Here is a 71335-nt window from a genome sequence, read left to right as displayed (position 1 = left end):
GGTACCTTCGGTCTGAGAGGTATCCTGATCCGTTTGGAATTTCAGCAGGCAGCTGGCCACTCCGGGCCACCGGGTCCTGGACGTATACAATGGCCTTTCCCCAGAGAAACAAAAGTCACCAGGCCAGGTTCCTGATGTCAGTTTGCAGGAGGCACTTGGCACTGTCAAACCAGCCACAGTTGCCTGTAGGGGCACCTTGCATCTGGGAGATATCCTCAGAATTGTGAATTTCAGCAGGCGGACGGCCATTCAGGGCATCCAGGCCCTGTACATATACAATGGCCTGTCCCCAGAGAAACAAAAGTCACCAGGCCAGGTTCCTGATGTCAGTTTGCAGGAGGCACTTGGCACTGTCAAACCAGCCACTGTTGCCTGTGGGGGCTCCCTTCATCTAGGCGGTATCCTGATCCGTGCGGAATTTCAGCAGGCAGCCGGCAAATCAAGGCCACCAGGCCCTGGATAGCAACGATGGCCTTTCCCCTGAGAAACAAATGTCACCATGCCAGGTTCCTGATGTCAGTTTGCAGGAGGCACTTGGCACTGTCAAACCAGCCACTGTTGCCTGTGGGGGCTCCCTTCATCTCGGCGGTATCCTGATCCGTGCGGAATTTCAGCAGGCAGCCGGCCACCACGGGCCACCGGGGCCTGGACATGAACCATGACCTTTCCCCAGAGAAACAAAAGTCACCAGGCCAGGTTCCTGATGTCAGATTGCAGGAGGCACTTGGCTCTGTCAAACCAGCCACAGTTGCCTGTAGGTGTACCTTGCATCTGGGCGGCATCCTGATCCATTCGGAATTTCAGCAGGCAGCTGGCCACTCCGGGCCTAAGGGTCCAGGATATGAAGCATGGCCTTTCCACAGAGAAACAAAAGTCACCATGCCAGGTTCCTGATGTCAGTTTGCAGGAGGCACTTGGCACTGTCAAACCAGCCACTGTTGCCTGTGGGGTCTCCTGTCATCTGGAGGCTATCCTGATTCATGCGGAATTTAACCAGGCAGCCGGCCACTCCGGGCCACCGGGCCCTGGACATGTACAATGGCCTTTCCACAGAGAAACAAAAGTCACAAGGCCAGGTTCCTGATGGCAGTTTGCAGGAGGCACTTGGCACTGTCAAACCAGCCACAGTTGCCTGTGGGGGCACATTCCATCTTGGAGGCATCCTGATCCGTGCAGAATTTCAGCAGGCAGCCGAGCAGGCCGGGCCACCCGGCCCTGGACACGAACGATGGCCTTTCCCCAGAGAAACAAAAGTCACCAGGCCAGGTTCCTGATGTCAGTTTGCAGGAGGCACTTGGCACTGTCAAACCAGCCACAGCTGCCTGTAGGGGCACCTTGCATCTGGGAGATATCCTCAGCTGTGTGGAATTTCAGCAGGCGGACGGCCATTCAGAGCATCCAGGCCCTGTACATATACAATGGCCTTTCCCCAGAGAAACAAAAGTCACCAGGCCAGGTTCCTGATGTCAGTTTGCAGGAGGCACTTGGCTCTGTCAAACCAGCCACAGTTGCCTGTAGGTGTACCTTCCATCTGGGCGGCATCCTGATCCATTCGGAATTTCAGCAGGCAGGTGGCCACTCCGGGCCTAAGGGTCCAGGATATGAAGCATGGCCTTTCCACAGAGAAACAAAAGTCACCATGCCAGGTTCCTGATGTCAGTTTGCAGGAGGCACTTGGCACTGTCAAACCAGCCACTGTTGCCTGTGGGGGCTCCCTTCATCTAGGCGGTATCCTGATCCGTGCGGAATCTCAGCAGGCAGCCGGCCAATCCAGGCCACCCGGCCCTGGATAGCAACGATGGTCTTTCCCCCGAGAAACAAAAGTCAACATGCCAGGTTCCTGATGTCAGTTTGCAGGAGGCACTTGGCACTGTCAAACCAGCCACAGATGCCTGTAGGGGCACCTTACATCTGGGAGATATCCTCAGCCGTGTGGAATTTCAGCAGGCAGACGGCCATTCAGAGCATCCAGGCCCTGTACATATACAATGGCCTGTCCCCAGAGAAACAAAAGTCACCAGGCCAGGTTCCTGATGTCAGTTTGCAGGAGGCACTTGGCACTGTCAAACCAGCCACTGTTGCCTGTGGAGGTACCTTCGGTCTGAGAGGTATCCTGATCCGTTTGGAATTTCAGCAGGCAGGTGGCCACTCCGGGCCACCGGGCCCTGGACATGTACAATGGCCTTTCCCCAGAGAAACAAAAGTCACCAAGCCAGGTTCCCGATGTCAGTTTGCAGGAGGCACTTGGCACTGTCAAACCAGCCACAGTTGCCTGTGGGGGCACATTCCATCTGGGAGGCATCCTGATCCGTGCGGAATTTCAGCAGGCAGCCGAGCAGGCCGGGCCACCCGGCCCTGGACACGAACGATGGCCTTTCCCCTGAGAAACAAAAGTCACCAGGCCAGGTTCCTGATGTCAGTTTGCAGGAGGCACTTGGTACTGTCAAACCAGCCACAGTTGCCTGTAGGGGCACCTTGCATCTGGGAGATATCCTCAGCCGTGTGGAATTTCAGCAGGCGGACGGCCATTCAGGGCATCCAGGCCCTGTACAAATACAATGGCCTATCCCCAGAGAAACAAAAGTCACCAGGCCAGGTTCCTGATGTCAGTTTGCAGGAGGCACTTGGCACTGTCAAACCAGCCACTGTTGCCTGTGAGGGCTCCCTTCATCTCAGCGGTATCCTGATCCGTGCGGAATTTCAGCAGGCAGCCGGCAAATCCAGGCCACCCGGCCCTGGGTAGCAACGATGGCCTTTCCCCAGAGAAACAAAAGTCACCATGTCAGGTTCCTGATGTCAGTTTGCAGGAGGCACTTGGCACTGTCAAACCAGCCACTGTTGCCTGTGGGGTCTCCTGTCATCTGGGGGCTATCCTGATTCATGCGGAATTTAACCAGGCAGCCGGCCACCCCGGGCCACCGGGCCCTGGACATGAACCATGACCTTTCCCCAGAGAAACAAAAGTCACCAAGCCAGGTTCCTGATGTTAGTTTGCAGGAGGCACTTGGCTCTGTCAAACCAGCCACAGTTGCCTGTAGGTGTACTTTGCATCTGGGCGGCATCCTGATCCATTCGGAATTTCAGCAGGCAGGTGGCCACTCCGGGCCTAAGGGTCCAGGATATGAAGCATGGCCTTTCCACAGAGAAACAAAAGTCACAAGGCCAGGTTCCTGATGTCAGTTTGCAGGAGGCACTTGGCACTGTCAAACCAGCCACTGTTGCCTGTGGGGGCACTTTCCATCTGGGAGGCATCCTGATCCGTTCGGAATTTCAGCAGGCAGCCGGCAAATCAAGGCCACCCAGCCCTGGATAGCAACGATGGCCTTTCCCCAGAGAAACAAAAGTCACCATGCCAGATTCCTGATGTCAGTTTGCAGGAGGCACTTGGCACTGTCAAACCAGCCACAGATGCCTGTGGGGGCACCTTGCATCTGGGAAGTATCCTGATCCGTGCGGAATTTCAGCAGGCAGCTGGCCACTCCGGGCCTAAGGGTCCAGGATATGAAGCATGGCCTTTCCACAGAGAAACAAAAGTCACCAGGCCAGGTTCCTGATGTCAGTTTGCAGGAGGCACTTGGCACTGTCAAACCAGCCACAGTTGCCTGTGGAGGTACCTTCGGTCTGAGAGGTATCCTGATCCGTTTCGAATTTCAGCAGGCAGCCGGACACTCCGGGCTTCCGGGCCCTAGAGAGGAACGATAGCCTTTCCCCTCAGAAACAAAAGTCACAAGGTAAGGTTCCTGATGTCAGTTCAGGAGGCACTTGGCACTGTCAAACCAGCCACAGATGCCTTTGGGGGCACCTTGCATCTGGAAGGTATCCTGATCCGTGCGGAATTTCAGCAGGCAGCCGGCCACTCCGGGCCTTCGGGTCCAGGATGTGAACCATGGCCTTTCCCCAGAGAAACAAAAGTCACCAGGCCAGGTTCCTGATGTCAGTTTGCAGGAGGCACTTGGCACTGTCAATCCAGCCACTGTTGCCTGTGGGAGCACATTTCATCTGGGAGGTATCCTCAACCGTTTGGAATTTCAGGAGGCAGCCGTGCACTACGGGCGACCGGCGCTGGGCACGAACGATGGCCTTTCCCCTGAGAAACAAAAGTCACCAGGCCAGGTTCCTGATGTCAGTTTGCAGGAGGCACTTGGCACTGTCAAACCAGCCACAGTTGCCTGTAGGGGCACCTTGCATCTGGGAGATATCCTCAGCCGTGTGGAATTTCAGCAGGCGGACGGCCATTCAGAGCATCCAGGCCCTGTACATATACAATGGCCTGTCCCCAGAGAAACAAAAGTCACCAGGCCAGGTTCCTGATGTCAGTTTGCAGGAGGCACTTGGCACTGTCAAACCAGCCACTGTTGCCTGTGGGGGCTCCCTTCATCTAGGCGGTATCCTGATCCGTGCAGAATTTCAGCAGGCAGCCGGCCAATCCAGGCCACCCGGCCCTGGATAGCAACGATGGCCTTTCCCCAGAGAAACAAAAGTCAACATGCCAGGTTCCTGATGTCAGTTTGCAGGAGGCACTTGGCACTGTCAAACCAGCCACAGATGCCTGTGGGGGCACCTTGCATCTGGGAAGTATCCTGAACCGTGCGGAATTTCAGCAGGCAGCTGGCCACTCCGGGCCTAAGGGTCCAGGATATGAAGCATGGCCTTTCCACAGAGAAACAAAAGTCACCAGGCCAGGTTCCTGATGTCAGTTTGCAGGAGGCACTTGGCACTGTCAAACCAGCCACTGTTGCCTGTGGAGGTACCTTCGGTCTGAGAGGGATCCTGATCCGTTTCGAATTTCAGCAGGCAGCCGGCCACTCTGGGCCACCGGGCCCTAGAGAGGAACGATGGCCTTTCCCCTGAGAAACAAAAGTCACCAGGTCAGGTTCCTGATGTCAGTTTGCAGGAGGCACTTGGCACTGTCAAACCAGCCACAGATGCCTTTGGGGGCACCTTGCATCTGGGAGGTATCCTGATCCGTGCGGAATTTCAGCAGGCAGCCGGCCACTCCGGGCCTTCGGGTCCAGGATGTCAACCATGGCCTTTCCCCAGAGAAACAAAAGTCACCAGGCCAGGTTGCTGATGTCAGTTTGCAGGAGGCACTTGGCACTGTCAAACCAGCCACTGTTGCCTGTGGGAGCACATTTCATCTGGGATGTATCCTCAACCGTTTGGAATTTCAGGAGGCAGCCGTCCACTACGGGCGACCGGCGCTGGGCACGAACTATGGCCTCTCCACAGAGAAACAAAAGTCACCAGGCCAGGTTCCTGATGTCAGTTTGCAGGAGGCACTTGGCACTGTCAAACCAGCCACAGGTGTCTGTGGGGGCACCTTGAATCTGGGCGGCATCCTGATCCGTTCGGAATTTCAGCAGGCAGCCGGTCACTCTGGGCCTAAGGGTCCAGGATATGAAGCATGGCCTTTCCCCCGAGAAACAAAAGTCACCAGGCCAGGTTCCTGATGTCAGTTTGCAGGAGGCACTTGGCACTGTCAAACCAGCCACTGGTGCCTGTGGGGGCATTTGCTTCTAGGTGGTATCCTCATCTGTGCGGAATTTCAGCAGGCAGCCGGCCACTCCTAGCCACCGGGCACGGGACTTGAACCATGGCCTTTCCCCAGAGAAACAAAAGTCACCAGGCCAGGTTGCTGATGTCAGTTTGCAGGAGGCACTTGGCACTGTCAAACCAGCCACTGTTGCCTGTGGGAGCACATTTCATCTGGGATGTATCCTCAACCGTTTGGAATTTCAGGAGGCAGCCGTCCACTACGGGCGACCGGCGCTGGGCACGAACTATGGCCTCTCCACAGAGAAACAAAAGTCACCAGGCCAGGTTCCTGATGTCAGTTTGCAGGAGGCACTTGGCACTGTCACACCAGACACAGGTGTCTGTGGGGGCACCTTGAATCTGGGCGGCATCCTGATCCGTTCGGAATTTCAGCAGCCAGCCGGTCACTCTGGGCCTAAGGGTCCAGGATATGAAGCATGGCCTTTCCCCCGAGAAACAAAAGTCACCAGGCCAGGTTGCTGATGTCAGTTTGCAGGAGGCACTTGGCACTGTCAAACCAGCCACTGTTGCCTGTGGAGGTACCTTCGGTCTGAGAGGTATCCTGATCCGTTTGGAATTTCAGCAGGCAGCTGGCCACTCCGGGCCACCGGGCCCTGGACCTGTACAATGGCCTTTCCCCAGAGAAACAAAAGTCACCAGGCCAGGTTCCTGATGTCAGTTTGCAGGAGGCACTTGGCACTGTCAAACCAGCCACAGTTGCCTGTGGGGGCACTTTCCATCTGGGAGGCATCCTGATCCGTGCGGAATTTCAGCAGGCAGCCGAGCAGGCCGGGCCACCCGGCCCTGGACACGAACGATGGCCTTTCCCCTGAGAAACAAAAGTCACCAGGCCAGGTTCCTGATGTCAGTTTGCAGGAGGCACTTGGCACTGTCAAACCAGCCACAGTTGCCTGTAGGGGCACCTTGCATCTGGGAGATATCCTCAGCCGTGTGGAATTTCAGCAGGCGGACGGCCATTCAGAGCATCCAGGCCCTGTACATATACAATGGCCTGTCCCCAGAGAAACAAAAGTCACCAGGCCAGGTTCCTGATGTCAGTTTGCAGGAGGCACTTGGCACTGTCAAACCAGCCACTGTTGCCTGTGGGGGCTCCCTTCATCTAGGCGGTATCCTGATCCGTGCGGAATTTCAGCAGGCAGCCGGCCAATCCAGGCCACCCGGCCCTGGATAGCAACGATGGCCTTTCCCCAGAGAAACAAAAGTCAACATGCCAGGTTCCTGATGTCAGTTTGCAGGAGGCACTTGGCACTGTCAAACCAGCCACAGATGCCTGTGGGGGCACCTTGCATCTGGGAAGTATCCTGAACCGTGCGGAATTTCAGCAGGCAGCTGGCCACTCCGGGCCTAAGGGTCCAGGATATGAAGCATGGCCTTTCCACAGAGAAACAAAAGTCACCAGGCCAGGTTCCTGATGTCAGTTTGCAGGAGGCACTTGGCACTGTCAAACCAGCCACTGTTGCCTGTGGAGGTACCTTCGGTCTGAGAGGGATCCTGATCCGTTTCGAATTTCAGCAGGCAGCCGGCCACTCTGGGCCACCGGGCCCTAGAGAGGAACGATGGCCTTTCCCCTGAGAAACAAAAGTCACCAGGTCAGGTTCCTGATGTCAGTTTGCAGGAGGCACTTGGCACTGTCAAACCAGCCACAGATGCCTTTGGGGGCACCTTGCATCTGGGAGGTATCCTGATCCGTGCGGAATTTCAGCAGGCAGCCGGCCACTCCGGGCCTTCGGGTCCCGGATGTCAACCATGGCCTTTCCCCAGAGAAACAAAAGTCACCAGGCCAGGTTGCTGATGTCAGTTTGCAGGAGGCACTTGGCACTGTCAAACCAGCCACTGTTGCCTGTGGGAGCACATTTCATCTGGGATGTATCCTCAACCGTTTGGAATTTCAGGAGGCAGCCGTCCACTACGGGCGACCGGCGCTGGGCACGAACTATGGCCTCTCCACAGAGAAACAAAAGTCACCAGGCCAGGTTCCTGATGTCAGTTTGCAGGAGGCACTTGGCACTGTCAAACCAGCCACAGATGCCTGTGGGGGCACCTTGAATCTGGGCGGCATCCTGATCCGTGCGGAATTTCAGCAGGCAGCCGGTCACTCTGGGCCTAAGGGTCCAAGATATGAAGCATGGCCTTTCCCCCGAGAAACAAAAGTCACCAGGCCAGGTTCCTGATGTCAGTTTGCAGGAGGCACTTGGCACTGTCAAACCAGCCACAGTTGCCTGTGGAGGTACCTTCGGTCTGAGAGGTATCCTGATCCGTTTGGAATTTCAGCAGGCAGCTGGCCACTCCGGGCCACCGGGCCCTGGACGTATACAATGGCCTTTCCCCAGAGAAACAAAAGTCACCAGGCCAGGTTCCTGATGTCAGTTTGCAGGAGGCACTTGGCACTGTCAAACCAGCCACAGTTGCCTGTAGGGGCACCTTGCATCTGGGAGATATCCTCAGAATTGTGAATTTCAGCAGGCGGACGGCCATTCAGGGCATCCAGGCCCTGTACATATACAATGGCCTGTCCCCAGAGAAACAAAAGTCACCAGGCCAGGTTCCTGATGTCAGTTTGCAGGAGGCACTTGGCACTGTCAAACCAGCCACTGTTGCCTGTGGGGGCTCCCTTCATCTAGGCGGTATCCTGATCCGTGCGGAATTTCAGCAGGCAGCCGGCAAATCAAGGCCACCAGGCCCTGGATAGCAACGATGGCCTTTCCCCTGAGAAACAAATGTCACCATGCCAGGTTCCTGATGTCAGTTTGCAGGAGGCACTTGGCACTGTCAAACCAGCCACTGTTGCCTGTGGGGGCTCCCTTCATCTCGGCGGTATCCTGATCCGTGCGGAATTTCAGCAGGCAGCCGGCCACCACGGGCCACCGGGGCCTGGACATGAACCATGACCTTTCCCCAGAGAAACAAAAGTCACCAGGCCAGGTTCCTGATGTCAGATTGCAGGAGGCACTTGGCTCTGTCAAACCAGCCACAGTTGCCTGTAGGTGTACCTTGCATCTGGGCGGCATCCTGATCCATTCGGAATTTCAGCAGGCAGCTGGCCACTCCGGGCCTAAGGGTCCAGGATATGAAGCATGGCCTTTCCACAGAGAAACAAAAGTCACCATGCCAGGTTCCTGATGTCAGTTTGCAGGAGGCACTTGGCACTGTCAAACCAGCCACTGTTGCCTGTGGGGTCTCCTGTCATCTGGAGGCTATCCTGATTCATGCGGAATTTAACCAGGCAGCCGGCCACTCCGGGCCACCGGGCCCTGGACATGTACAATGGCCTTTCCACAGAGAAACAAAAGTCACAAGGCCAGGTTCCTGATGGCAGTTTGCAGGAGGCACTTGGCACTGTCAAACCAGCCACAGTTGCCTGTGGGGGCACATTCCATCTTGGAGGCATCCTGATCCGTGCAGAATTTCAGCAGGCAGCCGAGCAGGCCGGGCCACCCGGCCCTGGACACGAACGATGGCCTTTCCCCAGAGAAACAAAAGTCACCAGGCCAGGTTCCTGATGTCAGTTTGCAGGAGGCACTTGGCACTGTCAAACCAGCCACAGCTGCCTGTAGGGGCACCTTGCATCTGGGAGATATCCTCAGCTGTGTGGAATTTCAGCAGGCGGACGGCCATTCAGAGCATCCAGGCCCTGTACATATACAATGGCCTTTCCCCAGAGAAACAAAAGTCACCAGGCCAGGTTCCTGATGTCAGTTTGCAGGAGGCACTTGGCTCTGTCAAACCAGCCACAGTTGCCTGTAGGTGTACCTTCCATCTGGGCGGCATCCTGATCCATTCGGAATTTCAGCAGGCAGGTGGCCACTCCGGGCCTAAGGGTCCAGGATATGAAGCATGGCCTTTCCACAGAGAAACAAAAGTCACCATGCCAGGTTCCTGATGTCAGTTTGCAGGAGGCACTTGGCACTGTCAAACCAGCCACTGTTGCCTGTGGGGGCTCCCTTCATCTAGGCGGTATCCTGATCCGTGCGGAATCTCAGCAGGCAGCCGGCCAATCCAGGCCACCCGGCCCTGGATAGCAACGATGGTCTTTCCCCCGAGAAACAAAAGTCAACATGCCAGGTTCCTGATGTCAGTTTGCAGGAGGCACTTGGCACTGTCAAACCAGCCACAGATGCCTGTAGGGGCACCTTACATCTGGGAGATATCCTCAGCCGTGTGGAATTTCAGCAGGCAGACGGCCATTCAGAGCATCCAGGCCCTGTACATATACAATGGCCTGTCCCCAGAGAAACAAAACTCACCAGGCCAGGTTCCTGATGTCAGTTTGCAGGAGGCACTTGGCACTGTCAAACCAGCCACTGTTGCCTGTGGAGGTACCTTCGGTCTGAGAGGTATCCTGATCCGTTTGGAATTTCAGCAGGCAGGTGGCCACTCCGGGCCACCGGGCCCTGGACATGTACAATGGCCTTTCCCCAGAGAAACAAAAGTCACCAAGCCAGGTTCCCGATGTCAGTTTGCAGGAGGCACTTGGCACTGTCAAACCAGCCACAGTTGCCTGTGGGGGCACATTCCATCTGGGAGGCATCCTGATCCGTGCGGAATTTCAGCAGGCAGCCGAGCAGGCCGGGCCACCCGGCCCTGGACACGAACGATGGCCTTTCCCCTGAGAAACAAAAGTCACCAGGCCAGGTTCCTGATGTCAGTTTGCAGGAGGCACTTGGTACTGTCAAACCAGCCACAGTTGCCTGTAGGGGCACCTTGCATCTGGGAGATATCCTCAGCCGTGTGGAATTTCAGCAGGCGGACGGCCATTCAGGGCATCCAGGCCCTGTACAAATACAATGGCCTATCCCCAGAGAAACAAAAGTCACCAGGCCAGGTTCCTGATGTCAGTTTGCAGGAGGCACTTGGCACTGTCAAACCAGCCACTGTTGCCTGTGGGAGCACATTTCATCTGGGATGTATCCTCAACCGTTTGGAATTTCAGGAGGCAGCCGTCCACTACGGGCGACCGGCGCTGGGCACGAACTATGGCCTCTCCACAGAGAAACAAAAGTCACCAGGCCAGGTTCCTGATGTCAGTTTGCAGGAGGCACTTGGCACTGTCAAACCAGCCACAGATGCCTGTGGGGGCACCTTGAATCTGGGCGGCATCCTGATCCGTGCGGAATTTCAGCAGGCAGCCGGTCACTCTGGGCCTAAGGGTCCAAGATATGAAGCATGGCCTTTCCCCCGAGAAACAAAAGTCACCAGGCCAGGTTCCTGATGTCAGTTTGCAGGAGGCACTTGGCACTGTCAAACCAGCCACAGTTGCCTGTGGAGGTACCTTCGGTCTGAGAGGTATCCTGATCCGTTTGGAATTTCAGCAGGCAGCTGGCCACTCCGGGCCACCGGGCCCTGGACGTATACAATGGCCTTTCCCCAGAGAAACAAAAGTCACCAGGCCAGGTTCCTGATGTCAGTTTGCAGGAGGCACTTGGCACTGTCAAACCAGCCACAGTTGCCTGTAGGGGCACCTTGCATCTGGGAGATATCCTCAGAATTGTGAATTTCAGCAGGCGGACGGCCATTCAGGGCATCCAGGCCCTGTACATATACAATGGCCTGTCCCCAGAGAAACAAAAGTCACCAGGCCAGGTTCCTGATGTCAGTTTGCAGGAGGCACTTGGCACTGTCAAACCAGCCACTGTTGCCTGTGGGGGCTCCCTTCATCTAGGCGGTATCCTGATCCGTGCGGAATTTCAGCAGGCAGCCGGCAAATCAAGGCCACCAGGCCCTGGATAGCAACGATGGCCTTTCCCCTGAGAAACAAATGTCACCATGCCAGGTTCCTGATGTCAGTTTGCAGGAGGCACTTGGCACTGTCAAACCAGCCACTGTTGCCTGTGGGGGCTCCCTTCATCTCGGCGGTATCCTGATCCGTGCGGAATTTCAGCAGGCAGCCGGCCACCACGGGCCACCGGGGCCTGGACATGAACCATGACCTTTCCCCAGAGAAACAAAAGTCACCAGGCCAGGTTCCTGATGTCAGATTGCAGGAGGCACTTGGCTCTGTCAAACCAGCCACAGTTGCCTGTAGGTGTACCTTGCATCTGGGCGGCATCCTGATCCATTCGGAATTTCAGCAGGCAGCTGGCCACTCCGGGCCTAAGGGTCCAGGATATGAAGCATGGCCTTTCCACAGAGAAACAAAAGTCACCATGCCAGGTTCCTGATGTCAGTTTGCAGGAGGCACTTGGCACTGTCAAACCAGCCACTGTTGCCTGTGGGGTCTCCTGTCATCTGGAGGCTATCCTGATTCATGCGGAATTTAACCAGGCAGCCGGCCACTCCGGGCCACCGGGCCCTGGACATGTACAATGGCCTTTCCACAGAGAAACAAAAGTCACAAGGCCAGGTTCCTGATGTCAGTTTGCAGGAGGCACTTGGCACTGTCAAACCAGCCACAGTTGCCTGTGGGGGCACATTCCATCTTGGAGGCATCCTGATCCGTGCAGAATTTCAGCAGGCAGCCGAGCAGGCCGGGCCACCCGGCCCTGGACACGAACGATGGCCTTTCCCCAGAGAAACAAAAGTCACCAGGCCAGGTTCCTGATGTCAGTTTGCAGGAGGCACTTGGCACTGTCAAACCAGCCACAGCTGCCTGTAGGGGCACCTTGCATCTGGGAGATATCCTCAGCTGTGTGGAATTTCAGCAGGCGGACGGCCATTCAGAGCATCCAGGCCCTGTACATATACAATGGCCTTTCCCCAGAGAAACAAAAGTCACCAAGCCAGGTTCCTGATGTCAGTTTGCAGGAGGCACTTGGCTCTGTCAAACCAGCCACAGTTGCCTGTAGGTGTACCTTCCATCTGGGCGGCATCCTGATCCATTCGGAATTTCAGCAGGCAGGTGGCCACTCCGGGCCTAAGGGTCCAGGATATGAAGCATGGCCTTTCCACAGAGAAACAAAAGTCACCATGCCAGGTTCCTGATGTCAGTTTGCAGGAGGCACTTGGCACTGTCAAACCAGCCACTGTTGCCTGTGGGGGCTCCCTTCATCTAGGCGGTATCCTGATCCGTGCGGAATCTCAGCAGGCAGCCGGCCAATCCAGGCCACCCGGCCCTGGATAGCAACGATGGTCTTTCCCCCGAGAAACAAAAGTCAACATGCCAGGTTCCTGATGTCAGTTTGCAGGAGGCACTTGGCACTGTCAAACCAGCCACAGATGCCTGTAGGGGCACCTTACATCTGGGAGATATCCTCAGCCGTGTGGAATTTCAGCAGGCAGACGGCCATTCAGAGCATCCAGGCCCTGTACATATACAATGGCCTGTCCCCAGAGAAACAAAACTCACCAGGCCAGGTTCCTGATGTCAGTTTGCAGGAGGCACTTGGCACTGTCAAACCAGCCACTGTTGCCTGTGGAGGTACCTTCGGTCTGAGAGGTATCCTGATCCGTTTGGAATTTCAGCAGGCAGGTGGCCACTCCGGGCCACCGGGCCCTGGACATGTACAATGGCCTTTCCCCAGAGAAACAAAAGTCACCAAGCCAGGTTCCCGATGTCAGTTTGCAGGAGGCACTTGGCACTGTCAAACCAGCCACAGTTGCCTGTGGGGGCACATTCCATCTGGGAGGCATCCTGATCCGTGCGGAATTTCAGCAGGCAGCCGAGCAGGCCGGGCCACCCGGCCCTGGACACGAACGATGGCCTTTCCCCTGAGAAACAAAAGTCACCAGGCCAGGTTCCTGATGTCAGTTTGCAGGAGGCACTTGGTACTGTCAAACCAGCCACAGTTGCCTGTAGGGGCACCTTGCATCTGGGAGATATCCTCAGCCGTGTGGAATTTCAGCAGGCGGACGGCCATTCAGGGCATCCAGGCCCTGTACAAATACAATGGCCTATCCCCAGAGAAACAAAAGTCACCAGGCCAGGTTCCTGATGTCAGTTTGCAGGAGGCACTTGGCACTGTCAAACCAGCCACTGTTGCCTGTGAGGGCTCCCTTCATCTCAGCGGTATCCTGATCCGTGCGGAATTTCAGCAGGCAGCCGGCAAATCCAGGCCACCCGGCCCTGGGTAGCAACGATGGCCTTTCCCCAGAGAAACAAAAGTCACCATGTCAGGTTCCTGATGTCAGTTTGCAGGAGGCACTTGGCACTGTCAAACCAGCCACTGTTGCCTGTGGGGTCTCCTGTCATCTGGGGGCTATCCTGATTCATGCGGAATTTAACCAGGCAGCCGGCCACCCCGGGCCACCGGGCCCTGGACATGAACCATGACCTTTCCCCAGAGAAACAAAAGTCACCAAGCCAGGTTCCTGATGTTAGTTTGCAGGAGGCACTTGGCTCTGTCAAACCAGCCACAGTTGCCTGTAGGTGTACTTTGCATCTGGGCGGCATCCTGATCCATTCGGAATTTCAGCAGGCAGGTGGCCACTCCGGGCCTAAGGGTCCAGGATATGAAGCATGGCCTTTCCACAGAGAAACAAAAGTCACAAGGCCAGGTTCCTGATGTCAGTTTGCAGGAGGCACTTGGCACTGTCAAACCAGCCACTGTTGCCTGTGGGGGCACTTTCCATCTGGGAGGCATCCTGATCCGTTCGGAATTTCAGCAGGCAGCCGGCAAATCAAGGCCACCCAGCCCTGGATAGCAACGATGGCCTTTCCCCAGAGAAACAAAAGTCACCATGCCAGATTCCTGATGTCAGTTTGCAGGAGGCACTTGGCACTGTCAAACCAGCCACAGATGCCTGTGGGGGCACCTTGCATCTGGGAAGTATCCTGATCCGTGCGGAATTTCAGCAGGCAGCTGGCCACTCCGGGCCTAAGGGTCCAGGATATGAAGCATGGCCTTTCCACAGAGAAACAAAAGTCACCAGGCCAGGTTCCTGATGTCAGTTTGCAGGAGGCACTTGGCACTGTCAAACCAGCCACAGTTGCCTGTGGAGGTACCTTCGGTCTGAGAGGTATCCTGATCCGTTTCGAATTTCAGCAGGCAGCCGGACACTCCGGGCTTCCGGGCCCTAGAGAGGAACGATAGCCTTTCCCCTCAGAAACAAAAGTCACAAGGTAAGGTTCCTGATGTCAGTTCAGGAGGCACTTGGCACTGTCAAACCAGCCACAGATGCCTTTGGGGGCACCTTGCATCTGGAAGGTATCCTGATCCGTGCGGAATTTCAGCAGGCAGCCGGCCACTCCGGGCCTTCGGGTCCAGGATGTGAACCATGGCCTTTCCCCAGAGAAACAAAAGTCACCAGGCCAGGTTCCTGATGTCAGTTTGCAGGAGGCACTTGGCACTGTCAATCCAGCCACTGTTGCCTGTGGGAGCACATTTCATCTGGGAGGTATCCTCAACCGTTTGGAATTTCAGGAGGCAGCCGTGCACTACGGGCGACCGGCGCTGGGCACGAACGATGGCCTTTCCCCTGAGAAACAAAAGTCACCAGGCCAGGTTCCTGATGTCAGTTTGCAGGAGGCACTTGGCACTGTCAAACCAGCCACAGTTGCCTGTAGGGGCACCTTGCATCTGGGAGATATCCTCAGCCGTGTGGAATTTCAGCAGGCGGACGGCCATTCAGAGCATCCAGGCCCTGTACATATACAATGGCCTGTCCCCAGAGAAACAAAAGTCACCAGGCCAGGTTCCTGATGTCAGTTTGCAGGAGGCACTTGGCACTGTCAAACCAGCCACTGTTGCCTGTGGGGGCTCCCTTCATCTAGGCGGTATCCTGATCCGTGCGGAATTTCAGCAGGCAGCCGGCCAATCCAGGCCACCCGGCCCTGGATAGCAACGATGACCTTTCCCCAGAGAAGCAAAAGTCAACATGCCAGGTTCCTGATGTCAGTTTGCAGGAGGCACTTGGCACTGTCAAACCAGCCACAGATGCCTGTGGGGGCACCTTGCATCTGGGAAGTATCCTGAACCGTGCGGAATTTCAGCAGGCAGCTGGCCACTCCGGGCCTAAGGGTCCAGGATATGAAGCATGGCCTTTCCACAGAGAAACAAAAGTCACCAGGCCAGGTTCCTGATGTCAGTTTGCAGGAGGCACTTGGCACTGTCAAACCAGCCACTGTTGCCTGTGGAGGTACCTTCGGTCTGAGAGGGATCCTGATCCGTTTCGAATTTCAGCAGGCAGCCGGCCACTCTGGGCCACCGGGCCCTAGAGAGGAACGATGGCCTTTCCCCTGAGAAACAAAAGTCACCAGGTCAGGTTCCTGATGTCAGTTTGCAGGAGGCACTTGGCACTGTCAAACCAGCCACAGATGCCTTTGGGGGCACCTTGCATCTGGGAGGTATCCTGATCCGTGCGGAATTTCAGCAGGCAGCCGGCCACTCCGGGCCTTCGGGTCCAGGATGTCAACCATGGCCTTTCCCCAGAGAAACAAAAGTCACCAGGCCAGGTTCCTGATGTCAGTTTGCAGGAGGCACTTGGCACTGTCAAACCAGCCACTGTTGCCTGTGGGAGCACATTTCATCTGGGATGTATCCTCAACCGTTTGGAATTTCAGGAGGCAGCCGTCCACTACGGGCGACCGGCGCTGGGCACGAACTATGGCCTCTCCACAGAGAAACAAAAGTCACCAGGCCAGGTTCCTGATGTCAGTTTGCAGGAGGCACTTGGCACTGTCAAACCAGCCACAGGTGTCTGTGGGGGCACCTTGAATCTGGGCGGCATCCTGATCCGTTCGGAATTTCAGCAGGCAGCCGGTCACTCTGGGCCTAAGGGTCCAGGATATGAAGCATGGCCTTTCCCCCGAGAAACAAAAGTCACCAGGCCAGGTTCCTGATGTCAGTTTGCAGGAGGCACTTGGCACTGTCAAACCAGCCACTGGTGCCTGTGGGGGCATTTGCTTCTAGGTGGTAACCTCATCTGTGCGGAATTTCAGCAGGCAGCCGGCCACTCCTAGCCACCGGGCACGGGACTTGAACCATGGCCTTTCCCCAGAGAAACAAAAGTCACCAGGCCAGGTTGCTGATGTCAGTTTGCAGGAGGCACTTGGCACTGTCAAACCAGCCACTGTTGCCTGTGGGAGCACATTTCATCTGGGATGTATCCTCAACCGTTTGGAATTTCAGGAGGCAGCCGTCCACTACGGGCGACCGGCGCTGGGCACGAACTATGGCCTCTCCACAGAGAAACAAAAGTCACCAGGCCAGGTTCCTGATGTCAGTTTGCAGGAGGCACTTGGCACTGTCACACCAGACACAGGTGTCTGTGGGGGCACCTTGAATCTGGGCGGCATCCTGATCCGTTCGGAATTTCAGCAGCCAGCCGGTCACTCTGGGCCTAAGGGTCCAGGATATGAAGCATGGCCTTTCCCCCGAGAAACAAAAGTCACCAGGCCAGGTTGCTGATGTCAGTTTGCAGGAGGCACTTGGCACTGTCAAACCAGCCACTGTTGCCTGTGGAGGTACCTTCGGTCTGAGAGGTATCCTGATCCGTTTGGAATTTCAGCAGGCAGCTGGCCACTCCGGGCCACCGGGCCCTGGACCTGTACAATGGCCTTTCCCCAGAGAAACAAAAGTCACCAGGCCAGGTTCCTGATGTCAGTTTGCAGGAGGCACTTGGCACTGTCAAACCAGCCACAGTTGCCTGTAGGGGCACCTTGCATCTGGGAGATATCCTCAGCCGTGTGGAATTTCAGCAGGCGGACGGCCATTCAGAGCATCCAGGCCCTGTACATATACAATGGCCTGTCCCCAGAGAAACAAAAGTCACCAGGCCAGGTTCCTGATGTCAGTTTGCAGGAGGCACTTGGCACTGTCAAACCAGCCACTGTTGCCTGTGGGGGCTCCCTTCATCTAGGCGGTATCCTGATCCGTGCGGAATTTCAGCAGGCAGCCGGCCAATCCAGGCCACCCGGCCCTGGATAGCAACGATGGCCTTTCCCCAGAGAAGCAAAAGTCAACATGCCAGGTTCCTGATGTCAGTTTGCAGGAGGCACTTGGCACTGTCAAACCAGCCACAGATGCCTGTGGGGGCACCTTGCATCTGGGAAGTATCCTGAACCGTGCGGAATTTCAGCAGGCAGCTGGCCACTCCGGGCCTAAGGGTCCAGGATATGAAGCATGGCCTTTCCACAGAGAAACAAAAGTCACCAGGCCAGGTTCCTGATGTCAGTTTGCAGGAGGCACTTGGCACTGTCAAACCAGCCACTGTTGCCTGTGGAGGTACCTTCGGTCTGAGAGGGATCCTGATCCGTTTCGAATTTCAGCAGGCAGCCGGCCACTCTGGGCCACCGGGCCCTAGAGAGGAACGATGGCCTTTCCCCTGAGAAACAAAAGTCACCAGGTCAGGTTCCTGATGTCAGTTTGCAGGAGGCACTTGGCACTGTCAAACCAGCCACAGATGCCTTTGGGGGCACCTTGCATCTGGGAGGTATCCTGATCCGTGCGGAATTTCAGCAGGCAGCCGGCCACTCCGGGCCTTCGGGTCCAGGATGTCAACCATGGCCTTTCCCCAGAGAAACAAAAGTCACCAGGCCAGGTTCCTGATGTCAGTTTGCAGGAGGCACTTGGCACTGTCAAACCAGCCACTGTTGCCTGTGGGAGCACATTTCATCTGGGATGTATCCTCAACCGTTTGGAATTTCAGGAGGCAGCCGTCCACTACGGGCGACCGGCGCTGGGCACGAACTATGGCCTCTCCACAGAGAAACAAAAGTCACCAGGCCAGGTTCCTGATGTCAGTTTGCAGGAGGCACTTGGCACTGTCAAACCAGCCACAGGTGTCTGTGGGGGCACCTTGAATCTGGGCGGCATCCTGATCCGTTCGGAATTTCAGCAGGCAGCCGGTCACTCTGGGCCTAAGGGTCCAGGATATGAAGCATGGCCTTTCCCCCGAGAAACAAAAGTCACCAGGCCAGGTTCCTGATGTCAGTTTGCAGGAGGCACTTGGCACTGTCAAACCAGCCACTGGTGCCTGTGGGGGCATTTGCTTCTAGGTGGTAACCTCATCTGTGCGGAATTTCAGCAGGCAGCCGGCCACTCCTAGCCACCGGGCACGGGACTTGAACCATGGCCTTTCCCCAGAGAAACAAAAGTCACCAGGCCAGGTTGCTGATGTCAGTTTGCAGGAGGCACTTGGCACTGTCAAACCAGCCACTGTTGCCTGTGGGAGCACATTTCATCTGGGATGTATCCTCAACCGTTTGGAATTTCAGGAGGCAGCCGTCCACTACGGGCGACCGGCGCTGGGCACGAACTATGGCCTCTCCACAGAGAAACAAAAGTCACCAGGCCAGGTTCCTGATGTCAGTTTGCAGGAGGCACTTGGCACTGTCACACCAGACACAGGTGTCTGTGGGGGCACCTTGAATCTGGGCGGCATCCTGATCCGTTCGGAATTTCAGCAGCCAGCCGGTCACTCTGGGCCTAAGGGTCCAGGATATGAAGCATGGCCTTTCCCCCGAGAAACAAAAGTCACCAGGCCAGGTTGCTGATGTCAGTTTGCAGGAGGCACTTGGCACTGTCAAACCAGCCACTGTTGCCTGTGGAGGTACCTTCGGTCTGAGAGGTATCCTGATCCGTTTGGAATTTCAGCAGGCAGCTGGCCACTCCGGGCCACCGGGCCCTGGACCTGTACAATGGCCTTTCCCCAGAGAAACAAAAGTCACCAGGCCAGGTTCCTGATGTCAGTTTGCAGGAGGCACTTGGCACTGTCAAACCAGCCACAGTTGCCTGTGGGGGCACTTTCCATCTGGGAGGCATCCTGATCCGTGCGGAATTTCAGCAGGCAGCCGAGCAGGCCGGGCCACCCGGCCCTGGACACGAACGATGGCCTTTCCCCTGAGAAACAAAAGTCACCAGGCCAGGTTCCTGATGTCAGTTTGCAGGAGGCACTTGGCACTGTCAAACCAGCCACAGTTGCCTGTAGGGGCACCTTGCATCTGGGAGATATCCTCAGCCGTGTGGAATTTCAGCAGGCGGACGGCCATTCAGAGCATCCAGGCCCTGTACATATACAATGGCCTGTCCCCAGAGAAACAAAAGTCACCAGGCCAGGTTCCTGATGTCAGTTTGCAGGAGGCACTTGGCACTGTCAAACCAGCCACTGTTGCCTGTGGGGGCTCCCTTCATCTAGGCGGTATCCTGATCCGTGCGGAATTTCAGCAGGCAGCCGGCCAATCCAGGCCACCCGGCCCTGGATAGCAACGATGGCCTTTCCCCAGAGAAACAAAAGTCAACATGCCAGGTTCCTGATGTCAGTTTGCAGGAGGCACTTGGCACTCTCAAACCAGCCACTGTTGCCTGTGGAGGTACCTTCGGTCTGAGAGGGATCCTGATCCGTTTCGAATTTCAGCAGGCAGCCGGCCACTCTGGGCCACCGGGCCCTAGAGAGGAACGATGGCCTTTCCCCTGAGAAACAAAAGTCACCAGGTCAGGTTCCTGATGTCAGTTTGCAGGAGGCACTTGGCACTGTCAAACCAGCCACAGATGCCTTTGGGGGCACCTTGCATCTGGGAGGTATCCTGATCCGTGCGGAATTTCAGCAGGCAGCCGGCCACTCCGGGCCTTCGGGTCCAGGATGTCAACCATGGCCTTTCCCCAGAGAAACAAAAGTCACCAGGCCAGGTTGCTGATGTCAGTTTGCAGGAGGCACTTGGCACTGTCAAACCAGCCACTGTTGCCTGTGGGAGCACATTTCATCTGGGATGTATCCTCAACCGTTTGGAATTTCAGGAGGCAGCCGTCCACTACGGGCGACCGGCGCTGGGCACGAACTATGGCCTCTCCACAGAGAAACAAAAGTCACCAGGCCAGGTTCCTGATGTCAGTTTGCAGGAGGCACTTGGCACTGTCAAACCAGCCACAGGTGTCTGTGGGGGCACCTTGAATCTGGGCGGCATCCTGATCCGTTCGGAATTTCAGCAGGCAGCCGGTCACTCTGGGCCTAAGGGTCCAGGATATCAAGCATGGCCTTTCCCCCGAGAAACAAAAGTCACCAGGCCAGGTTCCTGATGTCAGTTTGCAGGAGGCACTTGGCACTGTCAAACCAGCCACTGGTGCCTGTGGGGGCATTTGCTTCTAGGTGGTATCCTCATCTGTGCGGAATTTCAGCAGGCAGCCGGCCACTCCTAGCCACCGGGCACTGGACTTGAACCATGGCCTTTCCCCAGAGAAACAAAAGTCACCAGGCCAGGTTGCTGATGTCAGTTTGCAGGAGGCACTTGGCACTGTCAAACCAGCCACTGTTGCCTGTGGGAGCACATTTCATCTGGGATGTATCCTCAACCGTTTGGAATTTCAGGAGGCAGCCGTCCACTACGGGCGACCGGCGCTGGGCACGAACTATGGCCTCTCCACAGAGAAACAAAAGTCACCAGGCCAGGTTCCTGATGTCAGTTTGCAGGAGGCACTTGGCACTGTCACACCAGACACAGGTGTCTGTGGGGGCACCTTGAATCTGGGCGGCATCCTGATCCGTTCGGAATTTCAGCAGCCAGCCGGTCACTCTGGGACTGAGGGTCCAGGATATGAAGCATGGCCTTTCCCCCGAGAAACAAAAGTCACCAGGCCCGGTTGCTGATGTCAGTTTGCAGGAGGCACTTGGCACTGTCAAACCAGCCACTGTTGCCTGTGGAGGTACCTTCGGTCTGAGAGGTATCCTGATCCGTTTGGAATTTCAGCAGGCAGCTGGCCACTCCGGGCCACCGGGCCCTGGACCTGTACAATGGCCTTTCCCCAGAGAAACAAAAGTCACCAGGCCAGGTTCCTGATGTCAGTTTGCAGGAGGCACTTGGCACTGTCAAACCAGCCACAGTTGCCTGTAGGGGCACCTTGCATCTGGGAGATATCCTCAGCCGTGTGGAATTTCAGCAGGCGGACGGCCATTCAGAGCATCCAGGCCCTGTACATATACAATGGCCTGTCCCCAGAGAAACAAAAGTCACCAGGCCAGGTTCCTGATGTCAGTTTGCAGGAGGCACTTGGCACTGTCAAACCAGCCACTGTTGCCTGTGGGGGCTCCCTTCATCTAGGCGCTATCCTGATCCGTGCGGAATTTCAGCAGGCAGCCGGCCACTCCGGGCCTTCGGGTCCAGGATGTGAACCATGGCCTTTCCCCAGAGAAACAAAAGTCACCAGGCCAGGTTGCTGATGTCAGTTTGCAGGAGGCACTTGGCACTGTCAAACCAGCCACTGTTGCCTGTGGGAGCACATTTCATCTGGGATGTATCCTCAACCGTTTGGAATTTCAGGAGGCAGCCGTCCACTACGGGCGACCGGCGCTGGGCACGAACTATGGCCTCTCCACAGAGAAACAAAAGTCACCAGGCCAGGTTCCTGATGTCAGTTTGCAGGAGGCACTTGGCACTCTCAAACCAGCCACAGTTGCCTGTGGGGGCACTTTCCATCTGGGAGGCATCCTGATCCGTGCGGAATTTCAGCAGGCAGCCAGGCACGCCGGGCCGCAAGACCATGGACGCGAACTATGGCCTTTCCCCAGAGAAACAAAAGTCACCAGGCCAGGTTCCTGATGTCAGTTTGCAGGAGCCATTTGGCACTGTCAAACCAGCCACAATTCCCTGTGGGGGCACCTTGCATCTGGGAGATATCCTCAGCCATGCGGAATTTCAGCAGGCGGAGGGCCACTCAGGGCCTCCCGGCCCTGGACATATACAATGGCCTGTCCCCAGAGAAACAAAAGTCACCAGGCCAGGTTCCTGATGTCAGTTTGCAGGAGGCACTTGGCACTCTCAAACCAGCCACAGTTGCCTGTAGGGGCACCTTGCATCTGGGCGGCATCCTGATCCGTACAGTATTTCAGCAGGCAGAAGGGCACACAGGGCCGCTAGGCTCTGGAGACGATCTATGACCTTTCCCCAGAGAAACAAAACTCACCAGGCCAGGTTCCTGATGTCAGTTTGCAGGAGGCACTTGGCACTGTCAAACCAGCCACAGATGCCTGTGGGGGCATCTTGCATCTGGGAAGTATCCTGAACCGTGCAGAATTTCAGCAGGCAGCTGGCCACTCCGGGCCTAAGGGTCCAGGATATGAAGCATGGCCTTTCCACAGAGAAACAAAAGTCACCAGGCCAGGTTCCTGATGTCAGTTTGCAGGAGGCACTTGGCACTGTCAAACCAGCCACTGTTGCCTGTGGAGGTACCTTCGGTCTGAGAGGTATCCTGATCCATTTCGAATTTCAGCAGGCAGCCGGCCACTCTGGGCCACCGGGCCGTAGAGAGGAACGATGACCTTTCCCCTGAGAAACAAAAGTCACCAGGTCAGGTTCCTGATGTCAGTTTGCAGGAGGCACTTGGCACTGTCAAACCAGCCACAGACGCCTTTGGGGGCACCTTGCATCTGGGAGGTATCCTGATCCGTGCGGAATTTCAGCAGGCAGCCGGCCACTCCGGGCCTAAGGGTCCAGGATGTGAACCATGGTCTTTCCCCAGAGAAACAAAAGTCACCAGGCCAGGTTGCTGATGTCAGTTTGCAGGAGGCACTTGGCACTGTCAAACCAGCCACTGTTGCCTGTGGGAGCACATTTCATCTGGGATGTATCCTCAACCGTTTGGAATTTCAGGAGGCAGCCGTCCACTACGGGCGACCGGCGCTGGGCACGAACTATGGCCTCTCCACAGAGAAACAAAAGTCACCAGGCCAGGTTCCTGATGTCAGTTTGCAGGAGGCACTTGGCACTGTCAAACCAGCCACAGGTGTCTGTGGGGGCACCTTGAATCTGGGCGGCATCCTGATCCGTTCGGAATTTCAGCAGGCAGCCGGTCACTCTGGGCCTAAGGGTCCAGGATATGAAGCATGGCCTTTCCCCCGAGAAACAAAAGTCACCAGGCCAGGTTCCTGATGTCAGTTTGCAGGAGGCACTTGGCACTGTCAAACCAGCCACTGGTGCCTGTGGGGGCATTTGCTTCTAGGTGGTAACCTCATCTGTGCGGAATTTCAGCAGGCAGCCGGCCACTCCTAGCCACCGGGCACGGGACTTGAACCATGGCCTTTCCCCAGAGAAACAAAAGTCACCAGGCCAGGTTGCTGATGTCAGTTTGCAGGAGGCACTTGGCACTGTCAAACCAGCCACTGTTGCCTGTGGGAGCACATTTCATCTGGGATGTATCCTCAACCGTTTGGAATTTCAGGAGGCAGCCGTCCACTACGGGCGACCGGCGCTGGGCACGAACTATGGCCTCTCCACAGAGAAACAAAAGTCACCAGGCCAGGTTCCTGATGTCAGTTTGCAGGAGGCACTTGGCACTGTCACACCAGACACAGGTGTCTGTGGGGGCACCTTGAATCTGGGCGGCATCCTGATCCGTTCGGAATTTCAGCAGCCAGCCGGTCACTCTGGGCCTAAGGGTCCAGGATATGAAGCATGGCCTTTCCCCCGAGAAACAAAAGTCACCAGGCCAGGTTGCTGATGTCAGTTTGCAGGAGGCACTTGGCACTGTCAAACCAGCCACTGTTGCCTGTGGAGGTACCTTCGGTCTGAGAGGTATCCTGATCCGTTTGGAATTTCAGCAGGCAGCTGGCCACTCCGGGCCACCGGGCCCTGGACCTGTACAATGGCCTTTCCCCAGAGAAACAAAAGTCACCAGGCCAGGTTCCTGATGTCAGTTTGCAGGAGGCACTTGGCACTGTCAAACCAGCCACAGTTGCCTGTGGGGGCACTTTCCATCTGGGAGGCATCCTGATCCGTGCGGAATTTCAGCAGGCAGCCGAGCAGGCCGGGCCACCCGGCCCTGGACACGAACGATGGCCTTTCCCCTGAGAAACAAAAGTCACCAGGCCAGGTTCCTGATGTCAGTTTGCAGGAGGCACTTGGCACTGTCAAACCAGCCACAGTTGCCTGTAGGGGCACCTTGCATCTGGGAGATATCCTCAGCCGTGTGGAATTTCAGCAGGCGGACGGCCATTCAGAGCATCCAGGCCCTGTACATATACAATGGCCTGTCCCCAGAGAAACAAAAGTCACCAGGCCAGGTTCCTGATGTCAGTTTGCAGGAGGCACTTGGCACTGTCAAACCAGCCACTGTTGCCTGTGGGGGCTCCCTTCATCTAGGCGGTATCCTGATCCGTGCGGAATTTCAGCAGGCAGCCGGCCAATCCAGGCCACCCGGCCCTGGATAGCAACGATGGCCTTTCCCCAGAGAAACAAAAGTCAACATGCCAGGTTCCTGATGTCAGTTTGCAGGAGGCACTTGGCACTCTCAAACCAGCCACTGTTGCCTGTGGAGGTACCTTCGGTCTGAGAGGGATCCTGATCCGTTTCGAATTTCAGCAGGCAGCCGGCCACTCTGGGCCACCGGGCCCTAGAGAGGAACGATGGCCTTTCCCCTGAGAAACAAAAGTCACCAGGTCAGGTTCCTGATGTCAGTTTGCAGGAGGCACTTGGCACTGTCAAACCAGCCACAGATGCCTTTGGGGGCACCTTGCATCTGGGAGGTATCCTGATCCGTGCGGAATTTCAGCAGGCAGCCGGCCACTCCGGGCCTTCGGGTCCAGGATGTCAACCATGGCCTTTCCCCAGAGAAACAAAAGTCACCAGGCCAGGTTGCTGATGTCAGTTTGCAGGAGGCACTTGGCACTGTCAAACCAGCCACTGTTGCCTGTGGGAGCACATTTCATCTGGGATGTATCCTCAACCGTTTGGAATTTCAGGAGGCAGCCGTCCACTACGGGCGACCGGCGCTGGGCACGAACTATGGCCTCTCCACAGAGAAACAAAAGTCACCAGGCCAGGTTCCTGATGTCAGTTTGCAGGAGGCACTTGGCACTGTCAAACCAGCCACAGGTGTCTGTGGGGGCACCTTGAATCTGGGCGGCATCCTGATCCGTTCGGAATTTCAGCAGGCAGCCGGTCACTCTGGGCCTAAGGGTCCAGGATATGAAGCATGGCCTTTCCCCCGAGAAACAAAAGTCACCAGGCCAGGTTGCTGATGTCAGTTTGCAGGAGGCACTTGGCACTGTCAAACCAGCCACTGTTGCCTGTGGAGGTACCTTCGGTCTGAGAGGTATCCTGATCCGTTTGGAATTTCAGCAGGCAGCTGGCCACTCCGGGCCACCGGGCCCTGGACGTGTACAATGGCCTTTCCCCAGAGAAACAAAAGTCACCAGGCCAGGTTCCTGATGTCAGTTTGCAGGAGGCACTTGGCACTGTCAAACCAGCCACAGGTGTCTGTGGGGGCACCTTGAATCTGGGCGGCATCCTGATCCGTTCGGAATTTCAGCAGGCAGCCGGTCACTCTGGGCCTAAGGGTCCAGGATATGAAGCATGGCCTTTCCCCCGAGAAACAAAAGTCACCAGGCCAGGTTCCTGATGTCAGCTTGCAGGAGGCACTTGGCACTGTCAAACCAGCCACTGGTGCCTGTGGGGGCATTTGCTTCTAGGTGGTATCCTCATCTGTGCGGAATTTCAGCAGGCAGCCGGCCACTCCTAGCCACCGGGCACTGGACTTGAACCATGGCCTTTCCCCAGAGAAACAAAAGTCACCAGGCCAGGTTGCTGATGTCAGTTTGCAGGAGGCACTTGGCACTGTCAAACCAGCCACTGTTGCCTGTGGGAGCACATTTCATCTGGGATGTATCCTCAACCGTTTGGAATTTCAGGAGGCAGCCGTCCACTACGGGCGACCGGCGCTGGGCACGAACTATGGCCTCTCCACAGAGAAACAAAAGTCACCAGGCCAGGTTCCTGATGTCAGTTTGCAGGAGGCACTTGGCACTGTCACACCAGACACAGGTGTCTGTGGGGGCACCTTGAATCTGGGCGGCATCCTGATCCGTTCGGAATTTCAGCAGCCAGCCGGTCACTCTGGGCCTAAGGGTCCAGGATATGAAGCATGGCCTTTCCCCCGAGAAACAAAAGTCACCAGGCCAGGTTGCTGATGTCAGTTTGCAGGAGGCACTTGGCACTGTCAAACCAGCCACTGTTGCCTGTGGAGGTACCTTCGGTCTGAGAGGTATCCTGATCCGTTTGGAATTTCAGCAGGCAGCTGGCCACTCCGGGCCACCGGGCCCTGGACCTGTACAATGGCCTTTCCCCAGAGAAACAAAAGTCACCAGGCCAGGTTCCTCATGTCAGTTTGCAGGAGGCACTTGGCACTGTCAAACCAGCCACAGTTGCCTGTGGGGGCACTTTCCATCTGGGAGGCATCCTGATCCGTGCGGAATTTCAGCAGGCAGCCGAGCAGGCCGGGCCACCCGGCCCTGGACACGAACGATGGCCTTTCCCCTGAGAAACAAAAGTCACCAGGCCAGGTTCCTGATGTCAGTTTGCAGGAGGCACTTGGCACTGTCAAACCAGCCACAGTTGCCTGTAGGGGCACCTTGCATCTGGGAGATATCCTCAGCCGTGTGGAATTTCAGCAGGCGGACGGCCATTCAGAGCATCCAGGCCCTGTACATATACAATGGCCTGTCCCCAGAGAAACAAAAGTCACCAGGCCAGGTTCCTGATGTCAGTTTGCAGGAGGCACTTGGCACTGTCAAACCAGCCACTGTTGCCTGTGGGGGCTCCCTTCATCTAGGCGGTATCCTGATCCGTGCGGAATTTCAGCAGGCAGCCGGCCAATCCAGGCCACCCGGCCCTGGATAGCAACGATGGCCTTTCCCCAGAGAAACAAAAGTCAACATGCCAGGTTCCTGATGTCAGTTTGCAGGAGGCACTTGGCACTGTCAAACCAGCCACAGATGCCTGTGGGGGCACCTTGCATCTGGGAAGTATCCTGAACCGTGCGGAATTTCAGCAGGCAGCTGGCCACTCCGGGCCTAAGGGTCCAGGATATGAAGCATGGCCTTTCCACAGAGAAACAAAAGTCACCAGGCCAGGTTCCTGATGTCAGTTTGCAGGAGGCACTTGGCACTGTCAAACCAGCCACTGTTGCCTGTGGAGGTACCTTCGGTCTGAGAGGGATCCTGATCCGTTTCGAATTTCAGCAGGCAGCCGGCCACTCTGGGCCACCGGGCCCTAGAGAGGAACGATGGCCTTTCCCCTGAGAAACAAAAGTCACCAGGTCAGGTTCCTGATGTCAGTTTGCAGGAGGCACTTGGCACTGTCAAACCAGCCACAGATGCCTTTGGGGGCACCTTGCATCTGGGAGGTATCCTGATCCGTGCGGAATTTCAGCAGGCAGCCGGCCACTCCGGGCCTTCGGGTCCAGGATGTCAACCATGGCCTTTCCCCAGAGAAACAAAAGTCACCAGGCCAGGTTGCTGATGTCAGTTTGCAGGAGGCACTTGGCACTGTCAAACCAGCCACTGTTGCCTGTGGGAGCACATTTCATCTGGGATGTATCCTCAACCGTTTGGAATTTCAGGAGGCAGCCGTCCACTACGGGCGACCGGCGCTGGGCACGAACTATGGCCTCTCCACAGAGAAACAAAAGTCACCAGGCCAGGTTCCTGATGTCAGTTTGCAGGAGGCACTTGGCACTGTCAAACCAGCAACAGGTGTCTGTGGGGGCACCTTGAATCTGGGCGGCATCCTGATCCGTTCGGAATTTCAGCAGGCAGCCGGTCACTCTGGGCCTAAGGGTCCAGGATATGAAGCATGGCCTTTCCCCCGAGAAACAAAAGTCACCAGGCCAGGTTGCTGATGTCAGTTTGCAGGAGGCACTTGGCACTGTCAAACCAGCCACTGTTGCCTGTGGAGGTACCTTCGGTCTGAGAGGTATCCTGATCCGTTTGGAATTTCAGCAGGCAGCTGGCCACTCCGGGCCACCGGGCCCTGGACGTGTACAATGGCCTTTCCCCAGAGAAACAAAAGTCACCAGGCCAGGTTCCTGATGTCAGTTTGCAGGAGGCACTTGGCACTGTCAAACCAGCCACAGGTGTCTGTGGGGGCACCTTGAATCTGGGCGGCATCCTGATCCGTTCGGAATTTCAGCAGGCAGCCGGTCACTCTGGGCCTAAGGGTCCAGGATATGAAGCATGGCCTTTCCCCCGAGAAACAAAAGTCACCAGGCCAGGTTCCTGATGTCAGTTTGCAGGAGGCACTTGGCACTGTCAAACCAGCCACTGGTGCCTGTGGGGGCATTTGCTTCTAGGTGGTATCCTCATCTGTGCGGAATTTCAGCAGGCAGCCGGCCACTCCTAGCCACCGGGCACTGGACTTGAACCATGGCCTTTCCCCAGAGAAACAAAAGTCACCAGGCCAGGTTGCTGATGTCAGTTTGCAGGAGGCACTTGGCACTGTCAAACCAGCCACTGTTGCCTGTGGGAGCACATTTCATCTGGGATGTATCCTCAACCGTTTGGAATTTCAGGAGGCAGCCGTCCACTACGGGCGACCGGCGCTGGGCACGAACTATGGCCTCTCCACAGAGAAACAAAAGTCACCAGGCCAGGTTCCTGATGTCAGTTTGCAGGAGGCACTTGGCACTGTCACACCAGACACAGGTGTCTGTGGGGGCACCTTGAATCTGGGCGGCATCCTGATCCGTTCGGAATTTCAGCAGCCAGCCGGTCACTCTGGGCCTAAGGGTCCAGGATATGAAGCATGGCCTTTCCCCCGAGAAACAAAAGTCACCAGGCCAGGTTGCTGATGTCAGTTTGCAGGAGGCACTTGGCACTGTCAAACCAGCCACTGTTGCCTGTGGAGGTACCTTCGGTCTGAGAGGTATCCTGATCCGTTTGGAATTTCAGCAGGCAGCTGGCCACTCCGGGCCACCGGGCCCTGGACCTGTACAATGGCCTTTCCCCAGAGAAACAAAAGTCACCAGGCCAGGTTCCTGATGTCAGTTTGCAGGAGGCACTTGGCACTGTCAAACCAGCCACAGTTGCCTGTGGGGGCACTTTCCATCTGGGAGGCATCCTGATCCGTGCGGAATTTCAGCAGGCAGCCGAGCAGGCCGGGCCACCCGGCCCTGGACACGAACGATGGCCTTTCCCCTGAGAAACAAAAGTCACCAGGCCAGGTTCCTGATGTCAGTTTGCAGGAGGCACTTGGCACTGTCAAACCAGCCACAGTTGCCTGTAGGGGCACCTTGCATCTGGGAGATATCCTCAGCCGTGTGGAATTTCAGCAGGCGGACGGCCATTCAGAGCATCCAGGCCCTGTACATATACAATGGCCTGTCCCCAGAGAAACAAAAGTCACCAGGCCAGGTTCCTGATGTCAGTTTGCAGGAGGCACTTGGCACTGTCAAACCAGCCACTGTTGCCTGTGGGGGCTCCCTTCATCTAGGCGGTATCCTGATCCGTGCGGAATTTCAGCAGGCAGCCGGCCAATCCAGGCCACCCGGCCCTGGATAGAAACGATGGCCTTTCCCCAGAGAAACAAAAGTCAACATGCCAGGTTCCTGATGTCAGTTTGCAGGAGGCACTTGGCACTGTCAAACCAGCCACAGATGCCTGTGGGGGCACCTTGCATCTGGGAAGTATCCTGAACCGTGCGGAATTTCAGCAGGCAGCTGGCCACTCCGGGCCTAAGGGTCCAGGATATGAAGCATGGCCTTTCCACAGAGAAACAAAAGTCACCAGGCCAGGTTCCTGATGTCAGTTTGCAGGAGGCACTTGGCACTGTCAAACCAGCCACTGTTGCCTGTGGAGGTACCTTCGGTCTGAGAGGTATCCTGATCCGTTTGGAATTTCAACAGGCAGCTGGCCACTCCGGGCCACCGGGCCCTGGACGTGTACAATGGCCTTTCCCCAGAGAAACAAAAGTCACCAGGCCAGGTTCCTGATGTCAGTTTGCAGGAGGCACTTGGCACTGTCAAACCAGCCACAGGTGTCTGTGGGGGCACCTTGAATCTGGGCGGCATCCGATCCGTTCGGAATTTCAGCAGGCAGCCGGTCACTCTGGGCCTAAGGGTCCAGGATATGAAGCATGGCCTTTCCCCCGAGAAACAAAAGTCACCAGGCCAGGTTCCTGATGTCAGTTTGCAGGAGGCACTTGGCACTGTCAAACCAGCCACTGGTGCCTGTGGGGGCATTTGCTTCTAGGTGGTATCCTCATCTGTGCGGAATTTCAGCAGGCAGCCGGCCACTCCTAGCCACCGGGCACTGGACTAGAACCATGGCCTTTCCCCAGAGAAACAAAAGTCACCAGGCCAGGTTGCTGATGTCAGTTTGCAGGAGGCACTTGGCACTGTCAAACCAGCCACTGTTGCCTGTGGGAGCACATTTCATCTGGGATGTATCCTCAACCGTTTGGAATTTCAGGAGGCAGCCGTCCACTACGGGCGACCGGCGCTGGGCACGAACTATGGCCTCTCCACAGAGAAACAAAAGTCACCAGGCCAGGTTCCTGATGTCAGTTTGCAGGAGGCACTTGGCACTGTCACACCAGACACAGGTGTCTGTGGGGGCACCTTGAATCTGGGCGGCATCCTGATCCGTTCGGAATTTCAGCAGCCAGCCGGTCACTCTGGGCCTAAGGGTCCAGGATATGAAGCATGGCCTTTCCCCCGAGAAACAAAAGTCACCAGGCCAGGTTGCTGATGTCAGTTTGCAGGAGGCACTTGGCACTGTCAAACCAGCCACTGTTGCCTGTGGAGGTACCTTCGGTCTGAGAGGTATCCTGATCCGTTTGGAATTTCAGCAGGCAGCTGGCCACTCCGGGCCACCGGGCCCTGGACCTGTACAATGGCCTTTCCCCAGAGAAACAAAAGTCACCAGGCCAGGTTCCTGATGTCAGTTTGCAGGAGGCACTTGGCACTGTCAAACCAGCCACAGTTGCCTGTGGGGGCACTTTCCATCTGGGAGGCATCCTGATCCGTGCGGAATTTCAGCAGGCAGCCGAGCAGGCCGGGCCACCCGGCCCTGGACACGAACGATGGCCTTTCCCCTGAGAAACAAAAGTCACCAGGCCAGGTTCCTGATGTCAGTTTGCAGGAGGCACTTGGCACTGTCAAACCAGCCACAGTTGCCTGTAGGGGCACCTTGCATCTGGGAGATATCCTCAGCCGTGTGGAATTTCAGCAGGCGGACGGCCATTCAGAGCATCCAGGCCCTGTACATATACAATGGCCTGTCCCCAGAGAAACAAAAGTCACCAGGCCAGGTTCCTGATGTCAGTTTGCAGGAGGCACTTGGCACTGTCAAACCAGCCACTGTTGCCTGTGGGGGCTCCCTTCATCTAGGCGGTATCCTGATCCGTGCGGAATTTCAGCAGGCAGCCGGCCAATCCAGGCCACCCGGCCCTGGATAGCAACGATGGCCTTTCCCCAGAGAAACAAAAGTCAACATGCCAGGTTCCTGATGTCAGTTTGCAGGAGGCACTTGGCACTGTCAAACCAGCCACAGATGCCTGTGGGGGCACCTTGCATCTGGGAAGTATCCTGAACCGTGCGGAATTTCAGCAGGCAGCTGGCCACTCCGGGCCTAAGGGTCCAGGATATGAAGCATGGCCTTTCCACAGAGAAACAAAAGTCACCAGGCCAGGTTCCTGATGTCAGTTTGCAGGAGGCACTTGGCACTGTCAAACCAGCCACTGTTGCCTGTGGAGGTACCTTCGGTCTGAGAGGGATCCTGATCCGTTTCGAATTTCAGCAGGCAGCCGGCCACTCTGGGCCACCGGGCCCTAGAGAGGAACGATGGCCTTTCCCCTGAGAAACAAAAGTCACCAGGTCAGGTTCCTGATGTCAGTTTGCAGGAGGCACTTGGCACTGTCAAACCAGCCACAGATGCCTTTGGGGGCACCTTGCATCTGGGAGGTATCCTGATCCGTGCGGAATTTCAGCAGGCAGCCGGCCACTCCGGGCCACCGGGTCCAGGATGTCAACCATGGCCTTTCCCCAGAGAAACAAAAGTCACCAGGCCAGGTTGCTGATGTCAGTTTGCAGGAGGCACTTGGCACTCTCAAACCAGCCACTGTTGCCTGTGGGAGCACATTTCATCTGGGATGTATCCTCAACCGTTTGGAATTTCAGGAGGCAGCCGTCCACTACGGGCGACCGGCGCTGGGCACGAACTATGGCCTCTCCACAGAGAAACAAAAGTCACCAGGCCAGGTTCCTGATGTCAGTTTGCAGGAGGCACTTGGCACTGTCAAACCAGCCACAGGTGTCTGTGGGGGCACCTTGAATCTGGGCGGCATCCTGATCCGTTCGGAATTTCAGCAGGCAGCCGGTCACTCTGGGCCTAAGGGTCCAGGATATGAAGCATGGCCTTTCCCCCGAGAAACAAAAGTCACCAGGCCAGGTTGCTGATGTCAGTTTGCAGGAGGCACTTGGCACTGTCAAACCAGCCACTGTTGCCTGTGGAGGTACCTTCGGTCTGAGAGGTATCCTGATCCGTTTGGAATTTCAGCAGGCAGCTGGCCACTCCGGGCCACCGGGCCCTGGACGTGTACAATGGCCTTTCCCCAGAGAAACAAAAGTCACCAGGCCAGGTTCCTGATGTCAGTTTGCAGGAGGCACTTGGCACTGTCAAACCAGCCACAGGTGTCTGTGGGGGCACCTTGAATCTGGGCGGCATCCTGATCCGTTCGGAATTTCAGCAGGCAGCCGGTCACTCTGGGCCTAAGGGTCCAGGATATGAAGCATGGCCTTTCCCCCGAGAAACAAAAGTCACCAGGCCAGGTTCCTGATGTCAGTTTGCAGGAGGCACTTGGCACTGTCAAACCAGCCACTGGTGCCTGTGGGGGCATTTGCTTCTAGGTGGTATCCTCATCTGTGCGGAATTTCAGCAGGCAGCCGGCCACTCCTAGCCACCGGGCACTGGACTTGAACCATGGCCTTTCCCCAGAGAAACAAAAGTCACCAGGCCAGGTTGCTGATGTCAGTTTGCAGGAGGCACTTGGCACTCTCAAACCAGCCACTGTTGCCTGTGGGAGCACATTTCATCTGGGATGTATCCTCAACCGTTTGGAATTTCAGGAGGCAGCCGTCCACTACGGGCGACCGGCGCTGGGCACGAACTATGGCCTCTCCACAGAGAAACAAAAGTCACCAGGCCAGGTTCCTGATGTCAGTTTGCAGGAGGCACTTGGCACTGTCACACCAGACACAGGTGTCTGTGGGGGCACCTTGAATCTGGGCGGCATCCTGATCCGTTCGGAATTTCAGCAGCCAGCCGGTCACTCTGGGCCTAAGGGTCCAGGATATGAAGCATGGCCTTTCCCCCGAGAAACAAAAGTCACCAGGCCAGGTTGCTGATGTCAGTTTGCAGGAGGCACTTGGCACTGTCAAACCAGCCACTGTTGCCTGTGGAGGTACCTTCGGTCTGAGAGGTATCCTGATCCGTTTGGAATTTCAGCAGGCAGCTGGCCACTCCGGGCCACCGGGCCCTGGACCTGTACAATGGCCTTTCCCCAGAGAAACAAAAGTCACCAGGCCAGGTTCCTGATGTCAGTTTGCAGGAGGCACTTGGCACTGTCAAACCAGCCACAGTTGCCTGTGGGGGCACTTTCCATCTGGGAGGCATCCTGATCCGTGCGGAATTTCAGCAGGCAGCCGAGCAGGCCGGGCCACCCGGCCCTGGACACGAACGATGGCCTTTCCCCTGAGAAACAAAAGTCACCAGGCCAGGTTCCTGATGTCAGTTTGCAGGAGGCACTTGGCACTGTCAAACCAGCCACAGTTGCCTGTAGGGGCACCTTGCATCTGGGAGATATCCTCAGCCGTGTGGAATTTCAGCAGGCGGACGGCCATTCAGAGCATCCAGGCCCTGTACATATACAATGGCCTGTCCCCAGAGAAACAAAAGTCACCAGGCCAGGTTCCTGATGTCAGTTTGCAGGAGGCACTTGGCACTGTCAAACCAGCCACTGTTGCCTGTGGGGGCTCCCTTCATCTAGGCGGTATCCTGATCCGTGCGGAATTTCAGCAGGCAGCCGGCCAATCCAGGCCACCCGGCCCTGGATAGCAACGATGGCCTTTCCCCAGAGAAACAAAAGTCAACATGCCAGGTTCCTGATGTCAGTTTGCAGGAGGCACTTGGCACTGTCAAACCAGCCACAGATGCCTGTGGGGGCACCTTGCATCTGGGAAGTATCCTGAACCGTGCGGAATTTCAGCAGGCAGCTGGCCACTCCGGGCCTAAGGGTCCAGGATATGAAGCATGGCCTTTCCACAGAGAAACAAAAGTCACCAGGCCAGGTTCCTGATGTCAGTTTGCAGGAGGCACTTGGCACTGTCAAACCAGCCACTGTTGCCTGTGGAGGTACCTTCGGTCTGAGAGGGATCCTGATCCGTTTCGAATTTCAGCAGGCAGCCGGCCACTCTGGGCCACCGGGCCCTAGAGAGGAACGATGGCCTTTCCCCTGAGAAACAAAAGTCACCAGGTCAGGTTCCTGATGTCAGTTTGCAGGAGGCACTTGGCACTGTCAAACCAGCCACAGATGCCTTTGGGGGCACCTTGCATCTGGGAGGTATCCTGATCCGTGCGGAATTTCAGCAGGCAGCCGGCCACTCCGGGCCTTCGGGTCCAGGATGTCAACCATGGCCTTTCCCCAGAGAAACAAAAGTCACCAGGCCAGGTTGCTGATGTCAGTTTGCAGGAGGCACTTGGCACTCTCAAACCAGCCACTGTTGCCTGTGGGAGCACATTTCATCTGGGATGTATCCTCAACCGTTTGGAATTTCAGGAGGCAGCCGTCCACTACGGGCGACCGGCGCTGGGCACGAACTATGGCCTCTCCACAGAGAAACAAAAGTCACCAGGCCAGGTTCCTGATGTCAGTTTGCAGGAGGCACTTGGCACTGTCAAACCAGCCACAGGTGTCTGTGGGGGCACCTTGAATCTGGGCGGCATCCTGATCCGTTCGGAATTTCAGCAGGCAGCCGGTCACTCTGGGCCTAAGGGTCCAGGATATGAAGCATGGCCTTTCCCCCGAGAAACAAAAGTCACCAGGCCAGGTTGCTGATGTCAGTTTGCAGGAGGCACTTGGCACTGTCAAACCAGCCACTGTTGCCTGTGGAGGTACCTTCGGTCTGAGAGGTATCCTGATCCGTTTGGAATTTCAGCAGGCAGCTGGCCACTCCGGGCCACCGGGCCCTGGACGTGTACAATGGCCTTTCCCCAGAGAAACAAAAGTCACCAGGCCAGGTTCCTGATGTCAGTTTGCAGGAGGCACTTGGCACTGTCAAACCAGCCACAGGTGTCTGTGGGGGCACCTTGAATCTGGGCGGCATCCTGATCCGTTCGGAATTTCAGCAGGCAGCCGGTCACTCTGGGCCTAAGGGTCCAGGATATGAAGCATGGCCTTTCCCCCGAGAAACAAAAGTCACCAGGCCAGGTTCCTGATGTCAGTTTGCAGGAGGCACTTGGCACTGTCAAACCAGCCACTGGTGCCTGTGGGGGCATTTGCTTCTAGGTGGTATCCTCATCTGTGCGGAATTTCAGCAGGCAGCCGGCCACTCCTAGCCACCGGGCACTGGACTTGAACCATGGCCTTTCCCCAGAGAAACAAAAGTCACCAGGCCAGGTTGCTGATGTCAGTTTGCAGGAGGCACTTGGCACTGTCAAACCAGCCACTGTTGCCTGTGGGAGCACATTTCATCTGGGATGTATCCTCAACCGTTTGGAATTTCAGGAGGCAGCCGTCCACTACGGGCGACCGGCGCTGGGCACGAACTATGGCCTCTCCACAGAGAAACAAAAGTCACCAGGCCAGGTTCCTGATGTCAGTTTGCAGGAGGCACTTGGCACTGTCACACCAGACACAGGTGTCTGTGGGGGCACCTTGAATCTGGGCGGCATCCTGATCCGTTCGGAATTTCAGCAGCCAGCCGGTCACTCTGGGCCTAAGGGTCCAGGATATGAAGCATGGCCTTTCCCCCGAGAAACAAAAGTCACCAGGCCAGGTTGCTGATGTCAGTTTGCAGGAGGCACTTGGCACTGTCAAACCAGCCACTGTTGCCTGTGGAGGTACCTTCGGTCTGAGAGGTATCCTGATCCGTTTGGAATTTCAGCAGGCAGCTGGCCACTCCGGGCCACCGGGCCCTGGACCTGTACAATGGCCTTTCCCCAGAGAAACAAAAGTCACCAGGCCAGGTTCCTGATGTCAGTTTGCAGGAGGCACTTGGCACTGTCAAACCAGCCACAGTTGCCTGTAGGGGCACCTTACATCTGGGAGATATCCTCAGAATTGTGGAATTTCAGCAGGCGGACGGCCATTCAGGGCATCCAGGCCCTGTACATATACAATGGCCTGTCCCCAGAGAAACAAAAGTCACCAGGCCAGGTTGCTGATGTCAGTTTGCAGGAGGCACTTGGCACTGTCAAACCAGCCACTGTTGCCTGTGGGAGCACATTTCATCTGGGATGTATCCTCAACCGTTTGGAATTTCAGGAGGCAGCCGTCCACTACGGGCGACCGGCGCTGGGCACGAACTATGGCCTCTCCACAGAGAAACAAAAGTCACCAGGCCAGGTTCCTGATGTCAGTTTGCAGGAGGCACTTGGCACTGTCAAACCAGCCACAGTTGCCTGTGGGGGCACTTTCCATCTGGGAGGCATCCTGATCCGTGCGGAATTTCAGCAGGCAGCCAGGCACGCCGGGCCGCAAGACCATGGACGCGAACTATGGCCTTTCCCCAGAGAAACAAAAGTCACCAGGCCAGGTTCCTGATGTCAGTTTGCAGGAGCCATTTGGCACTGTCAAACCAGCCACAATTCCCTGTGGGGGCACCTTGCATCTGGGAGATATCCTCAGCCATGCGGAATTTCAGCAGGCGGAGGGCCACTCAGGGCCTCCCGGCCCTGGACATATACAATGGCCTGTCCCCAGAGAAACAAAAGTCACCAGGCCAGGTTCCTGATGTCAGTTTGCAGGAGGCACTTGGCACTCTCAAACCAGCCACAGTTGCCTGTAGGGGCACCTTGCATCTGGGCGGCATCCTGATCCGTACAGTATTTCAGCAGGCAGAAGGGCACACAGGGCCGCTAGGCTCTGGAGACGATCTATGACCTTTCCCCAGAGAAACAAAACTCACCAGGCCAGGTTCCTGATGTCAGTTTGCAGGAGGCACTTGGCCCTGTCAAACCAGCCACAGATGCCTGTGGGGGCATCTTGCATCTGGGAAGTATCCTGATCCGTGCAGAATTTCAGCAGGCAGCTGGCCACTCCGGGCCTAAGGGTCCAGGATATGAAGCATGGCCTTTCCACAGAGAAACAAAAGTCACCAGGCCAGGTTCCTGATGTCAGTTTGCAGGAGGCACTTGGCACTGTCAAACCAGCCACTGTTGCCTGTGGAGGTACCTTCGGTCTGAGAGGTATCCTGATCCATTTCGAATTTCAGCAGGCAGCTGGCCACTCTGGGCCACCGGGCCCTAGAGAGGAACGATGACCTTTCCCCTGAGAAACAAAAGTCACCAGGTCAGGTTCCTGATGTCAGTTTGCAGGAGGCACTTGGCACTGTCAAACCAGCCACAGACGCCTTTGGGGGCACCTTGCATCTGGGAGGTATCCTGATCCGTGCGGAATTTCAGCAGGCAGCCGGCCACTCCGGGCCTAAGGGTCCAGGATGTGAACCATGGTCTTTCCCCAGAGAAACAAAAGTCACCAGGCCAGGTTGCTGATGTCAGTTTGCAGGAGGCACTTGGCACTGTCAAACCAGCCACTGTTGCCTGTGGGAGCACATTTCATCTGGGATGTATCCTCAACCGTTTGGAATTTCAGGAGGCAGCCGTCCACTACGGGCGACCGGCGCTGGGCACGAACTATGGCCTCTCCACAGAGAAACAAAAGTCACCAGGCCAGGTTCCTGATGTCAGTTTGCAGGAGGCACTTGGCACTGTCAAACCAGCCACAGGTGTCTGTGGGGGCACCTTGAATCTGGGCGGCATCCTGATCCGTTCGGAATTTCAGCAGGCAGCCGGTCACTCTGGGCCTAAGGGTCCAGGATATGAAGCATGGCCTTTCCCCAGAGAAACAAAAGTCACCAGGCCAGGTTGCTGATGTCAGTTTGCAGGAGGCACTTGGCACTGTCAAACCAGCCACTGTTGCCTGTGGAGGTACCTTCGGTCTGAGAGGTATCCTGATCCGTTTGGAATTTCAGCAGGCAGCTGGCCACTCCGGGCCACCGGGCCCTGGACGTGTACAATGGCCTTTCCCCAGAGAAACAAAAGTCACCAGGCCAGGTTCCTGATGTCAGTTTGCAGGAGGCACTTGGCACTGTTAAACCAGCCACTGTTGCCTGTGGGGTCTCCTGTCATCTGGAGGCTATCCTGATTCATGCGGAATTTAACCAGGCAGCCGGCCACTCCGGGCCACCGGGCCCTGGACATGTACAATGGCCTTTCCCCAGAGAAACAAAAGTCACCAAGCCAGGTTCCTGATGTCAGTTTGCAGGAGGCACTTGGCACTGTCAAACCAGCCACAGTTGCCTGTGGGGGCACTTTCCATCTGGGAGGCATCCTGATCCGTGCGGAATTTCAGCAGGCAGCCGAGCAGGCCGGGCCACCCGGCCCTGGACACGAACGATGGCTTTTCCCCTGAGAAACAAAAGTCACCAGGCCAGGTTCCTGATGTCAGTTTGCAGGAGGCACTTGGCACTGTCAAACCAGCCACAGTTGCCTGTAGGGGCACCTTGCATCTGGGAGATATCCTCAGCCGTGTGGAATTTCAGCAGGCGGACGGCCATTCAGAGCATCCAGGCCCTGTACATATACAATGGCCTGTCCCCAGAGAAACAAAAGTCACCAGGCCAGGTTCCTGATGTCAGTTTGCAGGAGGCACTTGGCACTGTCAAACCAGCCACTGTTGCCTGTGGGGGCTCCCTTCATCTAGGCGGTATCCTGATCCGTGCGGAATTTCAGCAGGCAGCCGGCCAATCCAGGCCACCCGGCCCTGGATAGCAACGATGGCCTTTCCCCAGAGAAACAAAAGTCAACATGCCATGTTCCTGATGTCAGTTTGCAGGAGGCACTTGGCACTGTCAAACCAGCCACAGATGCCTGTGGGGGCACCTTGCATCTGGGAAGTATCCTGATCCGTGCGGAATTTCAGCAGGCAGCTGGCCACTCCGGGCCTAAGGGTCCAGGATATGAAGCATGGCCTTTCCCCCGAGAAACAAAAGTCACCAGGCCAGGTTCCTGATGTCAGTTTGCAGGAGGCACTTGGCACTGTCAAACCAGCCACTGTTGCCTGTGGAGGTACCTTCGGTCTGAGAGGTATCCTGATCCGTTTCGAATTTCAGGAGGCAGCCGGCCACTCCGGGCCACCGGGCCCTAGAGAGGAACGATGGCCTTTCCCCTGAGAAACAAAAGTCACCAGGTCAGGTTCCTGATGTCAGTTTGCAGGAGGCACTTGGCACTGTCAAACCAGCCACAGATGCCTTTGGGGGCACCTTGCATCTGGGAGGTATCCTGATCCGTGCGGAATTTCAGCAGGCAGCCGGCCACTCCGGGCCTTCGGGTCCAGGATGTGAACCATGACCTTTCCCCAGAGAAACAAAAGTCACCAGGCCAGGTTCCTGATGTCAGTTTGCAGGAGGCACTTGGCACTGTCAAACCAGCCACAGTTGCCTGTAGGTGTACCTTGCATCTGGGCGGCATCCTGATCCATTCGGAATTTCAGCAGGCAGCTGGCCACTCCGGGCCTAAGGGTCCAGGATATGAAGCATGGCCTTTCCACAGAGAAACAAAAGTCACCAGGCCAGGTTCCTGATGTCAGTTTGCAGGAGGCACTTGGCACTGTCAAACCAGCCACTGTTGCCTGTGGGCGCTCCCTTCATCTAGGCGCTATCCTGATCCGTGCGGAATTTCAGCAGGCAGCCGGCCAATCCAGGCCACCCGGCCCTGGATAGCAACGATGGCCTTTCCCCAGAGAAACAAAAGTCAACATGCCAGGTTCCTGATGTCAGTTTGCAGGAGGCACTTGGCACTGTCAAACCAGCCACAGATGCCTGTGGGGGCACCTTGCATCTGGGAAGTATCCTGATCCGTGCGGAATTTCAGCAGGCAGCTGGCCACTCCGGGCCACCGGGCCCTGGACCTGTGCAATGGCCTTTCCCCAGAGAAACAAAAGTCACCAGGCCAGGTTCCTGATGTCAGTTTGCAGGAGGCACTTGGCACTGTCAAACCAGCCACAGTTGCCTGTAGGGGCACCTTGCATCTGGGAGATATCCTCAGAATTGTGGAATTTCAGCAGGCGGACGGCCATTCAGGGCATCCAGGCCCTGTACATATACAATGGCCTGTCCCCAGAGAAACAAAAGTCACCAGGCCAGGTTCCTGATGTCAGTTTGCAGGAGGCACTTGGCACTGTCAAACCAGCCACTGTTGCCTGTGGGGGCTCCCTTCATCTAGGCGGTATCCTGATCCGTGCGGAATTTCAGCAGGCAGCCGGCCACTCCGGGCCTTCGGGTCCAGGATGTGAACCATGGCCTTTCCCCAGAGAAACAAAAGTCACCAGGCCAGGTTCCTGATGTCAGTTTGCAGGAGGCACTTGGCACTGTCAAACCAGCCACAGTTGCCTGTGGGGGCACTTTCCATCTGGGAGGCATCCTGATCCGTGCGGAATTTCAGCAGGCAGCCGAGCAGGCCGGGCCACCCGGCCCTGGACACGAACGATGGCCTCTCCACAGAGAAACAAAAGTCACCAGGCCAGGTTCCTGATGTCAGTTTGCAGGAGGCACTTGGCACTGTCAAACCAGCCACAGTTGCCTGTGGGGGCACTTTCCATCTGGGAGGCATCCTGATCCGTGCGGAATTTCAGCAGGCAGCCAGGCACGCCGGGCCGCAAGACCATGGACGCGAACTATGGCCTTTCCCCAGAGAAACAAAAGTCACCAGGCCAGGTTCCTGATGTCAGTTTGCAGGAGCCATTTGGCACTGTCAAACCAGCCACAATTCCCTGTGGGGGCACCTTGCATCTGGGAGATATCCTCAGCCATGCGGAATTTCAGCAGGCGGAGGGCCACTCAGGGCCTCCCGGCCCTGGACATATACAATGGCCTTTCCCCAGAGAAACAAAAGTCACCAGGCCAGGTTCCTGATGTCAGTTTGCAGGAGGCACTTGGCACTGTCAAACCAGCCACAGTTGCCTGTAGGGGCACCTTGCATCTGGGCGGCATCCTGATCCGTACAGTATTTCAGCAGGCAGAAGGGCACACAGGGCCGCTAGGCTCTGGAGACGATCTATGACCTTTCCCCAGAGAAACAAAACTCACCAGGCCAGGTTCCTGATGTCAGTTTGCAGGAGGCACTTGGCACTGTCAAACCAGCCACAGATGCCTGTGGGGGCATCTTGCATCTGGGAAGTATCCTGAACCGTGCAGAATTTCAGCAGGCAGCTGGCCACTCCGGGCCTAAGGGTCCAGGATATGAAGCATGGCCTTTCCACAGAGAAACAAAAGTCACCAGGCCAGGTTCCTGATGTCAGTTTGCAGGAGGCACTTGGCACTGTCAAACCAGCCACTGTTGCCTGTGGAGGTACCTTCGGTCTGAGAGGTATCCTGATCCGTTTCGAATTTCAGCAGGCAGCCGGCCACTCTGGGCCACCGGGCCCTAGAGAGGAACGATGGCCTTTCCCCTGAGAAACAAAAGTCACCAGGTCAGGTTCCTGATGTCAGTTTGCAGGAGGCACTTGGCACTGTCAAACCAGCCACAGACGCCTTTGGGGGCACCTTGCATCTGGGAGGTATCCTGATCCGTGCGGAATTTCAGCAGGCAGCCGGCCACTCCGGGCCTTCGGGTCCAGGATGTGAACCATGGTCTTTCCCCAGAGAAACAAAAGTCACCAGGCCAGGTTGCTGATGTCAGTTTGCAGGAGGCACTTGGCACTGTCAAACCAGCCACTGTTGCCTGTGGGAGCACATTTCATCTGGGATGTATCCTCAACCGTTTGGAATTTCAGGAGGCAGCCGTCCACTACGGGCGACCGGCGCTGGGCACGAACTATGGCCTCTCCACAGAGAAACAAAAGTCACCAGGCCAGGTTCCTGATGTCAGTTTGCAGGAGGCACTTGGCACTGTCAAACCAGCCACAGGTGTCTGTGGGGGCACCTTGAATCTGGGCGGCATCCTGATCCGTTCGGAATTTCAGCAGCCAGCCGGTCACTCTGGGCCTAAGGGTCCAGGATATGAAGCATGGCCTTTCCCCCGAGAAACAAAAGTCACCAGGCCAGGTTGCTGATGTCAGTTTGCAGGAGGCACTTGGCACTGTCAAACCAGCCACAGTTGCCTGTAGGGGCACCTTGCATCTGGGAGATATCCTCAGAATTGTGGAATTTCAGCAGGCGGACGGCCATTCAGGGCATCCAGGCCCTGTACATATACAATGGCCTGTCCCCAGAGAAACAAAAGTCACCAGGCCAGGTTCCTGATGTCAGTTTGCAGGAGGCACTTGGCACTGTCAAACCAGCCACTGTTGCCTGTGGGGGCTCCCTTCATCTAGGCGGTATCCTGATCCGTGCGGAATTTCAGCAGGCAGCCAGCAAATCAAGGCCACCAGGCCCTGGATAGCAACGATGGCCTTTCCCCAGAGAAACAAAAGTCACCATGCCAGGTTCCTGATGTCAGTTTGCAGGAGGCACTTGGCACTGTTAAACCAGCCACTGTTGCCTGTGGGGTCTCCTGTCATCTGGAGGCTATCCTGATTCATGCGGAATTTAACCAGGCAGCCGGCCACTCCGGGCCACCGGGCCCTGGACATGTACAATGGCCTTTCCCCAGAGAAACAAAAGTCACCATGCCAGGTTCCTGATGTCAGTTTGCAGGAGGCACTTGGCACTGTCAAACCAGCCACAGTTGCCTGTGGGGGCACTTTCCATCTGGGAGGCATCCTGATCCTTGCGGAATTTCAGCAGGCAGCCGAGCAGGCCGGGCCACCCGGCCCTGGACACGAACGATGGCCTTTCCCCTGAGAAACAAAAGTCACCAGGCCAGGTTCCTGATGTCAGATTGCAGGAGGCACTTGGCACTGTCAAACCAGCCACAGTTGCCTGTAGGGGCACCTTGCATCTGGGAGATATCCTCAGCCGTGTGGAATTTCAGCAGGCGGACGGCCATTCAGAGCATCCAGGCCCTGTACATATACAATGGCCTTTCCCCAGAGAAACAAAAGTCACCAGGCCAGGTTCCTGATGTCAGTTTGCAGGAGGCACTTGGCACTGTCAAACCAGCCACAGATGCCTGTGGGGGCACCTTGCATCTGGGAAGTATCCTGATCCGTGCGGAATTTCAGCAGGCAGCTGGCCACTCCGGGCCTAAGGGTCCAGGATATGAAGCATGGCCTTTCCCCAGAGAAACAAAAGTCACCATGCCAGGTTGCTGATGTCAGTTTGCAGGAGGCACTTGGCACTGTCAAACCAGCCACTGTTGCCTGTGGGAGCACATTTCATCTGGGATGTATCCTGATCCGTTTGGAATTTCAGGAGGCAGCCGTCCACTACGGGCGACCGGCGCTGGGCACGAACTGTGGCCTCTCCACAGAGAAACAAAAGTCACCAGGCCAGGTTCCTGATGTCAGTTTGCAGGAGGCACTTGGCACTGTCAAACCAGCCACAGGTGTCTGTGGGGGCACCTTGAATCTGGGCGGCATCCTGATCCGTTCGGAATTTCAGCAGGCAGCCGGTCACTCTGGGCCTAAGGGTCCAGGATATGAAGCATGGCCTTTCCCCCGAGAAACAAAAGTCACCAGGCCAGGTTCCTGATGTCAGTTTGCAGGAGGCACTTGGCACTGTCAAACCAGCCACTGTTGCCTGTGGAGGTACCTTCGGTCTGAGAGGTATCCTGATCCGTTTCGAATTTCAGGAGGCAGCCGGCCACTCCGGGCCACCGGGCCCTAGAGAGGAACGATGGCCTTTCCCCTGAGAAACAAAAGTCACCAGGTCAGGTTCCTGATGTCAGTTTGCAGGAGGCACTTGGCACTGTCAAACCAGCCACAGATGCCTTTGGGGGCACCTTGCATCTGGGAGGTATCCTGATCCGTGCGGAATTTCAGCAGGCAGCCGGCCACTCCGGGCCTTCGGGTCCAGGATGTGAACCATGACCTTTCCCCAGAGAAACAAAAGTCACCAGGCCAGGTTCCTGATGTCAGTTTGCAGGAGGCACTTGGCACTGTCAAACCAGCCACAGTTGCCTGTAGGTGTACCTTGCATCTGGGCGGCATCCTGATCCATTCGGAATTTCAGCATGCAGCTGGCCACTCCGGGCCCAAGGGTCCAGGATATGAAGCATGGCCTTTCCACAGAGAAACAAAAGTCACCAGGCCAGGTTCCTGATGTCAGTTTGCAGGAGGCACTTGGCACTGTGAAACCAGCCACTGTTGTCTGTGGGGTCTCCTGTCATCTGGAGGCTATCCTGATTCATGCGGAATTTAACTAGGCAGCCGGCCACTCCGGGCCACCGGGCCCTGGACATGTACAATGGCCTTTCCCCAGAGAAACAAAAGTCACCAAGCCAGGTTCCTGATGTCAGTTTGCAGGAGGCACTTGGCACTGTCAAACCAGCCACAGTTGCCTGTGGGGGCACATTCCATCTGGGAGGCATCCTGATCCGTGCGGAATTTCAGCAGGCAGCCGAGCAGGCCGGGCCACCCGGCCCTGGACACGAACGATGGCCTTTCCCCTGAGAAACAAAAGTCACCAGGCCAGGTTCCTGATGTCAGTTTGCAGGAGGCACTTGGCACTGTCAAACCAGCCACTGTTGCCTGTGGGGCGCTCCCTTCATCTAGGCGCTATCCTGATCCGTGCGGAATTTCAGCAGGCAGCCGGCCAATCCAGGCCACCCGGCCCTGGATAGCAACGATGGCCTTTCCCCAGAGAAACAAAAGTCAACATGCCAGGTTCCTGATGTCAGTTTGCAGGAGGCACTTGGCACTGTCAAACCAGCCACAGATGCCTGTGGAGGTACCTTCGGTCTGAGAGGTATCCTGATCCGTTTCGAATTTCAGCAGGCAGCCGGCCACTCTGGGCCACCGGGCCCTAGAGAGGAACGATGGCCTTTCCCCTGAGAAACAAAAGTCAGCAGGCCAGGTTCCTGATGTCAGTTGGCAGGAGGCACTTGGCACTGTCAAACCAGCCACTGGTGCCTGTGGGGGCATTTGCTTCTAGGAGGTATCCTCATCTGTGCGGAATTTCAGCAGGCAGCCGGCCACTCCTAGCCACCGGGCACTGGACTTGAACCATGGTCTTTCCCCAGAGAAACAAAAGTCACCAGGCCAGGTTGCTGATGTCAGTTTGCAGGAGGCACTTGGCACTGTCAAACCAGCCACTGTTGCCTGTGGGAGCACATTTCATCTGGGATGTATCCTCAACCGTTTGGAATTTCAGGAGGCAGCCGTCCACTACGGGCGACCGGCGCTGGGCACGAACTATGGCCTCTCCACAGAGAAACAAAAGTCACCAGGCCAGGTTCCTGATGTCAGTTTGCAGGAGGCACTTGGCACTGTCAAACCAGCCACAGGTGTCTGTGGGGGCACCTTGAATCTGGGCGGCATCCTGATCCGTTCGGAATTTCAGCAGGCAGCCGGTCACTCTGGGCCTAAGGGTCCAGGATATGAAGCATGGCCTTTCCCCTGAGAAACAAAAGTCACCAGGCCAGGTTGCTGATGTCAGTTTGCAGGAGGCACTTGGCACTGTCAAACCAGCCACTGTTGCCTGTGGAATTACCTTCGGTCTGAGAGGTATCCTGATCCGTTTGGAATTTCAGCAGGCAGCTGGCCACTCCGGGCCACCGGGCCCTGGACGTGTACAATGGCCTTTCCCCAGAGAAACAAAAGTCACCAGGCCAGGTTCCTGATGTCAGTTTGCAGGAGGCACTTGGCACTGTCAAACCAGCCACAGTTGCCTGTAGGGGCAACTTGCATCTGGGAGATATCCTCAGCCATGCGGAATTTCAGCAGGCGGAGGGCCACTCAGGGCCTCCCGGCCCTGGACATATACAATGGCCTTTCCCCAGAGAAACAAAAGTCACCAGGCCAGGTTCCTGATGTCAGTTTGCAGGAGGCACTTGGCACTCTCAAACCAGCCACAGTTGCCTGTAGGGGCACCTTGCATCTGGGCGGCATCCTGATCCGTACAGTATTTCAGCAGGCAGAAGGGCACACAGGGCCGCTAGGCTCTGGAGACGATCTATGACCTTTCCCCAGAGAAACAAAAGTCACCAGGCCAGGTTCCTGATGTCAGTTTGCAGGAGGCACTTGGCACTGTCAAACCAGCCACAGATGCCTGTGGGGGCATCTTGCATCTGGGAAGTATCCTGAACCGTGCGGAATTTCAGCAGGCAGCTGGCCACTCCGGGCCTAAGGGTCCAGGATATGAAGCATGGCCTTTCCACAGAGAAACAAAAGTCACCAGGCCAGGTTCCTGATGTCAGTTTGCAGGAGGCACTTGGCACTGTCAAACCAGCCACTGTTGCCTGTGGAGGTACCTTCGGTCTGAGAGGTATCCTGATCCGTTTCGAATTTCAGCAGGCAGCCGGCCACTCTGGGCCACCGGGCCCTAGAGAGGAACGATGGCCTTTCCCCTGAGAAACAAAAGTCACCAGGCCAGGTTCCTGATGTCAGTTTGCAGGAGGCACTTGGCACTGTCAAACCAGCCACAGATGCCTTTGGGGGCACCTTGCATCTGGGAGGTATCCTGATCCGTGCAGAATTTCAGCAGGCAGCCGGCCACTCCGGCCCTTGGGGTCCAGGATGTGAAACATGGTCTTTCCCCAGAGAAACAAAAGTCACCAGGCCAGGTTGCTGATGTCAGTTTGCAGGAGGCACTTGGCACTGTCAAACCAGCCACTGTTGCCTGTGGGGGCACATTTCATCTGGGATGTATCCTCAACCGTTTGGAATTTCAGGAGGCAGCCGTCCACTACGGGCGACCGGCGCAGGGCACGAACTATGGCCTCTCCACAGAGAAACAAAAGTCACCAGGCCAGGTTCCTGATGTCAGTTTGCAGGAGGCACTTGGCACTGTCAAACCAGCCACAGGTGTCTGTGGGGGCACCTTGAATCTGGGCGGCATCCTGATCCGTTCGGAATTTCAGCAGGCAGCCGGTCACTCTGGGCCTAAGGGTCCAGGATATGAAGCATGGCCTTTCCCCCGAGAAACAAAAGTCACCAGGCCAGGTTGCTGATGTCAGTTTGCAGGAGGCACTTGGCACTGTCAAACCAGCCACTGTTGCCTGTGGAGGTACCTTCGGTCTGAGAGGTATCCTGATCCGTTTGGAATTTCAGCAGGCAGCTGGCCACTCCGGGCCACCGGGCCCTGGACGTGTACAATGGCCTTTCCCCAGAGAAACAAAAGTCACCAGGCCAGGTTCCTGATGTCAGTTTGCAGGAGGCACTTGGCACTGTCAAACCAGCCACAGTTGCCTGTAGGGGCACCTTGCATCTGGGAGATATCCTCAGCCGTGTGGAATTTCAGCAGGCGGACGGCCATTCAGAGCATCCAGGCCCTGTACATATACAATGGCCTGTCCCCAGAGAAACAAAAGTCACCAGGCCAGGTTCCTGATGTCAGTTTGCAGGAGGCACTTGGCACTGTCAAACCAGCCACTGTTGCCTGTGGGGGCTCCCTTCATCTAGGCGGTATCCTGATCCGTGCGGAATTTCAGCAGGCAGCCGGCCAATCCAGGCCACCCGGCCCTGGATAGCAACGATGGCCTTTCCCCAGAGAAACAAAAGTCAACATGCCAGGTTCCTGATGTCAGTTTGCAGGAGGCACTTGGCACTGTCAAACCAGCCACAGATGCCTGTGGGGGCACCTTGCATCTGGGAAGTATCCTGATCCGTGCGGAATTTCAGCAGGCAGCTGGCCACTCCGGGCCTTCGGGTCCAGGATATGAAGCATGGCCTTTCCACAGAGAAACAAAAGTCACCAGGCCAGGTTCCTGATGTCAGTTTGCAGGAGGCACTTGGCACTGTCAAACCAGCCACTGTTGCCTGTGGAGGTACCTTCGGTCTGAGAGGGATCCTGATCCGTTTCGAATTTCAGCAGGCAGCCGGCCACTCTGGGCCACCGGGCCCTAGAGAGGAACGATGGCCTTTCCCCTGAGAAACAAAAGTCACCAGGTCAGGTTCCTGATGTCAGTTTGCAGGAGGCACTTGGCACTGTCAAACCAGCCACAGATGCCTTTGGGGGCACCTTGCATCTGGGAGGTATCCTGATCCGTGCGGAATTTCAGCAGGCAGCCGGCCACTCCGGGCCTTCGGGTCCAGGATGTCAACCATGGCCTTTCCCCAGAGAAACAAAAGTCACCAGGCCAGGTTGCTGATGTCAGTTTGCAGGAGGCACTTGGCACTGTCAAACCAGCCACTGTTGCCTGTGGGAGCACATTTCATCTGGGATGTATCCTCAACCGTTTGGAATTTCAGGAGGCAGACGTCCACTACGGGCGACCGGCGCTGGGCACGAACTATGGCCTCTCCACAGAGAAACAAAAGTCACCAGGCCAGGTTCCTGATGTCAGTTTGCAGGAGGCACTTGGCACTGTCAAACCAGCCACAGGTGTCTGTGGGGGCACCTTGAATCTGGGCGGCATCCTGATCCGTTCGGAATTTCAGCAGGCAGCCGGTCACTCTGGGCCTAAGGGTCCAGGATATGAAGCATGGCCTTTCCCCCGAGAAACAAAAGTCACCAGGCCAGGTTCCTGATGTCAGTTTGCAGGAGGCACTTGGCACTGTCAAACCAGCCACTGTTGCCTGTGGAGGTACCTTCGGTCTGAGAGGTATCCTGATCCGTTTGGAATTTCAGCAGGCAGCTGGCCACTCCGGGCCACCGGGCCCTGGACGTGTACAATGGCCTTTCCCCAGAGAAACAAAAGTCACCAGGCCAGGTTCCTGATGTCAGTTTGCAGGAGGCACTTGGCACTGTCAAACCAGCCACAGATGCCTGTGGGGGCACCTTGCATCTGGGAGATATCCTCAGAATTGTGGAATTTCAGCAGGCGGACGGCCATTCAGGGCATCCAGGCCCTGTACATATACAATGGCCTGTCCCCAGAGAAACAAAAGTCACCAGGCCAGGTTCCTGATGTCAGTTTGCAGGAGGCACTTGGCACTGTCAAACCAGCCACTGTTGCCTGTGGGGGCTCCCTTCATCTAGGCGGTATCCTGATCCGTGCGGAATTTCAGCAGGCAGCCGGCCACTCCGGGCCTTCGGGTCCAGGATGTGAAACATGGCCTTTCCCCAGAGAAACAAAAGTCACCAGGCCAGGTTGCTGATGTCAGTTTGCAGGAGGCACTTGGCACTGTCAAACCAGCCACTGTTGCCTGTGGGAGCACATTTCATCTGGGATGTATCCTCAACCGTTTGGAATTTCAGGAGGCAGCCGTCCACTACGGGCGACCGGCGCTGGGCACGAACTATGGCCTCTCCACAGAGAAACAAAAGTCACCAGGCCAGGTTCCTGATGTCAGTTTGCAGGAGGCACTTGGCACTGTCAAACCAGCCACAGTTGCCTGTAGGGGCACCTTGCATCTGGGAGATATCCTCAGAATTGTGGAATTTCAGCATGCGGACGGCCATTCAGGGCATCCAGGCCCTGTACATATATAATGGCCTGTCCCCAGAGAAACAAAAGTCACCAGGCCAGGTTCCTGATGTCAGTTTGCAGGAGGCACTTGGCACTGTCAAACCAGCCACTGTTGCCTGTGGGGGCTCCCTTCATCTAGGCGGTATCCTGATCCGTGCGGAATTTCAGCAGGCAGCCGGCCACTCCGGGCCTTCGGGTCCAGGATGTGAAACATGGCCTTTCCCCAGAGAAACAAAAGTCACCAGGCCAGGTTGCTGATGTCAGTTTGCAGGAGGCACTTGGCACTGTCAAACCAGCCACTGTTGCCTGTGGGAGCACATTTCATCTGGGATGTATCCTCAACCGTTTGGAATTTCAGGAGGCAGCTGTCCACTACGGGCGACCGGCGCTGGGCACGAACTATGGCCTCTCCACAGAGAAACAAAAGTCACCAGGCCAGGTTCCTGATGTCAGTTTGCAGGAGGCACTTGGCACTGTCAAACCAGCCACAGTTGCCTGTGGGGGCACTTTCCATCTGGGAGGCATCCTGATCCGTGCGGAATTTCAGCAGGCAGCCAGGCACGCCGGGCCGCAAGACCATGGACGCGAACTATGGCCTTTCCCCAGAGAAACAAAAGTCACCAGGCCAGGTTCCTGATGTCAGTTTGCAGGAGCCATTTGGCACTGTCAAACCAGCCACAATTCCCTGTGGGGGCACCTTGCAACTGGGAGATATCCTCAGCCATGCGGAATTTCAGCAGGCGGAGGGCCACTCAGGGCCTCCCGGCCCTGGACATATACAATGGCCTTTCCCCAGAGAAACAAAAGTCACCAGGCCAGGTTCCTGATGTCAGTTTGCAGGAGGCACTTGGCACTCTCAAACCAGCCACAGTTGCCTGTAGGGGCACCTTGCATCTGGGCGGCATCCTGATCCGTACAGTATTTCAGCAGGCAGAAGGGCACACAGGGCCGCTAGGCTCTGGAGACGATCTATGACCTTTCCCCAGAGAAACAAAACTCACCAGGCCAGGTTCCTGATGTCAGTTTGCAGGAGGCACTTGGCACTGTCAAACCAGCCACAGATGCCTGTGGGGGCATCTTGCATCTGGGAAGTATCCTGAACCGTGCGGAATTTCAGCAGGCAGCTGGCCACTCCGGGCCTAAGGGTCCAGGATATGAAGCATGGCCTTTCCACAGAGAAACAAAAGTCACCAGGCCAGGTTCCTGATGTCAGTTTGCAGGAGGCACTTGGCACTGTCAAACCAGCCACTGTTGCCTGTGGAGGTACCTTCGGTCTGAGAGGTATCCTGATCCGTTTCGAATTTCAGCAGGCAGCCGGCCACTCTGGGCCACCGGGCCCTAGAGAGGAACGATGGCCTTTCCCCTGAGAAACAAAAGTCACCAGGTCAGGTTCCTGATGTCAGTTTGCAGGAGGCACTTGGCACTGTCAAACCAGCCACAGATGCCTTTGGGGGCACCTTGCATCTGGGAGGGATCCTGATCCGTGCGGAATTTCAGCAGGCAGCCGGCCAATCCGGCCCTTGGGGTCCAGGATGTGAACCATGGTCTTTCCCCAGAGAAACAAAAGTCACCAGGCCAGGTTGCTGATGTCAGTTTGCAGGAGGCACTTGGCACTGTCAAACCAGCCACTGTTGCCTGTGGGAGCACATTTCATCTGGGATGTATCCTCAACCGTTTGGAATTTCAGGAGGCAGCCGTCCACTACGGGCGACCGGCGCTGGGCACGAACTATGGCCTCTCCACAGAGAAACAAATGTCACCAGGCCAGGTTCCTGATGTCAGTTTGCAGGAGGCACTTGGCACTGTCAAACCAGCCACAGGTGTCTGTGGGGGCACCTTGAATCTGGGCGGCATCCTGATCCGTTCGGAATTTCAGCAGGCAGCCGGTCACTCTGGGCCTAAGGGTCCAGGATATGAAGCATGGCCTTTCCCCCGAGAAACAAAAGTCACCAGGCCAGGTTCCTGATGTCAGTTTGCAGGAGGCACTTGGCACTGTCAAACCAGCCACTGTTGCCTGTGGAGGTACCTTCGGTCTGAGAGGTATCCTGATCCGTTTGGAATTTCAGCAGGCAGCTGGCCACTCCGGGCCACCGGGCCCTGGACGTGTACAATGGCCTTTCCCCAGAGAAACAAAAGTCACCAGGCCAGGTTCCTGATGTCAGTTTGCAGGAGGCACTTGGCACTCTCAAAACAGCCACAGTTGCCTGTAGGGGCACCTTGCATCTGGGAGATATCCTCAGAATTGTGGAATTTCAGCAGGCGGACGGCCATTCAGGGCATCCAGGCCCTGTACATATACAATGGCCTGTCCCCAGAGAAACAAAAGTCACCAGGCCAGGTTCCTGATGTCAGTTTGCAGGAGGCACTTGGCACTGTCAAACCAGCCACTGTTGCCTGTGGGGGCTCCCTTCATCTAGGCGGTATCCTGATCCGTGCGGAATTTCAGCAGGCAGCCGGCAAATCAAGGCCACCAGGCCCTGGATAGCAACGATGGCCTTTCCCCAGAGAAACAAAAATCACCATGCCAGGTTCCTGATGTCAGTTTGCAGGAGGCACTTGGCACTGTTAAACCAGCCACTGTTGCCTGTGGGGTCTCCTGTCATCTGGAGGCTATCCTGATTCATGCGGAATTTAACCAGGCAGCCGGCCACTCCGGGCCACCGGGCCCTGGACATGTACAATGGCCTTTCCCCAGAGAAACAAAAGTCACCAAGCCAGGTTCCTGATGTCAGTTTGCAGGAGGCACTTGGCACTGTCAAACCAGCCACTGTTGCCTGTGGGGGCACTTTGCATCTGGGCGGCATCCTGATCCGTGCGGAATTTCAGCAGGCAGCCGAGAAGCCGGGCCACCCGGCCCTGGACACGAACGATGGCCTTTCCCCAGAGAAACAAAAGTCACCAGGCCAGGTTCCTGATGTCAGTTTGCAGGAGGCACTTGGCACTGTCAAACCAGCCACTGTTGCCTGTGTGGGCCCCCTTCATCTAGGCGGTATCCTGATCCGTGCGGAATTTCAGCAGGCAGCCGGCCAATCCAGGCCACCCGGCCCTGGATAGCAACGATGGCCTTTCCCCAGAGAAACAAAAGTCAACATGCCAGGTTCCTGATGTCAGTTTGCAGGAGGCACTTGGCACTGTCAAACCAGCCACAGATGCCTGTGGGGGCACCTTGCATCTGGGAAGTATCCTGATCCGTGCGGAATTTCAGCAGGCAGCTGGCCACTCCGGGCCTAAGGGTCCAGGATATGAAGCATGGCCTTTCCCCCGAGAAACAAAAGTCACCAGGCCAGGTTCCTGATGTCAGTTTGCAGGAGGCACTTGGCACTGTCAAACCAGCCACTGTTGCCTCTGGAGGTACCTTCGGTCTGAGAGGGATCCTGATCCGTTTCGAATTTCAGCAGGCAGCCGGCCACTCTGGGCCACCGGGCCCTAGAGAGGAACGATGGCCTTTCCCCTGAGAAACAAAAGTCACCAGGTCAGGTTCCTGATGTCAGTTTGCAGGAGGCACTTGGCACTGTCAAACCAGCCACAGATGCCTTTGGGGGCACCTTGCATCTGGGAGGGATCCTGATCCGTGCGGAATTTCAGCAGGCAGCCGGCCACTCCGGGCCTTCGGGTCCAGGATGTGAACCATGGCCTTTCCCCAGAGAAACAAAAGTCACCAGGCCAGGTTGCTGATGTCAGTTTGCAGGAGGCACTTGGCACTGTCAAACCAGCCACTGTTGCCTGTGGGAGCACATTTCATCTGGGATGTATCCTCAACCGTTTGGAATTTCAGGAGGCAGCCGTCCACTATGGGCGACCGGCGCTGGGCACGAACTATGGCCTCTCCACAGAGAAACAAAAGTCACCAGGCCAGGTTCCTGATGTCAGTTTGCAGGAGGCACTTGGCACTGTCAAACCAGCCACAGTTGCCTGTGGGGGCACTTTCCATCTGGGAGGCATCCTGATCCATGCGGAATTTCAGCAGGCAGCCAGGCACGCCGGGCCGCAAGACCATGGACGCGAACTATGGCCTTTCCCCAGAGAAACAAAAGTCACCAGGCCAGGTTCCTGATGTCAGTTTGCAGGAGCCATTTGGCACTGTCAAACCAGCCACAATTCCCTGTGGGGGCACCTTGCATCTGGGAGATACCCTCAGCCATGCGGAATTTCAGCAGGCGGAGGGCCACTCAGGGCCTCCAGGCCCTGGACATATACAATGGCCTTTCCCCAGAGAAACAAAAGTCACCAGGCCAGGTTCCTGATGTCAGTTTGCAGGAGGCACTTGGCACTCTCAAACCAGCCACAGTTGCCTGTAGGGGCACCTTGCATCTGGGCGGCATCCTGATCCGTACAGTATTTCAGCAGGCAGAAGGGCACACAGGGCCGCTAGGCTCTGGAGACGATCTATGACCTTTCCCCAGAGAAACAAAACTCACCAGGCCAGGTTCCTGATGTCAGTTTGCAGGAGGCACTTGGCACTGTCAAACCAGCCACAGATGCCTGTGGGGGCACCTTGCATCTGGGAAGTATCCTGATCCGTGTGGAATTTCAGCAGGCAGCTGGCCACTCCGGGCCTAAGGGTCCAGGATATGAAGCATGGCCTTTCCACAGAGAAACAAAAGTCACCATGCCAGGTTCCTGATGTCAGTTTGCAGGAGGCACTTGGCACTGTCAAACCAGCAGCTGTTGCCTGTGGAGGTACCTTCGGTCTGAGAGGTATCCTGATCCGTTTCGAATTTCAGCAGGCAGCCGGCCACTCTGGGCCACCGGGCCCTAGAGAGGAACGATGGCCTTTCCCCTGAGAAACAAAAGTCACCAGGTCAGGTTCCTGATGTCAGTTTGCAGGAGGCACTTGGCACTGTCAAACCAGCCACAGACGCCTTTGGGGGCACCTTGCATCTGGGAGGTATCCTGATCCGTGCGGAATTTCAGCAGGCAGCCAGGCACGCCGGGCCGCAAGACCATGGACGCGAACTATGGCCTTTCCCCAGAGAAACAAAAGTCACCAGGCCAGGTTGCTGATGTCAGTTTGCAGGAGCCATTTGGCACTGTCAAACCAGCCACAATTCCCTGTGGGGGCACCTTGCATCTGGGAGATATCCTCAGCCATGCGGAATTTCAGCAGGCGGAGGGCCACTCAGGGCCTCCAGGCCCTGGACATATACAATGGCCTTTCCCCAGAGAAACAAAAGTCACCAGGCCAGGTTCCTGATGTCAGTTTGCAGGAGGCACTTGGCACTGTCAAACCAGCCGCAGTTGCCTGTAGGGGCACCTTGCATCTGGGCGGCATCCTGATCCGTACAGTATTTCAGCAGGCAGAAGGGCACACAGGGCCGCTAGGCTCTGGAGACGATCTATGACCTTTCCCCAGAGAAACAAAAGTCACCAGGCCAGGTTCCTGATGTCAGTTTGCAGGAGGCTCTTGGCACTGTCAAACCAGCCACAGATGCCTGTGGGGGCACCTTGCATCTGGGAAGTATCCTGATCCGTGCGGAATTTCAGCAGGCAGCTGGCCACTCCGGGCCTAAGGGTCCAGGATATGAAGCATGGCCTTTCCCCTGAGAAACAAAAGTCACCAGGCCAGGTTCCTGATGTCAGTTGGCAGGAGGCACTTGGCACTGTCAAACCAGCCACTGTTGCCTGTGGAGGTACCTTCGGTCTGAGAGGGATCCTGATCCGTTTCGAATTTCAGCAGGCAGCCGGCCACTCTGGGCCACCGGGCCCTAGAGAGGAACGATGGCCTTTCCCCTGAGAAACAAAAGTCACCAGGTCAGGTTCCTGATGTCAGTTTGCAGGAGGCACTTGGCACTGTCAAACCAGCCACAGATGCCTTTGGGGGCACCTTGCATCTGGGAGGTATCCTGATCCGTGCGGAATTTCAGCAGGCAGCCGGCCACTCCGGGCCTTCGGGTCCAGGATGTGAACCATGGCCTTTCCCCAGAGAAACAAAAGTCACCAGGCCAGGTTGCTGATGTCAGTTTGCAGGAGGCACTTGGCACTGTCAAACCAGCCACTGTTGCCTGTGGGAGCACATTTCATCTGGGATGTATCCTCAACCGTTTGGAATTTCAGGAGGCAGCCGTCCAATACGGGCGACTGGCGCTGGGCACGAACTATGGCCTCTCCACAGAGAAAAAAAAGTCACCAGGCCAGGTTCCTGATGTCAGTTTGCAGGAGGCACTTGGCACTGTCAAACCAGCCACAGTTGCCTGTGGGGGCACTTTCCATCTGGGAGGCATCCTGATCCGTGCGGAATTTCAGCAGGCAGCCAGGCACGCCGGGCCGCAAGACCATGGACGCGAACTATGGCCTTTCCCCAGAGAAACAAAAGTCACCAGGCCAGGTTCCTGATGTCAGTTTGCAGGAGCCATTTGGCACTGTCAAACCAGCCACAATTCCCTGTGGGGGCACCTTGCATCTGGGAGATATCCTCAGCCATGCGGAATTTCAGCAGGCGGAGGGCCACTCAGGGCCTCCAGGCCCTGGACATATACAATGGCCTTTCCCCAGAGAAACAAAAGTCACCAGGCCAGGTTCCTGATGTCAGTTTGCAGGAGGCACTTGGCACTCTCAAACCAGCCACAGTTGCCTGTAGGGGCACCTTGCATCTGGGCGGCATCCTGATCCGTACAGTATTTCAGCAGGCAGAAGGGCACACAGGGCCGCTAGGCTCTGGAGACGATCTATGACCTTTCCCCAGAGAAACAAAAGTCACCAGGCCAGGTTCCTGATGTCAGTTTGCAGGAGGCACTTGGCACTGTCAAACCAGCCACAGATGCCTGTGGGGGCACCTTGCATCTGGGAAGTATCCTGATCCGTGCGGAATTTCAGCAGGCAGCTGGCCACTCCGGGCCTAAGGGTCCAGGATATGAAGCATGGCCTTTCCACAGAGAAACAAAAGTCACCATGCCAGGTTCCTGATGTCAGTTTGCAGGAGGCACTTGGCACTGTCAAACCAGCCACTGTTGCCTGTGGAGGTACCTTCGGTCTGAGAGGTATCCTGATCCGTTTCGAATTTCAGCAGGCAGCCGGCCACTCTGGGCCACCGGGCCCTAGAGAGGAACGATGGCCTTTCCCCTGAGAAACAAAAGTCAACATGCCAGGTTCCTGATGTCAGTTTGCAGGAGGCACTTGGCACTGTCAAACCAGCCACAGATGCCTTTGGGGGCACCTTGCATCTGGGAGGTATCCTGATCCGTGCGGAATTTCAGCAGGCAGCCGGCCACTCCGGGCCTTCGGGTCCAGGATGTGAACCATGGCCTTTCCCCAGAGAAACAAAAGTCACCAGGCCAGGTTGCTGATGTCAGTTTGCAGGAGGCACTTGGCACTGTCAAACCAGCCACTGTTGCCTGTGGGAGCACATTTCATCTGGGATGTATCCTCAACCGTTTGGAATTTCAGGAGGCAGCCGTCCACTACGGGCGACCGGCGCTGGGCACGAACTATGGCCTCTCCACAGAGAAACAAAAGTCACCAGGCCAGGTTCCTGATGTCAGTTTGCAGGAGGCACTTGGCACTGTCAAACCAGCCACAGTTGCCTGTAGGGGCACCTTGCATCTGGGAGATATCCTCAGAATTGTGGAATTTCAGCAGGCGGACGGCCATTCAGGGCATCCAGGCCCTGTACATATACAATGGCCTGTCCCCAGAGAAACAAAAGTCACCAGGCCAGGTTCCTGATGTCAGTTTGCAGGAGGCACTTGGCACTGTCAAACCAGCCACTGTTGCCTGTGGGGGCTCCCTTCATCTAGGCGCTATCCTGATCCGTGCGGAATTTCAGCAGGCAGCCGGCCAATCCAGGCCACCCGGCCCTGGATAGCAACGATGGCCTTTCCCCAGAGAAACAAAAGTCAACATGCCAGGTTCCTGATGTCAGTTTGCAGGAGGCACTTGGCACTGTCAAACCAGCCACAGATGCCTGTGGAGGTACCTTCGGTCTGAGAGGTATCCTGATCCGTTTGGAATTTCAGCAGGCAGCTGGCCACTCCGGGCCACCGGGCCCTGGACGTGTACAATGGCCTTTCCCCAGAGAAACAAAAGTCACCAGGCCAGGTTCCTGATGTCAGTTTGCAGGAGGCACTTGGCACTGTCAAACCAGCCACAGTTGCCTGTAGGGGCACCTTGCATCTGGGAGATATCCTCAGAATTGTGGAATTTCAGCAGGCGGACGGCCATTCAGGGCATCCAGGCCCTGTACATATACAATGGCCTGTCCCCAGAGAAACAAAAGTCACCAGGCCAGGTTCCTGATGTCAGTTTGCAGGAGGCACTTGGCACTGTCAAACCAGCCACTGTTGCCTGTGGGGGCTCCCTTCATCTAGGCGGTATCCTGATCCGTGCGGAATTTCAGCAGGCAGCCGGCAAATCAAGGCCACCAGGCCCTGGATAGCAACGATGGCCTTTCCCCTGAGAAACAAAAGTCACCATGCCAGGTTCCTGATGTCAGTTTGCAGGAGGCACTTGGCACTGTCAAACCAGCCACTGTTGCCTGTGGGGTCTCCTGTCATCTGGAGGCTATCCTGATTCATGCGGAATTTAACCAGGCAGCCGGCCACCACGGGCCACCGGGCCCTGGACATGAACCATGACCTTTCCCCAGAGAAACAAAAGTCACCAAGCCAGGTTCCTGATGTCAGTTTGCAGGAGGCACTTGGCTCTGTCAAACCAGCCACAGTTGCCTGTAGGTGTACCTTGCATCTGGGCGGCATCCTGATCCATTCGGAATTTCAGCAGGCAGGTGGCCACTCCGGGCCTAAGGGTCCAGGATATGAAGCATGGCCTTTCCACAGAGAAACAAAAGTCACCATGCCAGGTTCCTGATGTCAGTTTGCAGGAGGCACTTGGCACTGTCAAACCAGCCACTGTTGCCTGTGGGGTCTCCTGTCATCTGGAGGCTATCCTGATTCATGCGGAATTTAACCAGGCAGCCGGCCACTCCGGGCCACCGGGCCCTGGACATGTACAATGGCCTTTCCCCAGAGAAACAAAAGTCACCAAGCCAGGTTGCTGATGCCAGTTTGCAGGAGGCACTTGGCACGGTCAAACCAGCCACTGTTGCCTGTGGGAGCACATTTCATCTGGGATGTATCCTCAACCGTTTGGAATTTCAGGAGGCAGCCGTCCACTACGGGCGACCGGCGCTGGGCACGAACTATGGCCTCTCCACAGAGAAACAAAAGTCACCAGGCCAGGTTCCTGATGTCAGTTTGCAGGAGGCACTTGGCACTGTCAAACCAGCCACAGTTGCCTGTGGGGGCACTTTCCATCTGGGAGGCATCCTGATCCGTGCGGAATTTCAGCAGGCAGCCAGGCACGCCGGGCTGCAAGACCATGGACGCGAACTATGGCCTTTCCCCAGAGAAACAAAAGTCACCAGGCCAGGTTCCTGATGTCAGTTTGCAGGAGCCATTTGGCACTGTCAAACCAGCCACAATTCCCTGTGGGGGCACCTTGCATCTGGGAGATATCCCCAGCCATGCGGAATTTCAGCACGTGGAGGGCCACTCAGGGCCTCCAGGCCCTGGACATATACAATGGCCTTTCCCCAGAGAAACAAAAGTCACCAGGCCAGGTTCCTGATGTCAGTTTGCAGGAGGCACTTGGCACTCTCAAACCAGCCACAGTTGCCTGTAGGGGCACCTTGCATCTGGGCGGCATCCTGATCCGTACAGTATTTCAGCAGGCAGAAGGGCACACAGGGCCGCTAGGCTCTGGAGACGATCTATGACCTTTCCCCAGAGAAACAAAAGTCACCAGGCCAGGTTCCTGATGTCAGTTTGCAGGAGGCACTTGGCACTGTCAAACCAGCCACAGATGCCTGTGGGGGCACCTTGCATCTGGGAAGTATCCTGATCCGTGCGGAATTTCAGCAGGCAGCTGGCCACTCCGGGCCTAAGGGTCCAGGATATGAAGCATGGCCTTTCCCCCGAGAAACAAAAGTCACCATGCCAGGTTCCTGATGTCAGTTTGCAGGAGGCACTTGGCACTGTCAAACCAGCCACTGTTGCCTGTGGAGGTACCTTCGGTCTGAGAGGTATCCTGATCCGTTTCGAATTTCAGCAGGCAGCCGGCCACTCTGGGCCACCGGGCCCTAGAGAGGAACGATGGCCTTTCCCCTGAGAAACAAAAGTCACCAGGTCAGGTTCCTGATGTCAGTTTGCAGGAGGCACTTGGCACTGTCAAACCAGCCGCAGACGCCTTTGGGGGCACCTTGCATCTGGGAGGTATCCTGATCCGTGCGGAATTTCAGCAGGCAGCCGGCCACTCCGGGCCTTCGGGTCCAGGATGTGAACCATGGCCTTTCCCCAGAGAAACAAAAGTCACCAGGCCAGGTTGCTGATGTCAGTTTGCAGGAGGCACTTGGCACTGTCAAACCAGCCACTGTTGCCTGTGGGAGCACATTTCATCTGGGATGTATCCTCAACCGTTTGGAATTTCAGGAGGCAGCCGTCCACTACGGGCGACTGGCGCTGGGCACGAACTATGGCCTCTCCACAGAGAAACAAAAGTCACCAGGCCAGGTTCCTGATGTCAGTTTGCAGGAGGCACTTGGCACTGTCAAACCAGCCACAGGTGTCTGTGGGGGCACCTTGAATCTGGGCGGCATCCTGATCCGTTTGGAATTTCAGCAGGCAGCCGGTCACTCTGGGCCTAAGGGTCCAGGATATGAAGCATGGCCTTTCCCCCGAGAAACAAAAGTCACCAGGCCAGGTTCCTGATGTCAGTTTGCAGGAGGCACTTGGCACTGTCAAACCAGCCACTGTTGCCTGTGGAGGTACCTTCGGTCTGAGAGGTATCCTGATCCGTTTGGAATTTCAGCAGGCAGCTGGCCACTCCGGGCCACCGGGCCCTGGACGTGTACAATGGCCTTTCCCCAGAGAAACAAAAGTCACCAGGCCAGGTTCCTGATGTCAGTTTGCAGGAGGCACTTGGCACTGTCAAACCAGCCACAGTTGCCTGTAGGGGCACCTTGCATCTGGGAGATATCCTCAGAATTGTGGAATTTCAGCAGGCGGACGGCCATTCAGGGCATCCAGGCCCTGTACATATACAATGGCCTGTCCCCAGAGAAACAAAAGTCACCAGGCCAGGTTCCTGATGTCAGTTTGCAGGAGGCACTTGGCACTGTCAAACCAGCCACTGTTGCCTGTGGGGTCTCCCTTCATCTAGGCGGTATCCTGATCCGTTTGGAATTTCAGCAGGCAGCCGGCAAATCAAGGCCACCAGGCCCTGGATAGCAACGATGGCCTTTCCCCTGAGAAACAAAAGTCACCATGCCAGGTTCCTGATGTCAGTTTGCAGGAGGCACTTGGCACTGTCAAACCAGCCACTGTTGCCTGTGGGGTCTCCTGTCATCTGGAGGCTATCCTGATTCATGCGGAATTTAACCAGGCAGCCGGCCACCACGGGCCACCGGGCCCTGGACATGAACCATGACCTTTCCCCAGAGAAACAAAAGTCACCAGGCCAGGTTCCTGATGTCAGTTTGCAGGAGGCACTTGGCTCTGTCAAACCAGCCACAGTTGCCTGTAGGTGTACCTTGCATCTGGGCGGCATCCTGATCCATTCGGAATTTCAGCAGGCAGGTGGCCACTCCGGGCCTAAGGGTCCAGGATATGAAGCATGGCCTTTCCACAGAGAAACAAAAGTCACCATGCCAGGTTCCTGATGTCAGTTTGCAGGAGGCACTTGGCACTGTCAAACCAGCCACTGTTGCCTGTGGGGTCTCCTGTCATCTGGAGGCTATCCTGATTCATGCGGAATTTAACCAGGCAGCCGGCCACTCCGGGCCACCGGGCCCTGGACATGTACAATGGCCTTTCCCCAGAGAAACAAAAGTCACCAAGCCAGGTTGCTGATGTCAGTTTGCAGGAGGCACTTGGCACTGTCAAACCAGCCACTGTTGCCTGTGGGAGCACATTTCATCTGGGATGTATCCTCAACCGTTTGGAATTTCAGGAGGCAGCCGTCCACTACGGGCGACTGGCGCTGGGCACGAACTATGGCCTCTCCACAGAGAAACAAAAGTCACCAGGCCAGGTTCCTGATGTCAGTTTGCAGGAGGCACTTGGCACTGTCAAACCAGCCACTGTTGCCTGTGGGGGCACTTTCCATCTGGGAGGCATCCTGATCCGTGCGGAATTTCAGCAGGCAGCCAGGCACGCCGGGCCGCAAGACCATGGACGCGAACTATGGCCTTTCCCCAGAGAAACAAAAGTCACCAGGCCAGGTTCCTGATGTCAGTTTGCAGGAGCCATTTGGCACTGTCAAACCAGCCACAATTCCCTGTGGGGGCACCTTGCATCTGGGAGATATCCTCAGCCATGCGGAATTTCAGCAGGTGGAGGGCCACTCAGGGCCTCCAGGCCCTGGACATATACAATGGCCTTTCCCCAGAGAAACAAAAGTCACCAGGCCAGGTTCCTGATGTCAGTTTGCAGGAGGCACTTGGCACTCTCAAACCAGCCACAGTTGCCCGTAGGGGCACCTTGCATCTGGGCGGCATCCTGATCCGTACAGTATTTCAGCAGGCAGAAGGGCACACAGGGCCGCTAGGCTCTGGAGACGATCTATGACCTTTCCCCAGAGAAACAAAAGTCACCAGGCCAGGTTCCTGATGTCAGTTTGCAGGAGGCACTTGGCACTGTCAAACCAGCCACTGTTGCCTGTGGGGGCACCTTGCATCTGGGAAGTATCCTGATCCGTGCGGAATTTCAGCAGGCAGCTCGCCACTCCAGGCCTAAGGGTCCAGGATATGAAGCATGGCCTTTCCCCCGAGAAACAAAAGTCACCATGCCAGATTCCTGATGTCAGTTTGCAGGAGGCACTTGGCACTGTCAAACCAGCCACTGTTGCCTGTGGAGGTACCTTCGGTCTGAGAGGTATCCTGATCCGTTTCGAATTTCAGCAAGCAGCCGGCCACTCTGGGCCACCGGGCCCTAGAGAGGAACGATGGCCTTTCCCCTGAGAAACAAAAGTCACCAGGTCAGGTTCCTGATGTCAGTTTGCAGGAGGCACTTGGCACTGTCAAACCAGCCACAGATGCCTTTGGGGGCACCTTGCATCTGGGAGGTATCCTGATCCGTGCGGAATTTCAGCAGGCAGCCGGCCACTCCGGGCCTTCGGGTCCAGGATGTGAAACATGGCCTTTCCCCAGAGAAACAAAAGTCACCAGGCCAGGTTGCTGATGTCAGTTTGCAGGAGGCACTTGGCACTGTCAAACCAGCCACTGTTGCCTGTGGGAGCACATTTCATCTGGGATGTATCCTCAACCGTTTGGAATTTCAGGAGGCAGCCGTCCACTACGGGCGACCGGCGCTGGGCACGAACTATGGCCTCTCCACAGAGAAACAAAAGTCACCAGGCCAGGTTCCTGATGTCAGTTTGCAGGAGGCACTTGGCACTGTCAAACCAGCCACAGGTGTCTGTGGGGGCACCTTGAATCTGGGCGGCATCCTGATCCGTTCGGAATTTCAGCAGCCAGCCGGTCACTCTGGGCCTAAGGGTCCAGGATATGAAGCATGGCCTTTCCCCCGAGAAACAAAAGTCACCAGGCCAGGTTCCTGATGTCAGTTTGCAGGAGGCACTTGGCACTGTCAAACCAGCCACTGTTGCCTGTGGAGGTACCTTCGGTCTGAGAGGTATCCTGATCCGTTTGGAATTTCAGCAGGCAGCTGGCCACTCCGGGCCACCGGGCCCTGGACGTGTACAATGGCCTTTCCCCAGAGAAACAAAAGTCACCAGGCCAGGTTCCTGATGTCAGTTTGCAGGAGGCACTTGGCACTGTCAAACCAGCCACAGTTGCCTGTAGGGGCACCTTGCATCTGGGAGATATCCTCAGAATTGTGGAATTTCAGCAGGCGGACGGCCATTCAGGGCATCCAGGCCCTGTACATATACAATGGCCTGTCCCCAGAGAAACAAAAGTCACCAGGCCAGGTTCCTGATGTCAGTTTGCAGGAGGCACTTGGCACTGTCAAACCAGCCACTGTTGCCTGTGGGGGCTCCCTTCATCTAGGCGGTATCCTGATCCGTGCGGAATTTCAGCAGGCAGCCGGCAAATCAAGGCCACCAGGCCCTGGATAGCAACGATGGCCTTTCCCCAGAGAAACAAAAGTCACCATGCCAGGTTCCTGATGTCAGTTTGCAGGAGGCACTTGGCACTGTCAAACCAGCCACTGTTGCCTGTGGGGTCTCCTGTCATCTGGAGGCTATCCTGATTCATGCGGAATTTAACCAGGCAGCCGGCCACCACGGGCCACCGGGCCCTGGACATGAACCATGACCTTTCCCCAGAGAAACAAAAGTCACCAGGCCAGGTTCCTGATGTCAGTTTGCAGGAGGCACTTGGCTCTGTCAAACCAGCCACAGTTGCCTGTAGGTGTACCTTGCATCTGGGAGATATCCTCAGCCATGCGGAATTTCAGCAGGTGGAGGGCCACTCAGGGCCTCCAGGCCCTGGACATATACAATGGCCTTTCCCCAGAGAAACAAAAGTCACCAGGCCAGGTTCCTGATGTCAGTTTGCAGGAGGCACTTGGCACTCTCAAACCAGCCACAGTTGCCTGTAGGGGCACCTTGCATCTGGGCGGCATCCTGATCCGTACAGTATTTCAGCAGGCAGAAGGGCACACAGGGCCGCTAGGCTCTGGAGACGATCTATGACCTTTCCCCAGAGAAACAAAAGTCACCAGGCCAGGTTCCTGATGTCAGTTTGCAGGAGGCACTTGGCACTGTCAAACCAGCCACTGTTGCCTGTGGGGGCACCTTGCATCTGGGAAGTATCCTGATCCGTGCGGAATTTCAGCAGGCAGCTCGCCACTCCAGGCCTAAGGGTCCAGGATATGAAGCATGGCCTTTCCCCAGAGAAACAAAAGTCACCATGCCAGGTTCCTGATGTCAGTTTGCAGGAGGCACTTGGCACTGTCAAACCAGCCACTGTTGCCTGTGGAGGTACCTTCGGTCTGAGAGGTATCCTGATCCGTTTCGAATTTCAGCAGGCAGCCGGCCACTCTGGGCCACCGGGCCCTAGAGAGGAACGATGGCCTTTCCCCTGAGAAACAAAAGTCACCAGGTCAGGTTCCTGATGTCAGTTTGCAGGAGGCACTTGGCACTGTCAAACCAGCCACAGATGCCTTTGGGGGCACCTTGCATCTGGGAGGTATCCTGATCCGTGCGGAATTTCAGCAGGCAGCCGTCCACTCCGGGCCTTCGGGTCCAGGATGTGAAACATGGCCTTTCCCCAGAGAAACAAAAGTCACCAGGCCAGGTTGCTGATGTCAGTTTGCAGGAGGCACTTGGCACTCTCAAACCAGCCACTGTTGCCTGTGGGAGCACATTTCATCTGGGATGTATCCTCAACCGTTTGGAATTTCAGGAGGCAGCCGTCCACTACGGGCGACCGGCGCTGGGCACGAACTATGGCCTCTCCACAGAGAAACAAAAGTCACCAGGCCAGGTTCCTGATGTCAGTTTGCAGGAGGCACTTGGCACTGTCAAACCAGCCACAGGTGTCTGTGGGGGCACCTTGAATCTGGGCGGCATCCTGATCCTTGCGGAATTTCAGCAGGCAGCCGGTCACTCTGGGCCTAAGGGTCCAGGATATGAAGCATGGCCTTTCCACAGAGAAACAAAAGTCACCAGGCCAGGTTCCTGATGTCAGTTTGCATGAGGCACTTGGCACTGTCAAACCAGCCACTGTTGCCTGTGGAGGTACCTTCGGTCTGAGAGGTATCCTGATCCGTTTGGAATTTCAGCAGGCAGCTGGCCACTCCGGGCCACCGGGCCCTGGACGTGTACAATGGCCTTTCCCCAGAGAAACAAAAGTCACCAGGCCAGGTTCCTGATGTCAGTTTGCAGGAGGCACTTGGCACTGTCAAACCAGCCACAGTTGCCTGTAGGGGCACCTTGCATCTGGGAGATATCCTCAGAATTGTGGAATTTCAGCAGGCGGACGGCCATTCAGGGCATCCAGGCCCTGTACATATACAATGGCCTGTCCCCAGAGAAACAAAAGTCACCAGGCCAGGTTCCTGATGTCAGTTTGCAGGAGGCACTTGGCACTGTCAAACCAGCCACTGTTGCCTGTGGGGGCTCCCTTCATCTAGGCGGTATCCTGATCCGTGCGGAATTTCAGCAGGCAGCCGGCAAATCAAGGCCACCAGGCCCTGGATAGCAACGATGGCCTTTCCCCTGAGAAACAAAAGTCACCATGCCAGGTTCCTGATGTCAGTTTGCAGGAGGCACTTGGCACTGTCAAACCAGCCACTGTTGCCTGTGGGGGCTCCTGTCATCTGGAGGCTATCCTGATTCATGCGGAATTTAACCAGGCAGCCGGCCACCACGGGCCACCGGGCCCTGGACATGAACCATGACCTTTCCCCAGAGAAACAAAAGTCACCAGGCCAGGTTCCTGATGTCAGTTTGCAGGAGGCACTTGGCTCTGTCAAACCAGCCACAGTTGCCTGTAGGTGTACCTTGCATCAGGGCGGCATCCTGATCCATTCGGAATTTCAGCAGGCAGGTGGCCACTCCGGGCCTAAGGGTCCAGGATATGAAGCATGGCCTTTCCACAGAGAAACAAAAGTCACCATGCCAGGTTCCTGATGTCAGTTTGCAGGAGGCACTTGGCACTGTCAAACCAGCCACTGTTGCCTGTGGGGTCTCCTGTCATCTGGAGGCTATCCTGATTCATGCGGAATTTAACCAGGCAGCCGGCCACTCCGGGCCACCGGGCCCTGGACATGTACAATGGCCTTTCCCCAGAGAAACAAAAGTCACCAAGCCAGGTTCCTGATGTCAGTTTGCAGGAGGCACTTGGCACTGTCAAACCAGCCACAGTTGCCTGTGGGGGCACTTTCCATCTGGGAGGCATCCTGATCCGTGCGGAATTTCAGCAGGCAGCCGAGCAGGCCGGGCCACCCGGCCCTGGACACGAACGATGGCCTTTCCCCTGAGAAACAAAAGTCACCAGGCCAGGTTCCTGATGTCAGTTTGCAGGAGGCACTTGGCACTCTCAAACCAGCCACAGTTGCCTGTAGGGGCACCTTGCATCTGGGCGGCATCCTGATCCGTACAGTATTTCAGCAGGCAGAAGGGCACACAGGGCCGCTAGGCTCTGGAGACGATCTATGACCTTTCCCCAGAGAAACAAAACTCACCAGGCCAGGTTCCTGATGTCAGTTTGCAGGAGGCACTTGGCACTGTCAAACCAGCCACTGTTGCCTGTGGGGGCACCTTGCATCTGGGAAGTATCCTGATCCGTGCGGAATTTCAGCAGGCAGCTCGCCACTCCAGGCCTAAGGGTCCAGGATATGAAGCATGGCCTTTCCCCCGAGAAACAAAAGTCACCATGCCAGGTTCCTGATGTCAGTTTGCAGGAGGCACTTGGCACTGTCAAACCAGCCACTGTTGCCTGTGGAGGTACCTTCGGTCTGAGAGGTATCCTGATCCGTTTCGAATTTCAGCAGGCAGCCGGCCACTCTGGGCCACCGGGCCCTAGAGAGGAACGATGGCCTTTCCCCTGAGAAACAAAAGTCACCAGGTCAGGTTCCTGATGTCAGTTTGCAGGAGGCACTTGGCACTGTCAAACCAGCCACAGATGCCTTTGGGGGCACCTTGCATCTGGGAGGTATCCTGATCCGTGCGGAATTTCAGCAGGCAGCCGTCCACTCCGGGCCTTCGGGTCCAGGATGTGAAACATGGCCTTTCCCCAGAGAAACAAAAGTCACCAGGCCAGGTTGCTGATGTCAGTTTGCAGGAGGCACTTGGCACTGTCAAACCAGCCACTGTTGCCTGTGGGAGCACATTTCATCTGGGATGTATCCTCAACCGTTTGGAATTTCAGGAGGCAGCCGTCCACTACGGGCGACCGGCGCTGGGCACGAACTATGGCCTCTCCACAGAGAAACAAAAGTCACCAGGCCAGGTTCCTGATGTCAGTTTGCAGGAGGCACTTGGCACTGTCAAACCAGCCACAGGTGTCTGTGGGGGCACCTTGAATCTGGGCGGCATCCTGATCCTTGCGGAATTTCAGCAGGCAGCCGGTCACTCTGGGCCTAAGGGTCCAGGATATGAAGCATGGCCTTTCCCCCGAGAAACAAAAGTCACCAGGCCAGGTTCCTGATGTCAGTTTGCAGGAGGCACTTGGCACTGTCAAACCAGCCACTGTTGCCTGTGGAGGTACCTTCGGTCTGAGAGGTATCCTGATCCGTTTGGAATTTCAGCAGGCAGCTGGCCACTCCGGGCCACCGGGCCCTGGACGTGTACAATGGCCTTTCTCCAGAGAAACAAAAGTCACCAGGCCAGGTTCCTGATGTCAGTTTGCAGGAGGCACTTGGCACTGTCAAACCAGCCACAGTTGCCTGTAGGGGCACCTTGCATCTGGGAGATATCCTCAGAATTGTGGAATTTCAGCAGGCGGACGGCCATTCAGGGCATCCAGGCCCTGTACATATACAATGGCCTGTCCCCAGAGAAACAAAAGTCACCAGGCCAGGTTCCTGATGTCAGTTTGCAGGAGGCACTTGGCACTGTCAAACCAGCCACTGTTGCCTGTGGGGGCTCCCTTCATCTAGGCGGTATCCTGATCCGTGCGGAATTTCAGCAGGCAGCCGGCAAATCAAGGCCACCAGGCCCTGGATAGCAACGATGGCCTTTCCCCTGAGAAACAAAAGTCACCATGCCAGGTTCCTAATGTCAGTTTGCAGGAGGCACTTGGCACTGTCAAACCAGCCACTGTTGCCTGTGGGGTCTCCTGTCATCTGGAGGCTATCCTGATTCATGCGGAATTTAACCAGGCAGCCGGCCACCACGGGCCACCGGGCCCTGGACATGAACCATGACCTTTCCCCAGAGAAACAAAAGTCACCAGGCCAGGTTCCTGATGTCAGTTTGCAGGAGGCACTTGGCTCTGTCAAACCAGCCACAGTTGCCTGTAGGTGTACCTTGCATCTGGGCGGCATCCTGATCCATTCGGAATTTCAGCAGGCAGGTGGCCACTCCGGGCCTAAGGGTCCAGGATATGAAGCATGGCCTTTCCACAGAGAAACAAAAGTCACCATGCCAGGTTCCTGATGTCAGTTTGCAGGAGGCACTTGGCACTGTCAAACCAGCCACTGTTGCCTGTGGGGTCTCCTGTCATCTGGAGGCTATCCTGATTCATGCGGAATTTAACCAGGCAGCCGGCCACTCCGGGCCACCGGGCCCTGGACATGTACAATGGCCTTTCCCCAGAGAAACAAAAGTCACCAAGCCAGGTTCCTGATGTCAGTTTGCAGGAGGCACTTGGCACTGTCAAACCAGCCACAGTTGCCTGTGGGGGCACTTTCCATCTGGGAGGCATCCTGATCCGTGCGGAATTTCAGCAGGCAGCCGAGCAGGCCGGGCCACCCGGCCCTGGACACGAACGATGGCCTCTCCACAGAGAAACAAAAGTCACCAGGCCAGGTTCCTGATGTCAGTTTGCAGGAGGCACTTGGCACTGTCAAACCAGCCACTGTTGCCTGTGGGGGCACTTTCCATCTGGGAGGCATCCTGATCCGTGCGGAATTTCAGCAGGCAGCCAGGCACGCCGGGCCGCAAGACCATGGACGCGAACTATGGCCTTTCCCCAGAGAAACAAAAGTCACCAGGCCAGGTTCCTGATGTCAGTTTGCAGGAGCCATTTGGCACTGTCAAACCAGCCACAATTCCCTGTGGGGGCACCTTGCATCTGGGAGATATCCTCAGCCATGCGGAATTTCAGCAGGTGGAGGGCCACTCAGGGCCTCCAGGCCCTGGACATATACAATGGCCTTTCCCCAGAGAAACAAAAGTCACCAGGCCAGGTTCCTGATGTCAGTTTGCAGGAGGCACTTGGCACTCTCAAACCAGCCACAGTTGCCTGTAGGGGCACCTTGCATCTGGGCGGCATCCTGATCCGTACAGTATTTCAGCAGGCAGAAGGGCACACAGGGCCGCTAGGCTCTGGAGACGATCTATGACCTTTCCCCAGAGAAACAAAACTCACCAGGCCAGGTTCCTGATGTCAGTTTGCAGGAGGCACTTGGCACTGTCAAACCAGCCACTGTTGCCTGTGGGGGCACCTTGCATCTGGGAAGTATCCTGATCCGTGCGGAATTTCAGCAGGCAGCTCGCCACTCCAGGCCTAAGGGTCCAGGATATGAAGCATGGCCTTTCCCCCGAGAAACAAAAGTCACCATGCCAGGTTCCTGATGTCAGTTTGCAGGAGGCACTTGGCACTGTCAAACCAGCCACTGTTGCCTGTGGAGGTACCTTCGGTCTGAGAGGTATCCTGATCCGTTTCGAATTTCAGCAGGCAGCCGGCCACTCTGGGCCACCGGGCCCTAGAGAGGAACGATGGCCTTTCCCCTGAGAAACAAAAGTCACCAGGTCAGGTTCCTGATGTCAGTTTGCAGGAGGCACTTGGCACTGTCAAACCAGCCACAGATGCCTTTGGGGGCACCTTGCATCTGGGAGGTATCCTGATCCGTGCGGAATTTCAGCAGGCAGCCGTCCACTCCGGGCCTTCGGGTCCAGGATGTGAAACATGGCCTTTCCCCAGAGAAACAAAAGTCAGCAGGCCAGGTTGCTGATGTCAGTTTGCAGGAGGCACTTGGCACTGTCAAACCAGCCACTGTTGCCTGTGGGAGCACATTTCATCTGGGATGTATCCTCAACCGTTTGGAATTTCAGGAGGCAGCCGTCCACTACGGGCGACTGGCGCTGGGCACGAACTATGGCCTCTCCACAGAGAAACAAAAGTCACCAGGCCAGGTTCCTGATGTCAGTTTGCAGGAGGCACTTGGCACTGTCAAACCAGCCACAGGTGTCTGTGGGGGCACCTTGAATCTGGGCGGCATCCTGATCCTTGCGGAATTTCAGCAGGCAGCCGGTCACTCTGGGCCACCGGGTCCAGGATATGAAGCATGGCCTTTCCCCCGAGAAACAAAAGTCACCAGGCCAGGTTCCTGATGTCAGTTTGCAGGAGGCACTTGGCACTGTCAAACCAGCCACTGTTGCCTGTGGAGGTACCTTCGGTCTGAGAGGTATCCTGATCCGTTTGGAATTTCAGCAGGCAGCTGGCCACTCCGGGCCACCGGGCCCTGGACGTGTACAATGGCCTTTCCCCAGAGAAACAAAAGTCACCAGGCCAGGTTCCTGATGTCAGTTTGCAGGAGGCACTTGGCACTGTCAAACCAGCCACAGTTGCCTGTAGGGGCACCTTGCATCTGGGAGATATCCTCAGAATTGTGGAATTTCAGCAGGCGGACGGCCATTCAGGGCATCCAGGCCCTGTACATATACAATGGCCTGTCCCCAGAGAAACAAAAGTCACCAGGCCAGGTTCCTGATGTCAGTTTGCAGGAGGCACTTGGCACTGTCAAACCAGCCACTGTTGCCTGTGGGGGCTCCCTTCATCTAGGCGGTATCCTGATCCGTGCGGAATTTCAGCAGGCAGCCGGCAAATCAAGGCCACCAGGCCCTGGATAGCAACGATGGCCTTTCCCCTGAGAAACAAAAGTCACCATGCCAGGTTCCTAATGTCAGTTTGCAG

This window comes from Passer domesticus, chromosome 6 (genome assembly GCF_036417665.1).
Source record: "Passer domesticus isolate bPasDom1 chromosome 6, bPasDom1.hap1, whole genome shotgun sequence".
Lineage (NCBI taxonomy): Eukaryota > Metazoa > Chordata > Aves > Passeriformes > Passeridae > Passer > Passer domesticus.
The sequence above is the reverse complement of the archived record's forward strand: the minus strand, read 5'-3'. Positions refer to the sequence as shown.